Source organism: Hyla sarda, chromosome 2, assembly GCF_029499605.1.
Source record: "Hyla sarda isolate aHylSar1 chromosome 2, aHylSar1.hap1, whole genome shotgun sequence".
Classification (NCBI taxonomy): domain Eukaryota; kingdom Metazoa; phylum Chordata; class Amphibia; order Anura; family Hylidae; genus Hyla; species Hyla sarda.
The window spans coordinates 270427868-270499956 of record NC_079190.1 but is presented as its reverse complement, the minus strand read 5'-3'; the positions used below and the strand labels follow the sequence as shown (position 1 = coordinate 270499956).

Here is a 72089-nt window from a genome sequence, read left to right as displayed (position 1 = left end):
ACTCCCCCATATGTGTAATACAGATGAAGGATAAGTTGGCCAGCACTATTGATTCCAAACTATTATATGGACCTGGCTTACAGGTGCAGGCTGCTGGGCTAAATATACAGCAACAGGAGAATACAGCAGCACACTGCTAGCACAAAGATATAGATAAAACATCCTGTTGCTGTATATTTAGCCCTGCAGCCTGCACCTGTAAGCCAGGTCCATATAATAGTTTGGAATCAATAGTGCTGGCCAACCTATCCTTCGTTTGTGTGTGTGTGTATATACATATATATATATATATATATATATATATATATATATATATATATATATATACACACAGTACAGACCAAAAGTTTGGACACACCTTCTAATTCAGAGTTTTCTTTATTTTCATGACTATGAGAATTGTAGATTCACATTGAAGGCATCAAAACTATGAATTAACACATGTGGAATTATAGACATAACAAAAAAGTGTGAAACAACTAAAAATATGTCAGATTCTAGGTTCTTCAAAGTAGCCACCTTTTGCTTTGATTACTGCTTTGCACACTCTTGGCATTCTCTTGTTGAGCTTCAAGAGGTAGTCACCTGAAATGGTTTTCACTTCACAGGTGTGCTGGTGTGGAGGAGGAGGTGTGATGGTGTGGGGGTGCTTTGCTATTGACACTGTTGGGGATTTATTAAAAATTGAAGGCATACTGAACCAGCATGGCTACCATAGCATCTTGCAGTGGCATGCTATTCCATCAGGTTTGCAATTAGTTGGACCATCATTTATTTTTCAACAGGACAATGACTCCAAACACACCTCCAGGCTATGTAAGGGCTATTTGACCAAGAAGGAGAGTGATGGGGTGCTGCGCCAGATGACCTGGCCTCCACAGTCACCGGACCTGAACCCAATCGAGATGGTTTGGGGTGAGCTGGACCGCAGAGTGAAGGCAAAAAGGGCCAACAAGTGCTAAGCATCTCTGGGAACTCCTTCAAGACTGTTGGAAGACCATTTCAGGTAACTATCTCTTGAAGCTCATCAAGAGAATGCCAAGAGTGTGCAAAGCAGTAATCAAAGCAAAAGGTGGCTAGAACCTAGAATATGACATATTTTCACACTTTTGTGTTATGTATATAATTCCACATGTGTTAATTCATAGTTTTGATGCATTCAGTGTGAATCTGCAATTTTCATAGTCATGAAAATAAAGAAAACTCTGAAAGAGAAGGTGTGTCCAAACTTTTGGTCTGTACTGTATATATATATATATATATATATATATATATATATATATATATATATATATATACACACACACATATACACTTTCTACAGTTCTTAAAATAAAAAAAGATAAATATATATAATCATCTATTGTCCTTGTATGTGGGAAGTAGTAATGGCAGCTCTCCTGGTGTCATTATGATGTGCTATTTTATGTTACAGATTAAATTTATACTTTGTCATAGGCTGTATAATGGACAAATATCTGTTTGTTTATTTATTGTGCAGGTCAAATACACAAAAGAATTTCCTCTTCGCCACCCACCATCAATTTGAACTAAAACTCAAATTTTGTTTTACTATTTCTTACAAAGATTTTACAACGGCTATTAAAACCACCATCCATGAAAAGACAAGTCATAGCAAATGACAAGAAGGTCATGTTGTAATACATTTCAAAACTTTTGAGTCTGGTATGGTGTATTAGTTATGTGTGGTTTCCCATAAATAGGCTTCTGTATTTATTTTTGTGCATGTAGCTCAATAACAAGTAACTATATTAACATTTTCGTAATCTGCCTTGTTATTAATTATTATTTCTATTCCAAATCATTATAAGTGCACAAAGAAGTAAATAAATAATGAAGTTCCGCCAATAAAAAGTAATATAGAAAGATAATGGCACTATAACCTTGAGAAGTATTCTCTATGTTTCTCTGCTCAATGTTGTTTCTAGAGCCTGGAAATAATGAGGTGGGACTGTGCTGTAACTGTACCAGGAAATGCACTTTGAAGAAAGGAACAGGCAGCGACTCACCGGTGGGTGCAAGCAGAATCTTTATTCTTGTAGTATTGTAAAATACTTCTTAAAATCGGGAGAGACACAACTTCAAACTTCATGCAGTGTGTACAGGTAACAACGTAATTTCACACACCTTATGTGCTTCTACAGACCTACTCACTTCCTGCTGGGCGGCACTGAAATAGCTCATTCCAGAAACGTCAGCAGGACAGGTGAGTTAAATATACCTCTACCTATGCAAGAGATACTAAAAGCAACAAAAAACGACGTTGTTATAACATTGAGCAGAGAAACATAGAGAATACTTCTCAAGGTTATAGTGCCATTATCTTTCTATATTACTTTTTATTGGCGGAACTTCATTATTTATTTACTCCTTTGTGCACTTATAATGATTTGGAATAGAAATAATAATTAATAACAAGGCAGATTACGAAAATGTTAATATAGTTACTTGTTATTGAGCTACATGCACAAAAATAAATACAGAAGCCTATTTATGGGAAACCACACATAACTAATACACCATACCAGACTCAAAAGTTTTGAAATGTATTACAACATGACCTTCTTGTCATTTGCTATGACTTGTCTTTTCATGGATGGTGGTTTTAATAGCCGTTGTAAAAGTGTGAAACGACGTTGTTACCTGTACACACTGCATGAAGTTTGAAGTTGTGTCCCTCCCGATTTTAAGAAGTATTTAACAATACCACAAGAATAAAGATTCTGCTTGCACCCACCGGTGAGTCGCCGCCAGTTCCTTTCTTCAAAGTGCATTTTCTGGCTTGCTGTTCCAAAGGCTGAGCACCACTGGAGAACCTGCATCTGTTGCCAGGACTGTACCGCTTCTTGCCCAGGGGATAAGGTAGTGCCAACTTGTCTTTCTTTTTCTGCCATTTGGATTTAACTGTACCAGGGTCAGATTGTAAATATTTCCAGGCCATCGAATGTGTGAGTAAAGACATTTAAATGTGTAAAGATGTTAAAAGGAAGCAAAAAAGATTGTAAATACAACATTTTTATTAATTGAAGAAGATGTTCCTACGGCACTGCGAATAATTGGAACCCCGGTCCCCGGATTAGGAAAGTTCTTTGCAGGTGTATAGACGTTGGTGCTCTGGTTTCAAGAAAGTTACAAGGTATATTTATGTGAAGAAAAGAAAAAAACGGCCACTCACCATGTTCGTCTTCTTGCTTTATTGCATAAATACTCACATCAAAACATAGGGGAGAGGGAACAAGCGGCAACAAGCTCCCTTTCGCACTAAGTATAGTGCTTCATCTGGTCGGAGATGTCACGAATAGTTCACCGGCGAATAGTTCCCGGCTAACATAGCTTGTTCGCGTTCGCTGCGGCAGGCGAACATATGCGATGTTCGATCTGCCCCCTATTCTTCATCATTGAGTAAACTTTGACCCTCACCCTGTACCTCACAGTCAGCATACACATTCCAGCCAATCAGCAGCAGACCCTCCCTCCCAGACCGTCCCACCTCCTGGACAGCATCCATTTTCAATTCATTCTGAAGCTGCATTCTTAGTGAGATGAGGGACAGTGTACTTGCTGCTGATTTAATAGGGAAATCGATAGCTAGGCTAGTGTATTCAGTGTCCACTACAGTCCTGAACGAACCATCTGATCTCTGCTTTAAGGACAGCACCCCAAAAAGCCCTTTTTAGGGCTAGAACATGTCTGCTTCTTTTTTTTCTTCTCCTATGTAATCTAATTGCAGTTGCCTGCCTGCCAGGTGTGTGTCAGGCTCACAGCGTATACTGTGCCCACTTGGCCAGTGCCACCACTCATATCTGGTGTCACAATAGCTTGCATTTAGGGGGAGTGGCTTGGCTGCGGAGCAGGATGGAGGCATAGGAGAATGGCTCCTGCATAAAGCGACTGTTACAGCGACTTTAGCCCTGCTATCTATACAAAATTAGCATTGTCCGGCTTCCAAAGAGTTCCTGCTCACATGGCTGCCAGGAGAAGGGGAAGATCCTAGCATAAGCCGCAGAAACTAACTGATTTCTACTCCCCACGAGGCACACAGGGATCCCAAGATGGCGTCAGCCGGCTGCTACGAGCGGTGCTCTCAGCTCAAGACGGCGTTCTTCCTCGGGGGGGAGGCAGTTCACCGCTACACTGGAGGAGCACGTCGCTACCTGCATCGCCTGACCGCTGTATGACTCAGCCTTCTTCGGCAACTTACCTGCAGGAAGGATCCCAGCTCAGCGGAGGATCCCCGGCATCTCTGAGGGACGGAGCCTGCTTGCTGCCATTGCAAGCAGCCAGGAGAGCAGCGCTGCAGCTGTCACGGGAGAAACTCGTAGAAGGTGACACAGAGACAGTGACAATTGCCGACCAGACAAACGTGAGTGCTTACATTCTGATTAAAATTCCAGCCTCTGATGTTCCAGTCACGGAGGTCTCTTTAAAATCAATGTTGCTGCTCATGTGCTCTTCTATTAACGCTAATCTGACTAAAGCTATTACTCCACTAACCACTGCTATTTCTTAATTGGAGCATAGAGCAGAACATACAGAAGCAAAAATGGCAGACTTTGCTGCATCCCACAATGAGCTTATAGATGCACATTATGATCTAGAGGAGGAACTCCAATCACTGCGCACAAAAGTAGCTGACCTAGAAGATAGGTCCCGCAGGAATAATGTCAAGCTGAGGGGCATTGATGAGTCAGTTGCAGCAAAAGAGCTGAAAACTTATGTACAGGACTATATTAAGGCACTTCTTTCTGACTGTATGTCAAGAGACTTGCTAATTGATAGGGCTCACAGTGTGCCCAGACCACAAAATATTTCTGATACTGTGCCTAGAGATGTCCTAGTACGGATCCTTTTTTTATCACATAAAAGAGGCACTCATGTTCAAAGCATGTGCAAAAGAGAATGTTCCTGAGAAATATCAAGCAATTTCTTTATATGCTGACCTGTCTGCTGTGACTTTACAAATCCGTAGAAATTTGGCGCCTATCACATCTGCTTTGCGGAAGAGAAAAATACTTTATAAATGGGGTTATCCGACCCATCTCCTGATTCATAAGGACAATGAGTTAATATCATCCACTCAGCTGAGGAGGGTGCCAAGCTTCTCCGTACATGGGGAATTGGTATCGACAAGGATATTGGAAGACAATCCCCTCACCCATCTCACGTTCAATCTGACTTGCACATGTGCGAAAGAAGAAAAAGGGCCATCGTTGAACATAGATGCGGGGCTTACGTCCGGTGGTTAAGTCCTGCTCGGCATACAAGGGACTAGTTTTCCCCCACCCAATCTGGTGATACTGCTTCATCACCAGTATTTTCCCCTGAACTATAATGCCACCTATCTGGGTGGTACCTGGCTTATGTTGTGTTTATTCATTGGTTTCTGTTTACCTTTTTCTTGTTTACAGGTATCCGTTGAACTCTTCATCTCAGTAACATTGATTACTACATAAGGACCATGATTTCCGTATGTAAGCTTTTATACTTTGATAATGGTGATTAAGGTTGCTTCCTTAAATGTAAATGGCTTAAATGTACCCCAAAAAAGATCCTATCTCTGGTCAGAGGCAAAAGTATTGACATGTGACATCCTGTGTGTACAAGAATCCCATATAAAGAAAGAGGATGCTTTTAGAATTTCTCATGCTCAATTCCCTGTAATTTTTCACTCACATTATGTAACTAAATCTAGGGGAGTGTTCATCGCTGTGAAAAACTCGGTAGCATTTCAGCAGGAAGTGGTTATATCGGACCCAAATGGGCGCTATGTGATCTTGGTTGGAACCTTTAATGATGTGACGTATACAATCGCATCTTTGTACGCCCCAAACAAGGGTCAGCTACGGTTTCTGAATAAGGTGTTCCGTATTATTAATAAGCATAAGAAGGGGCATCTCCTGGTTCTGGGCGACTTTAATGTGGTCCATGATCTGGACATTGATGTTTCTGTAAGGGCTAGGGGTCGCATAGTTTCATTGCAAGAGATTTTTAGACAGGAGGAACTCTTTGATGCATGGCACATATTGAATTCGACTGATAGAGATTATACGCATCACTCTTTTGCGTGTAATACATGCTCCAGAATAGATCTATTTGCTGTAGATCGTTCCCTTCTGCCTAGGTTAACGTCCTCTACCATACACCCGATGAAATGGTCGGACCACACACCTATAACATTAGAGATGGAGGAAATCCATTCTAGTCCAGGCTCGTATCTGTGGAGATGCAACAATTTTATTCTGCATCACTCCAGGTACAGGACTGAACTGTTGGAGGATCTTAAACTATACTTTGCCAATAACATAACACCTGAGGTTAGTCCTGCAGTAGTTTGGAATGCACATAAAGCAGTGACAAGGGGGTCGTTTATAAAGTGGGGACACATAGTGAAAAAAGAAAGGCAGGCAAGGCTAGACGAATTATTAAACAAGCAAAGGTCCCTAGAAGATCAAAATAAAACAGCACCAACTCAGACCCTAGCTGCTGAACTTAAGACAATCAGAGGTGCCATAAGAAACTGTCTACTTGATCATTACGCCAGGAGGTTACATAAACTTAAAGCACAATACCACAACCATGACAATAAGGCTGGTAAAATATTGGCCAACAGGTTAAAAAATAAACATACCAAAGCTAGAATACTGTACATTTGGAATAAATCACATACACATAAAATACACCATCCTGATGAAATTGCTGAAGGATTCCTAGAGTACTATTCCGCATTGTACAATTTGTCCACAGATGACTCTACCCCCCAACCGACTGCGGAAGCCATATCTGAGTACTTCAGCAAATTGTCCCTCCCCAGTCTCTCTAATGAGCAATTAGATGTATTAAACTCTCCTATCTCATTGACAGAAATCAATAAGGTAATTTCCTCCTTACCCAACGGAAAATCCCCTGGTCCTGACGGACTGACCAATGCCTATTATAAGGGATTCTTCTCAATGCTCACCTCTCCGCTTTTATCATTTTTCCAGGAGAATATGACCTCTGGGAAAATGCCTGCGGAAAATCAGGAATAACTTGTAATAACTCTCCCAAAGCCCGGAAAGACACCTGTTACACCTGGTAACTTTCGCCCCATATCCCTTTTAAATGTGGATTCCAAAATATATGCAAAAATCCTAGCCAACCGCATAGCTCCGTTTATGACCTCATTAGTGGATTATGACCAAGTGAGCTTTGTAAGAGGAAGACAGGCGTTTGAAATTACTAGAAGAGTTGTAAATCTTTTGCAATATGTAGAGACGCAGGGGGTCCCTTCTGTATTTTTATCTTTAGATGCCGAGAAGGCATTCGACCGAATACACTGGTCGTTCGCCTTCTCGGTACTCCGTAACATGGGATATAGTGGTCAGATACTAAGTGCTATAATGGCATTATATTCCGCCCCAAACGCGAAAGTTTTCACAAACGTCACATTGTCCAAAACATTTCAGTTAACGAATGGGAATCGGCAGGGGTGTCCATTGTCACCTCTTATATTTGTTCTGTGTATGGAGCCCCTGGCTTCAGCAATGAGAACTTGTTCGGGCATTAGGGGCATACAAATTGGGGGGTCGTCGCATTTCATTTCTCTATATGCGGACAACGTGATTCTTACACTAATGGATCCTGGCAGCTCCCTGCCTGAGGCCCTTCCACTTATTTCGGAATTCAGTGAAGTTTCATATTATAAACTTAATCAGCTCAAATCGAAAGTCCTCCCTATACACATGGACCCAGAACAGGTGCGAACACTTGGGGAAGCTAATTCCAATTCAACTAATTCCTATTCAACATTATATAATAATAATTATATACCTTTCCTTAAAACATTCAGGGAGGAATTGGACAGGTTAGGCAGATATGAAATATCTTGGATGGGGAGAATTGCCTCCTTCAAGATGTTAATATTGCCAAAGCTTTTATACTTGTATAGAACCCTACCAATACAGCTACCCCTATCGTATATAAAACAGCTTCAAAAATTATTAGCAGCATTTGTATGGAGAAACACGAACCTTAGGGTTGCACATGACCTAATGGCCAGACATAGACTCAATGGCGGTTTGGGCCTACCTGACCTACATCATTATTATATTGCCACATTAGTAGAACAATTGAGGGGAATTGTATCCAACTCACAAATAGTAGCTCCATGGTCTCAAATTGAGGTGTAAGCTAGATGATGTGGGGCTATTACTATACTCTCACTTGTTGAATAAACCGATTCACCTCTAACGGTGGCAGGCATACACAGTTGGGAGAAATTACACAAACAAAGGGGAATTAAACATATGGTACTGCCCCCTCACACACCGACGAGGATTTTAATCAGGGAGATTCCTGATCTAGACTTAACTGATTGGGAGATGGGGGGACTCACAACCTTGTCGGGGTTGTATGACTGTGGCCAATTGAAAACATTCCAACAACTGCAGGAGGAATATAATATATCAAAAAGTGATTTTTACAAGTTCTTGCAGGTCAGGCATTGTATAAATCAGTGTGGCCAGAGACCTTGGATATATAATGCAGCTGCATATGTCATCCTTAAAGGTTCGATGAAAGGACTACGTTTATTATATAATTTGTTGGAAAATGATAAACCTCTGGCTAATTACGCTCAGATGGCAGCATGGGCGAGAGAACTAGCATGCGACATAACAGATGCGGAATGGAAACGATCTATAACATACGCGCAGCAGTCCCTCCCGTGTATGGCTCAAATGGAATCTGCTTTAAAAGTTAGATTGCGCTGGTATATGACGCCTGATAGGTTACATGTGATGTTCCCCAGCGTCTCCCCACTCTGTTGGAGGAACTGTGGTGAAAGAGGGAATTTAACACATATATTTTGGTCCTGTCCCTTGCTAACTAAATATTGGGCAGACATATACAGAGCTCTGAGAGTGTTGATTGATCCTACCATGCGGCCAACGCCACAATTGATATTATTGTTAATTAACATTCAGAAAATCCTTCTTAAACAATGACATTTATTATGTAAAATAGTAACAACAGCCAAATTGGTAATAGCTTGTAACTGGAAGAAGGTGCACCCGCCGTCTTCCTCGGAAGTATTTAGTACCTTGTCTCAGTCATATCAATATGAAAAAGCTATTGCATATCAAACAGGAAATGTAGCAAAAGTGATTAAGAGATGGGGCCCATGGCCCAAGTCGGAATTTGATCGAATGTCGTAGTTTCGGAATAGGCTAGTTGAGGTGGTGACTATCAATGTTCAAACGTGAAAACAGGATACCTGGCTTATTGTTTGTATTTTACTGTTTGTATTTTACTGACTGTTCCTTTATTTTCTGTTCTCTTTAAGTTTCCATTTATTGATGCAAAGTAATTGAGCCCTGCGTGGCATGAATTGATACCTCATCGAGGTGTGCTTTAATTTCCTTAAAAACTCAATAAAAGAAAAGATTGAAACAAAAAAAAAAATAGCTTGCATTTAAAAAAACAAAACTTTTTTGACTGTAATATAATAGCAGTCAGTTTCCTTCACACGTGTGTTTAGCAACAGCTGGAGGCACCCTGGTTGGGAACCACTGGTTTAAAGGGGTACTCCAGTGGAAAACTTTTTTTCTTTCAATCAACTACAGTATCCAGTGTCCTCTACAGTCCTGAAGGACTCATCTGATCTCTGCTGTAAGGACAGCACCCCAAAAAGCCCTTTTTAGGGCTAGAACATCAGTCTGCTTCTTTTTTTTTTTCTCCTATGTAATCTAATTGCAGTTGCCAGCCTGCCAGGCTCACAGCGTATACCGTGCCCACTTGCCCAGTGCCACCACTCATATCTGGTGTCACAATAGCTTGCATTTAAAAAAAAAAAAAAACGTTTTTGACTGTGAAATAATAGCAGTCAGTTTCCTTCACACGTGTGTTTCAGGGGCTGTCAGGGCACAGTGTCAAACCAGTTGAACTCATATTTGGTGTAACAGTAGTGTATATAAAAAAATACTATTTTGACTGTAATAGATTGAATAGCAGTTAGTTGTCTGCAAGCGTGTGTCAGGCCTACAGCGTCTACTCTGCCAACTTCTGCCAGTGCACAGTGCCACTCATATCTGAGTCTACGATTAAGCACGTTCCGTGCAAAACATGTCAGACGCTCCTACCTCTGTGTGTGAATCCTATCTGATGGATCAATAAAGAATGCTTCTTTTAATTTCATCTTGGGAGCTGGATGACTTCTTTGTTCACATTCCATGTTTGGCCGAGGGCGGGACCGGCACGTCCGAGCTCAGCTGATGCATGTTCCCTAATAGGTGGTGAGCGGAACTGGTATCTTGTACAAACACACTCATATCTGTTGTCACAGTAGCTTGCACGCATGGTACCAGTAGGCATTGACTGGGAACCACTCATTGGGTCTAGCTAAAAATGAGCCCTGGTTTGCGGCGACTAACTGTTGGACATACAGGTTCATCTGGTAAACTCAGATTGACAAAGTAGTCACTGGAAAAAAAAACGGAAATAGTCCATTTCAGTGAACTCGACGATGTCAATCTTGATTCCTGAATTGTCCAGACAAGTTCACCAGTACGGGGCACCAGCAAACTTGGCTGGGGGGGGGCTTGACTAGTGTAAGCACCAGGGGGACTCATACTAGCATGGGGCACAGGTTCAGGAGCAGAGTAGGTTTGCGGCCTCGTTTGGCGGCATCTCCGCTGCCTTGGTGGCTCATCGTCAGAAGACGATGAGGACGACGAGGAAATAAGGAAGGTGGGGTATTCCTCATCCTCTGAGGCGCTTTCAGAGTCGGAGGCCAGGCATAATACTCCTCCGCTGAAAATGCCCTGCAGGCCATTTCCCTACTCAAAAGGGGGGGGGGGGGGGGGGGATTTTATTGGTGTGTGTTGTGGTGCGATACTACCTCCGTAACCCGCCCTAACTAACCAGCCCTAAGAACAAAAACATAAATAAAACAAAAATAAGAAACTTAAAAAATTAATTTCTCCCGCAAAAATCCCTGCACCAAAAAAAAGTGTTTACCTAATCAGTGGTGTGCGCACTGACTAGCGCTTGGTGGCAGCAGGTGGCGCAGAATTCAATGGGGGGGGGTCTGGCCACTCAGCCCAGAACAGTGGCTGGTAGCACTTACAGACCGCCACACAAAAAACCTGAATAAAATAAAATGCTTAACCCTAAAAAAAATGCACCCACCTGAACCCCCAAAAAAATAAAAACGCTGATCAGTGATAAATCACCTACATCGGTGGGGCAGGCCGCATACACAGGTACGGTCCATCTACACAGCACAGGCCTTCTACCTGTGGCATGGACCGCTTATAGGTGCAAAAAAAAAAAAAAAAGACGCTTTAATTCACGAAAAAGCGCCTTCACCACAAAAAAATATGCTGATCAGTACTACAGGACTGATCAGCGGCGGGTGGGCTCTAAGAAATGGTGGGCAGCGTGCTCCTGCACCCACCTCCCCATACTGCAGTGATTGATATGGTCACTATGGCCACCCAATCACTGCTGTACTGGGGGTGGCAGCAACAGTGCTGCCCCCCAGTACTGTACGGATGAAGATTGGTGGTGTATTAGTGGTGATTTCAGCTGGCACCCGTCTCCGATCCCCACCCAACTAGCGGTGGGGAACGGAATTGCCGAAAATCGCCAGTCTGAATTGACTGGTGATTTCTGGCGATCGCTTAACTGGGGGGGGGGGGGCGGTCTGTGCGATATGCTGGAATGCCTGCTGAATGATATCAGAAGGCATCCTGGTCCAGTCCCCGCCCGGCATCCTTAAGGAGTTAAGTAGATCTATATTAGATAAGAGCAATGGGGGGGGGGGGAGTTATATCAAAACCTGTGTAGAGGAAGAGTGGTGCACTTGCCCATAGCGACCAACCAGATCACTTCTTTCATTTTTCACAAGCCCCTTTTACAACCAATAGCAACCAATAAGATTGCTGCTTTCATTTTTAAAGGCTGAAACTCTAAAGCTACATTTGTGTGGGTGGAGAGACAATGGAGAGGCATTATCCTAATAGACAGTTCTCTTAAAGCAAGCAACACTGTCAAGGATTGATATGGCCTTAAAAAGTTAATCAAAATTTTATTAGCCTAGATCCATTTTTAATCATTCACCAGTAATGTTTGTATATAAATCTAGACAATATAGCAACGCACCTGGCCCTGCTGAAACAGTCTTATGACTCTTACACCTCAGACCAGAACACTGTCGAAATACAGCAAAGTCCATGTATGCAACCACAGCCAAATGCTTCACATCAAAGAAAGAATAAATGTGCCACTCACAGTTTGCTCTTTTCTTTATTTTTAACAGACTTCACTCCTTGTGCCTAAAACTTTTGCAACAATGAAGATTATTACTTTATACAGTAACATCTAAGTTAAGTTTCAAGCATGTGAAAATAAAAAAAATTCTACATAATTATTTTAAAAAGGACAGGACATTTTTATGGTGCAACAATTCTATTTTGAACTTTCATTTCTTCAACCGTTAGATTAATTTGATCACCGAAACTGTCATATGAAGCAGACAATGTCAACAGTGTGTTTGAGAATATGGTCAGAATGCAAACCTGTGTAATGTCCAATGTTATTCTTAAAGGAGTACTATGATATTGAAAAAAACATCCCCATAGAATAGGGTATCTAAATACCTTTAAATAGAGGTGCTGATCTCCCGAATCGGTCCAGCGGTTCTCCCGTTACAGCCCGCTATAATTTCTCTTACTTCCGGGTACTGTACGTCTCAAAGTGACGTCATAATTGACGTTACCCAGCATTCATATCGCCTGTTCCTCTGGTCTCAAGCCCTCCCTCACTGTAGCTCCCCACCCCTAATAATATTCAGCACTATGCCCCTCTCTGCCTCCCCTTTCCCTAACCACCCCCCCATCCACTACACCATCTCCTCCCTCTCTGCCTCATCCAATCTTTTAGCAATCGCTGCACCCAGCTCACGCTGGCTACAGTAATGTAAGCATACTATGCTCACATCGCTGTAGCACACGTGGACCGGAGCAGCAAAATCAAAAACAATGGCAACGGTATGTCTTCACAGACATAATGTAACTGTTTTTCTCAATAACCATTGGTTTGTATGGTCGGGTACGCATGCGCATGGAACTTGTTCTCTACACATTACATTATGCATAAGTTGCTTTGTGAATATAACTGATAGTTACGCCGACGTAACTATCAGTTATATTGTTGGACAAAAGTAATCACATGCCCAGGCCGAAGATGCTGCTGAGTGTGCAGGCGCGCGACTCGCAGCACGATAGGAGGGAGGTTAGGGAGGCATTTCCACAGCCGAGTGAATGCCGGCTGAGGAAACGAGAGGGGTTATGAATATTCAGAGGGGGAGGGACCGACTCGGGCTTGTGGGGGCCGGCAGACTGCGGGGAGGATCACAGAAATGATGACGTTTCGTTACAAAGATGGCGACAGATGGCCAGAACATGCGGAAAGAGCGTCATAGCTCACAGTCAGAGGATGAACTTCCGGATTATGTGAAAACAAGGTATGCTTGCTATATAGGTTATGAAGGTCATTTACACTATTGTATAACTTGATAAATGATTGCTAATGGCAGTTAAATGTTTTGATTTAGAGTACTCCTTTAAAGAAGGCTTTACCATAGAGATAAGTACACTCTTTGTAGAAGATAAAAATCCCCCAAAAATCTAATTACATTGGGAAGTGGATTTTATGAAATATTAAAATATTTATAGACTAGAATTCAGAAAGGCCAGCCCGGATACCCCATAGAAAAGAAAGGCATCAGACAGTATGTAGCTAATGGACTTTTCCAATGCACGTATCAGCAGTATGGCAAGCTTGTGATCCAGACTAGCAAAATACTCAAGTAAAAATAAAAATGTATCTTTTTTTTTTTTGCTTAGGCTTTAATATTAACATTTATAAGTAATCCGCAAAAAAGTTATTCCTCTTTCAAACAAATTCCAACAATTCCAAGAAATTGTGCAAATTAACTTTTTTCACAGTAAACCAGTGAATCTGCTGGTTTACTTTGACATCTTTCTGGGCTGAGCTCAATGTGCTTACTCCGTAAGGAAATAGTTAATTAGTGCTGCTGAGCAGCACCAGTTAACTCTAATATGGCTGTGCAATGGATACAGTGAAGAGAGTAATACCATGTCATCGCTGGTCCAGGCCTCTTCTAGTTTCATGATTAACAAGCTTCCTTAACTCTTTTCTTGCTGGGCTCAGCTGTACTTTCAGCTGCCGCGAGAGCCGAGCCTGGTAAAATATTTAAAAGTTTGACAAACTGCAAACTCCCTGAAGTTCTAGAAGAACCCGGATTCAAGGGGCTTGGCTTATTAAACTATTAATTACTATGATGCAGATTACTATATATGTATGTACTATTAATATGAACTAAATACTACTATACTCAGAGCCATTTGTACATGTCATCTGTACAGTCATTTAAGTATGAAGGAATCAGGATTGATTATTTGATATATATTTTTATATATATCAACTGGCTCTGGAAAGTTAAACAAATTTGTATATTACTTCTATTAAAAAAATCTTAATCCTTCCAGTAGTTATTAGCTTCTGAAGTTTTCTGTCTAACTGCTCAATGATGATGTCACGTCCCAGGAGCTGTGCATGATGGGAGAATATCCCCATAGGAACTGCTCAGCTCCCGGGACGTGAGTCATCAGAGAGCAGTTAGACAGAAAACAACAACTCAACTTCAGAAGCTAATAACTTTTGGAAGGATTAAGATTTTTTAATAGAAGTAATTTACAAATCTGTTTAACTTTCCGGAGCCAATTGATATATAAAAAAAAGTTTTGGCCTGGAATACCCCTTTAACTTGAGTGAATTACATACACAATAAAAAGCGTTTGTATTGAAGCAATGGAAACACAGACTACAAACCCCCTAGTAATGACATTACCCATTTGTTCCTTCTGCTTTTACTTAGGAGCAATTCTGTTTATGCCCCTAACAATTGTGTGGTAATTTCTTCTCGGCTACTTTCACACTTCTGCTGTGCCCAGCCCATAAAGGGCAGTTAGGCTCTTTTTTTTTTCTTCCCCAGCCTTTAACGCCTGTTATCAGGACAGGGCACAACAGGAAATAATGGGTCCTGATGGATCCCATCTACTTTAACCCCTTCAGGACGGAGCCCATTTTGGCCTTAAGGACTGGAGCGTTTTTTGCACATCTGACCACTGTCACTTTAAACATTAATAACTCTGGAATGCTTTTAGTTATCATTCTGATTCCGAGATTGTTTTTCGTGACATATTCTACTTTAACATAGTGGTAAATTTTTGATACTTCGATACTAATTTCGATACTTGTATCCTTTCTTGGTGAAAAATCCGTAAATTTGATGAAAAATTAGAAAATTTAGCATTTTTCTAACTTTGAAGCTCTCTGCTTGTAAGGAAAATGGATATTACGAAAACATTTTTTTTTTGGTTCACATATACAATATGTCTACTTTATGTTTGCATCATAAAATTGACGTGTTTTTACTTTTGGAAGACACCAGAGGGCTTCAACGGTCAGCAGCAATTTTCCGATTTTTCACAAAATTTTCAAACTCAGTATTTTTCAGGGACCAGTTCAGGTTTGAAGTGGATTTGAAGGGTATTCATATTAGAAATACCCCATAAATGACCCCATTATAAAAACTATACCCCCCAAAGTGTTCAAAATGACATTCAGTCAGCGTTTTAACCCTTTAGGTGTTTCACACGAATAGCAGCAAAGTGAAGGAGAAAATTCACAATCTTAATTTTTTACACTTACATGTTCTTGTAGACCCAATTTTTGAATTTTTACAAGGGGTAAAAGGACAAAATTTTTACTTGTATTTGTAGCCCAATTTCTCTCGAGTAAGCACATACCTCATATGTCTATGTAAAGTGTTCGGCGGGCGCAGTAGAGGGCTCAGAAGGGAAGGAGCGACAAGGGGATTTTGGTGAGTACGTTTTTCTGAAATGGTTTTTGGGGGGCATGTTACCTTTAGGAAGCCCTTATGGTGCCAGAACAGCAAAAAAAAAAAAAACACATGGCATACCATTTTGGAAACTAGACCCCTCTGGGAATGTAACATGGAATAAAGTGAACCTTAATACCCCACAGGTGTTTCACAACTTTTGCAAATGTAAAAAAAAAAAAAAAAATTTTTACCTAAAATGCTTGTTTTCCCAAATTTTTTTTTATTTTTAAAAAGGGTAATAGTAGAAAATACCCCTAAAAATTTGAAGCCCAATTTCTCCCGATTCAGAAAACACCCCATATGGGGGGTGAAAAGTGCTCTGCTGGCGCACTACAGGTCTCGGAAGAGAAGGAGTCACATTTGGCTTTTTGAAAGCAAATTTTGATCTGGGGGCATGCCGCATTTAGGAAGCCCCTATGGTGCCAGGACAGCAAAAAAAAAACCACATGGCATACCATTTTGGAAACTAGACCCCTCGGGGAACGCAACAAGGGGTTAAGTGAACCTTTATACCCCACAGGTGTTTCACGACTTTTGCATATGTAAAAAAAAATTTTTTTTTTACCTAAAATGCTTGTTTTCCCAAAAATTTTACATTTTTAAAAAGGGTAAAATCAGAAAATACCCCCCAAAATTTGTAACACAATTTCTCCCGAGTACGGCGATACCCCATATGTGACCCTAAACTGTTGCCTTGAAATACGACAGGGCTCCAAAGTGAGAGCGCCATGCGCATTTGAGGCCTAAATTAGGGACTTGCATAGGGGTGGACATAGGGGTATTCTATGCCAGTGATTCCCAAACAGGGTGCCTCCAGCTGTTGCAAAACTCCCAGCATGCCTGGACAGTCAACGGTTGTCCGACAATACTGGGAGTTGTTTTGCAACAGCTGTAGGCTCCGTTCTGGAAACAGTGGCGTACCAGACTTTTTTCATTTTTATTGGGGAGGGGGGCTGTGTAGGGGTATGTGTATACGTAGTGTTTTTTACTTTCTATTTTATTTTTTGTGTTAGTGTAGTGTAGTGTTTTTAGGGTACAGTCGCACGGGCGGGGGTTCACAGTAGTTTCTCGCTGGCAATTTGAGCTGCAGCAGAAAGTTTGCGGCAGCTCAAATTTGCAGCCAGATACTTACTGTAATCCTCCGCCCATGTGAGTGTACCCTGTACGTTCACATTGGGGGGGACATCCAGCTGTTGCATAACTACAACTCCCAGCATGCCAGTTGGCTGTCGGTGACTGCTGAGAGTTGCAGTTTTGCAACAGCTGTAGGCACACTGGTTATGTATCACTGAGTTTGTGACCTAACTCAGTGTTTCACAACCAGTGTGCCTCCAGCTGTTGCAAAACTACAACTCCCAGCATGTACGGTGCATGGTGTACGGTGACTGCTGAGAGTTGTAGTTTGCAACAGCTGGAGGCACACCGGTCGTGAAACACTGAGTTAGGTAAAAAAAAATCTGAGTTTCACAACCAGTGTGCCTTCAGCTGTTGCAAAACTACAACTCTCAGCAGTCACCGACAGCCAACGGGCATGCTGGGAGTTGTAGTTATGCAACCAGCAGATGCACCACTACAACTCCCAGCATGCACTTTAGCTGTTTGTGCAAGCTGGGAGTTGTAGTTATACAACAGCTGAAGGTACACTTTTCCATAGAAAACATGTGCCTCCAGCTGTTGCAAAACCATAAGTCCCAGCATGCCCATAAGGGAATGCTGGGAGTTGTGGTGGTCTGCCTCCTGCTGTTGCATAACTACAGCTCCCAGCATGCCCTTTTTGCATGCTGGGAGCTGTTGCTAAGCAACAGCAGGAGGCTGTCACTCACCTCCAACGATCCAGACGCTGCAGGTCAGTCCCGCCGCCTCCGCTGCTCCTGGGGCCCCGATCCCAACATTAACGCCGGGGATCGGGGTCCCCAGCACCCGGGGTGCACGTCCCGCACCCGCTCACGTCCTCCAGAAGAGGGGCGGAGCGGGTGCGGGAGTGACACCCGCAGCAGGCGCCCTGATTGGTCGGCCGGTAATCCGGCCGACGAATCAGGGCGATCGTGAGGTGGCACCAGTGCCACCTCACCTCTGCAGGCTCTGGCTGTTCGGGGCCGTCAGAGACGGCCCCGAACAGCCAGTAATTCCGGGTCATCGGGTCACTAGAGACCCGATTGACCCGGAATCGCCGCAGATCGCTGGACTGAATTGTCCAGCGATCTGCGGCGATCGCCGACATGGAGGGGCATAATGACCCCCCTGGGCGATATGCCGGGATGTCTGCTGAACGATTTCAGCAGGCATCCGGCTCCGGTCCCCAACAGGCTAGCGGTGGGGGCCGGAATTCCCACGGGCGTATGGATACGCCCTCGGTCCTTAAGGACTCGGGTTGCAGGGCGTATCCATACGCCCTATGTCCTGAAGAGGTTAAAGGGGTATTCCAGGCCAAAACTTTTTTTTTATATATCAACTGTCTCCGGAAAGTTAAACAGATTTGTAAATTACTTCTATTAAAAAATCTTAATCCTTCCAATAGTTATTAGCTTCTGAAGTTGAGTTGTTGTTTTCTGTCTAAATGCTCTATGATGACTCACGCCCCGGGAGCTGTGCAGTTGCTATGGGGATATTCTCCCATCATGCACAGCTCCCGGGACGTGACATCATCATTGAGCAGTTAGACAGAAAACTTCAGAAGCTAATAACTATTGGAAGGATTAAGATTTTTTAATAGAAGTAATTTACAAATCTTCAAAAAGAAAAAGTTAAATGACCAATGTCTGGTGTCGCCAAGAAAGGAAATAAACGTGATAAATGTACCAATAGGTATAGATTTATTATATATAAAAACTCATATAAAAAATTTTATTGACAAAATATAATCAAAGAGTGGTAAACATATTGTGCCTTACGTGGGGCCCAATATTTTTACCTCTATTTGATTATATTTTGTCAATAACATTTTTTATATGAGTTAATGCACTGAGGACTGACACACTTTCTTTTTGAACATTTTCTTCTTCTCCTCTTTTGGGTGAGAGGTATTCAGTTACCCTCTTACATTTAATGTTGTTGAGCTACGCATTCACATTTATTTTTATAATTTACAAATCTGTTTAACTTTCCGGAGCCAGTTGATTGATTGATTATATAATCAATCAATGGTTTTGTCTGGAATACCCCTTTAATGAGATCCGTCTGGCGCCGCTATATTGTAGCGGGACATGCAGTAATTTTTCTCCGGCTATTCTCCTGGGCTCCCCCGACGGCCGTCACACTGCAGTGTCCTAACGGCAGTGTGAAAGAAGCCTTAACCTGTTGGGTAATTGTAGGTTCTCGTCCCGCTCCCCTACTATGACGTGTGATCATGAGGGCAGGTCACAGCGGGTTGGCGGCTATCTGCCGCCGGGACCCGTGTGTAAAACTTAACTTCCCCTGTGCCCAGCTGCAACACTTTAATTCAACTTGCTACGTTCCCCCGTTGTGCCGATATCAGGATCATTGCCCACATATAGCCCCATATACAGAAAAAAGTTATAGGGATCAGAAAAGGACAATTTTAAAACATTCTAATGTTCGTACAAAAAGTTATATATTTTTAAAACGAGTAAAACAAAAATCCAACCTATATAAAGTTTTGAATCATTTTAATCGTATGGAGTTACAGAATAAATATACCGAAATTTACTGAAAAGTGCATAGCGTAGAATCGGAAGCCCCCAAACGTTACAAAATGGCTTTTTTCTTCAATTTTGCCTGACAAATATTTTTTTTCTGGTCATGCTGTAGATTTGGTGGTGAAATAATCGACCGTATTACAAAGTAAAATTGGTGGCGCAAAAAACAAGCCATCATATGGGTCTGTAGGTGGAAAATTGAAAGGGTTTCTTTTTTTCTTCGAAAAATCAAAAGTGCAAACTTAAAAAATGGCTCAGTGCTCAGGGTGTTAAAGGAATGTCAGAAAATCAAATGTGGTCTCTAAGTCTGAAGGTCACACCTTTAAACCATAGATTGTGTCGGCAGATAAGAACCATTTGGCCCATCTAGTCTGCCCAATAATCTGAATCCTATGAATAGTCCCTGGCCCTATCTTATATGAAGGATAGCCTTATGCCTATCCCATGCATGTTTAAACTCCTTCACTGTATTTGCAGTGACCACTTCTGCAGGAAGACTATTCCATGCATCCACTACTCTCTCAGTAAAGTAATACTTCCTGATATTACTTTTAAAACTTTGCCCCTCTAATTTAAAACTATGTCCTCTTGTGGTAGTTTTTCTTCTTTTAAATATTCTCCTCGTTTACCGTGTTGATTAAATTTATGTATTTAAAAGTCTCTATCATATCCCCTCTGTCTCTTCTTTCTTCCAAGCTATACATGTTAAGGTCCTTTAACCTTTCCTGGTAAGTTTTGTCCTGCAATCCATGTACTAGTTTAGTAGCTCTTCTTTGAACTCTCTTTAGAACATCTATATCCTTTTGGAGATATGGCCTCCAGTACTGCGCACAATACTCCAAGTGAGGTCTCACCAGTGTTCTGTACAGCGGCATGAGCACTTCTCTCTTTCTACTGCTAATACCTCTCCCTATACATCCAAGCATTCTGCTAGCGTTTCCTGCTGCTCTATTACATTGTCTTCCTACCTTTAAGTCTTCTGAAATAATTACAGTGACCCCCCGACCTACGATGGCCCCGACTTACGATAAATGGCTATCCAGCAGCGCAGACTACTACAGCTGCCGCCAGATAGCAGTTTACGGTGCCCAGTAAGCTCCGGTGATGTCTGCGGCACTCCAGGACGTCATCTTCGGCATCCCCTGCATCGCCGTCGCTCTCCATCGTCGCGCACGCCGTCCTATCATCCAACAGGAGCGGTGTGCGTAATGACGGCGATGAGGAACAGCGATCCCAGGCAACAGAGGCGTTCCGGAGCGCCGGGGACCCCCTGGGGACGCGGCAGCAGCGGTGGACAGTAACATCCAGGGCAGCAGTGATGGCGGGGACAGGTGAGTGCAACGTCCTATATTTAACATTGCACGGATCCCTCAACAACGTTCATTTGGAACGGATTACCATCGTATGTTGAGGGACCACTGTACTCCTAAATCCCTTTCCCCAGATACTGAGGTCAGGACTGTATCAAATATTCTATATTCTGCCCTAGGGTTTTTATGCCCCAGGTGCATTACCTTGCACTTATCCACATTAAATTTCAGTTGCCAGAGTTCTGACCATTCTTCTAGTTTTCCTAAATCCTTTTCCATTTGGCAGATCCCTCCTGGAACATCAACCCTGTTACATATCTTTGTGTCATGAGCAAAAAGACATACCTTACCATTGAGACCTTTTGCGATATCACTAATGAAGATATTAAACAATATTGATCCCAGTACAGATCCCTGAGGACACAAAAGGACATTACTAGTACTAGGCTAAACCTAATTAAAAAATGCCTAACACAATTATCTTGATTCTAATAGTCATGCCCCCTTCTATTCCTGAACCTAGACAGAGGCAGTGTGACTGCCCAAAAAGGGCAGCCCTGCACTTGATCCTCTCTTTGTGAGGGCAGAGTTTCTGCATTGAAATTCTGCATGTGTTTATAGCCTCAACTTCAATGGAATTCTGCAGTCTCATTTACATTTCAGAAGTCCTGCAACTAAAATTCAACGTTCCACAAAAATATAAAAGTTGGCTGTGGAAGCCCAATGAAGTCTGTGGGACTTTATCGCACCAAATTATCTTGCTTTCCACGCAAACTTTAAACTTTTTCAATTAATCAAAGAACTTTTTAAACATGCTCTGTATTTATGCAAAACGAATGCTGAAATTCTGCATAGATGTGAAAAAAGAATTTTACATTTATGCAAGATTTCTGCCGTCTGCACGTAGTCTTAGGACTCGTTCACACTGCGGAATCTCCGCTTGCTGAATTCAGCGAGTGGAGATTCCGCCTGGGCGAATACTTCGGCGCTAGGGCCGCGGGCACTGAGCCATCACCATTGACAGCTATGGTCCGCTCGCGGATTCCGCACAAAGAATGAACATGTTCTTTCTTTGCGCGGAACACTTTCAGCGGCGCTGAAATGTCCGACTCTGAAATTCCGCAGTGTGAACGGGTCTCGCAGAAACCCGTTCACACTAATGTTAAAGTTCACATCGCAGAATTGCGCCCAGAAATTCCGCTGCAATTCCGTAGTGTGAACGTACCCTAACACTAGAAAAGGGGTTGCCACTGTCTGTAACAGATCTATTATCCCTCTCTCATTCATTTTTGGAGTCCCACTAATCAATATCAATCAATTCAACATGGTGGAGCAGTAAACAACATTTACCAGAAAATATTGTTTTAAATGAATATTCAGACTCAATTGTGACCAATTAGTGTTACGCTTAAATAGGGAGCACAATCACCTGTCACCTAGTCTCTAGAGTAATCATGATACATTAAGTGTAAAAAAAAAAAAAAAAAAAACACATGATACATGTGTCTATATGTACCACAATTTACTCTTTATATCTATGAACATGTAATAATGGAATCCTATTCAGCACACCCAATATAGCAAAACATAGGTAGCAATACCTGCAGGGATTGTGGAACAGTGTTACTAAAACAAATAATTTTGTGATGTTTAATGTGTGTATATAACCATCAGTTCACCTAAATGTTAATACACACTCTGGTGTACCAAGAATGACTTCACCCCAACATGCATGTGGGTGCCGTGCGTTCATCTGGTGGTGGCACCTTCCTAGCTCCTTCAGGATGTTTTACATTAAGTCTTTAGTGTTGGGCACGAATATTCGCATTTCAAATTTTTAATCGCAAATTTGTGAATTCGCGAATATATTCGAAATTGCAAATATTGGCTTTTTTCCCCGCATATGCGCATATTCCTTCTTTTCACTTATGGGCCAATTAGAATGATGCAAATACTTTTGTCAAAGGTTATCAACAACATCCCTAGCAACCAATAGTAAAGTTGCCCACCCCCTCAGTTTTCTTCCTCCAATACACGCGTATGCGAATATAACTAATAAGGACGAATATTCGTTTATATATTCACAAATTCGAATATTGGCAATGCCGCTTATCACTAATAGTCTTCATAATCTAGCAAGGAAACCAGGAACAACTTCTTGTAGAGCTTAACTCGAAGTATAAGACTGTCTTTCCTCTATGGAATTCTGATGCAGCAGATAAGTCTCATTGCTGTCAAAGAGATTCCACTGCACACAAAAAAAATGAATTTGGCATTGAAATTAATCCACCAAAAGAATAAACCTGGCTATTCTATGGGGACTGGCAATGTCTGCACAGTCCTAGTGTCAACTTTTTTGATGGAGATTGTGTAGTGGAAAAGAAATCTTAAGTGCTCGGTCACACAAGCAGATCCGCTGCGAGTTTGAAAAGCAGATTTGCCAGAGGAATCTCTTCACTGTTTGAAATCCGCCACAGACTATTGACTTCAATAAAGCCTGCGGCAGATTTTTAACACAAGGTTTTGCTGGCAAAAATCTGCTGCAGGTTTCACACAGACCCCGCCCCTTTTCAAACTCACAGTGGGAGATTCGCTGCAATTTTGAGAAGAAATCTGCTTATGTAGCTGTTTGTCCTGAGGTCCACCTTATGATCGCATGATTGATTGGTCACCTGGACCAGTCACTGAGTCTGTTGGGTGGCAATTACGTCAGTTGGGGGTCCCTTACCTGCCCATCAGGGTAGGCGGAGGTCCCAAGAAAAAGGGCCGGCAGCGGAGGCTGCAGCAGGTGGAGAGTAGCTTACCACCTGCTGTTGATAAGCAATAACTCCCAGCATGCCCAGTCAAAGGGCATGCTGGGAGTTGTAGTCATGCAACAGCTGAAGGCCCATTTTTTCTTTTAACTGCAACTCCCAGCATTCACGGACAGCCAAAGGGCATACTCAGTAGCGTTGAGCGGCATAGGCCATATTCGAATTTGATATTTTGCGAATATATGGACGAATATTCAACATATATTCGCTAAATTTGCATATTTGTAATATTCGTGTTTTATTTTCGCACATGCGAAAAATTGGCATATGCGCAAATTCGCATATGCGAACATTTGTATATGCGAAAATTTGCACGCCAGTCTCACACAGTATTATTAGAGCCTTCTTTACACCACACAAGCTGGAAGCAGAGAGGGATGATCACTGATGAGTACTGTGAAAAAAAATTTTAAATGAATATTCGTAATTGCGAATATATAGTGCTATATTCGCGAATAAAATTTGCATTGCAAATATTCATGAGCAACACTAATGCTGGTGCATAACTACAGCTCCAAGTATGCCCTTCAGCTGTCAATGCATGCTGAGAGTTGTAGTTTAGCAACAGCATACTGGTTGTGAAACACTGAGTTTGTTTCTTAACTCAGTGTTTCACAATCAGTGTGCATCCAGCTGTTGCATAACTACAACTCCCAGCATGCACGGACAGCCAGAGTGCATGCTGGGAATTGTAGTTTTGCAACAGCTGGAGGTCTACACCAGCATGTTGGTGTAAAAAAAAAAAAAAAATTTTTTAACACTAGCATGCTGGTGTTGCTCTATACTTATTTTCACAAGAGAAAAAAAATAATAATTTTGAAAAACTTTTTCTCCTGAGTACAGAAATGCCCATTATGTGGATGTAAAATATTCTGCGGGCGCACAACATGGCTCAGGAGTGAGAGCGCAATATGTACATTTGAGGTGATTTGCATAGGGGTGGCTGATAGTTTTAGCGGTCCTGACAAACACATACCCCATATGTGGATATTAAGTGCTTTGCGGGCAAACTACAATGCTCAGAAGAGAAGGAGCGCCATAGGGCTTTTGGAGAGAGAATTTTGATGGAATTGAAGGCCATGTGTGTTTACAAAGCCCCCATGGTTCCAGAAAAGTGGATCCCCCACGTGACCATATTTTGGAAACTACACCCCTTACAGAACATAAGGGGTGCAGTGAGCATTTACACCCCACTGGTGTCTGACAGATTTTTTGAACATTGGTCTATGAAATTGAAAAATGTTATTTTTAATTTGCACAGCCCACTGTTCTAAAGACCTATCAAATGCCAGTGGGGTGTAAATGCTCACTGCACCCCTTATTACATTCTGTGAGGGGTGTGGTTTCCAAAATAGGGTCACATGTAGGGGGGGGGGGGTCCACTGTTCTGGCAGCATGGGTGCTTTGTAAACGTACATGGCCTTCAATTCCAGCCAAATTCTGTGTCTCCAAAAGCCCAATGGCGCTGCAAATTAGGAGGGAATTCAGCAAGTGGAGATTCAGTCTGGCAGCCACCGGCAGCGGTAGGACCGCACGGCAATGCACCATCACCATTGCTGGCTATGCAGTGCTCGCGGGGTTCCACTCAAAGAATGAACACTTTTTGAGCGGAACAATTTCAGCGGTGGAATTGTCTGCTGATGAAATTGCTTAGTGTGTATGGGTCTCACGGAAGACTCACACTGATGTTAAAGTTCACCGCATGTAATTCAGATTCTGCCAAAATTACTTAGTGTGAACGCACCCTTAGGAAAAAGAAAAGTCTGACACACGAAGGGTAGCATCCACCATTTCGAGTCCTGCCGCTGAAGGAGGTCAAAGATGGTAGCCATGAGAGCCAAGTTGAGATTAATTTAGATCCCCACAAGCCAGACTGATCACATGGCACAGACCAATGGCTGCCCATGACGATGCAATGGACCATCCAGCTTTGCTAGGAACAGAAGCAAGATTCTTACATAGACATGGAGACAAAAATTGTATGCCATTTAATTAAGACAAATTTGAATAATGTGGATGGGATACCATTTAGATTGGTGAATAAAATTAATTAAAATTAATTATCTCCATATTGACATTATAGTCTTAGGATGTTCTGTATTATAGATTCTAACTGCAGAAGGGTCTATTTTCCAGATCTATAAGAAAGCATTGAACTATGGCTTTAAATGATAGAACTCCTATTTAGCCAAGCTAAGTGTTATAAGTACATTTCCCACACAAAAAAAAATTGCTTCAAGAAGTTCTTCCTAAAATATAGCCTAGCGAGGTCATATATCTCTGATATCAGTCTTAACTTACAAAAGTGTAGAAAATAGTCCAGAATTGGGTGGCAGTATATCACATTTCTTCCATGTTTATATCCTTAGAGGATTTTCCCCATTCATGGAGTCATGTGATGTTTAATTGGTTATAAGGGGACGGAGTATATTTAGCATTCTATATTGATATGCCTATGTTTAGATATTTCCCATCTTGATATCTTGATGTTTCCTCTATACAGAGTGATTTATAAACCCTTTTCTTGTGATATCCTAACATAGTAGTCCTGGTTATAGTGTAACAAGTTGGTTACTACTCACCTGTATTGTCTACTATATGTAGTCCATTAACAAACTTGTAATGCTTACTTACATATCTAATTGATATTCATTTGCATTTATCATTGTGTTTATAACCTTGTAATCCAGTCATAAAATGACTGAGGAAGTAGGCCGACGCCAATGTAAATTGTAGTGTTTAGATTTGTCTACAATTCACCGGGTCATCATTTTTATATTCTTTTGCTAATGTTTAATTTTTCATAAATCAATAGCCATGTTATCCCCTACGACCCAAACAAAAAAAAACAAAAAAAGAGGTTTTTGGTGGTTTCAGAACTTTTATAGACAGGTAAGCAATGATATATGTGTCAGCCACATTTTTTTTTTACCTGATGTCAGAACACCCCTGTAATAAAAACTGCAATACTCCTGACTGAGCTGGGTCTGGTATTGCAGCTGCAAAAATCTTCAAAAAACACATTTGTAAATAAACTTTCAACAATGACATTTTACAGGCATCTCTAGAGAAAAAGCATTGAAGGATGTCCAATTTACATTTAATATGTTACAGCTGTAGCACTTTTTTTCATTTATTCTTTATAAGTAAATAAGTCTTATCTACCTATTTAACGTTGAATTCAGTGATTTAAGGGCATTTTCAAATGGAACTGTGGTAAATCATTTTATACACTTTATTAAAATAAATCGTTTTCAAACATTATAAAGTTATTTTCAATTAAACTTTAAAAATATATTCACTTATATTAAATAGTTATTTTATTCTTTAAACACAATTTCCTAATATACAATGCACTTGGGAAGTCTTCAGACCCTTTCACCTGTTTTATATTTTATGTTGACGCCTTGTCTCAAAACATAAAGTGCGCTTAGTACCCCATAATTAGAACGTGAAAACCATGTGATAATACACTAGTTCGAAGATTTACATTTAAATAAGAATCCCAAGACAACACAGGAGCAGCTTCGGAGCAACTCTATAAATGTCCTTAAATTGATAAGCCATAGCCTTGACTTAAACCCAGTTGAACACCTGCCAATGGCTTCTACAGACCTGCCTCATCCAACCTGCCAAGGCTTGAGAGGATCTGCATAGAATAATAGCAGAAATACCCAAATACAGGTATGCAAACCTTGCAGCATCATACCCAAGAAAACTGAAGGCTGTACATTTTTTTCTCAAATAAGTACTGAGTAAAGGGTCTGAATACTTAAGTCAATGCATTATTTCAGTTTCTCATTTTCAATAAACTAGCAAAGTTTTCTAACATTTCATTGTGGATACTGAGCGCAGAATGATAGGGAAAATGTATTTTACTTTCTTTGCGCAAGACTGCAAAATGTGAAAAATAAATAAAAATAAAGTAAAAAGGGTTTAAAGACTTCCCCAAATGCATTGTATATTGTAAATATCTTGATTTTTATTATTTGAAATTTTTATATGTGGTTAAAAATTAAGCATCAGGAAACGACAGGCAAGATTTATCAAAAGGTAATGTTACTATGAAGATCATCCCCAATGGGTTTTACTTAATCTGCGGTTTTCTTTTTGCCCCTTTTCACTGGTTTCTTCTGATCAGATTTAGTTGAGATGGTTTCATTTTCATGACCTTGTGCCTACAGTAAGATTAAGGGGTGGGAAAATTATATTTTTACACACTGTTTAAATATACTTGCTTTATTAACTTGCTTAGGTACTTCCAGATTATAGTGAACAGATGTAGAGATATTCGGTATTGCCAACATGAAATATATATATATATATATATATATATATATATATATATATATATATATATATATATATATATATATATATATATATATATATATATATATATATATATATATACATATACACATACATACATATACATATACATATATACATACATACACACACACAGTGCATTTTGGTGAGCATTAATACATAATTTATTAACTTGCACTAACAACCAGGGATGTCCCTCAAAATTGTGCTCTAATGTGATAACCATAACAGCAAAAATTGCAGTCCACTATGACCCCACAATAGCACCTAGGAATATAGGATTGATTTCCAAAAAGGCATATGTAGGTCCTATAAATGACTGTTACAAAATAGTGGTACCAGATATTTTCATATATAAATCCTTCTACCGCACGACACCCACTCCCTGCACAGCAGGTTTACGCTTCACCAGACTCCGCACACTAACCAGCAGCACAAGCCATAAACGTCAGCAACAACCTGAAGGGACCCGAGTATACTGTGGATTTTCACACAGGAATCCGGGATAAACAGCCAAATACCTGTTCTTTTATTGTACTTTTCCATATGTTATGGGCTGGCAACGTGAGAAATAGGGGAAATTCTATTTTGTTTAAAACCTCCTTATTTGCTATATACTATTATCATACATATATTTAATGGCACCTACTTCGCATTCACCACCCTGAGGACCTCACCGGTTAAAAGGGTGACAAACCTGCTTGTGAAAAAGGTGATTTAGAGATTCATCTTGCTTTAGCAGTATTAGGCTCCACTTCCACTTTTTTTCTGGCAGTTTTTGGAATACTGCCACTGCAATTTTTTTTAGTCAAAGCCAGAAATTTATTCAAAAAGGAATAGGACTTATAGAAGAAGGACTTCTATTTCTCCTCCCTTATGGATCCACTTCTGACTTTGCTCAAAAACTGCCGTGGCAGTTTTCCCAAAGACTGCCAGAAAAAAAAAAAAAAGAAAAAACACACACACACACACACACACACACACACACACACACACACACACACGGAAACTTAGCCTTATGAGGATATATATGCAAATATCTGGCACCACTATTTTGGAACAGTCATTGTAGGACCTACAGATGCCTTATTGGGAATCAGTCTAATATTCCTAGGTGCTATTGTGGGGGTCTTCGTGGACTGTCATTTTGCTTTTATGGTTATCACAGCAACATTTTGAGGGACATCCCCGTTTTTAGTGCAAGTTAAAAATTATGAAGGCTCACCTAAATGCACTTTGTTGTGTATATACTTATTGCCACAGGTGAATATGCTATAGCATGGGCTACATGTGGCCTATATCCTGTGCACATGTAAATATTTTGTATTCCAACATGAAAATGTATGGCATATTTTGTGTATATGCAATATACAATATAAAGTAAAGGGGGAAATTACTAAGACTGGCATTTCACACAATCTGGTTGATTTTACTCAAATAGGTGCACTTATTGGACACCTAAGAGACTGTCTTTGAAATCTACTGGATCGAGATCCTGGAGTAGATTTCAACTACAACTTAATGGGGAACTTCAGTACTAGACATATTCCCTATCCAAAGGACAGATGTTCGCATTGTTAAAAGCGCAATGAAAACGCCCTCATTGCTACTTTTCCAGAATTTGGCTAAGCCTAGACAGATTTGGCTAAGAGACACATTGTTAAAAAGAGGGTCGACTGGACTATAAGCCATGTGTGTATTCAGTTTCTGGAGGGGACCCTCCTTTCAGTTGCCCCTTAAGGTTTAAAAGACAGGAGTATCATTCAAACATCAAAGAGGATTGCAATACACTACTTGCAAGCTTACCTTTTTCCTTCTACCTTTGGCTTTGACCGTAGAGACCTCTGTTTCATTTTCAGATCCCAGTGCCTTAACCTGGACATCATTGCTACTTGCAGATTTTTTTGGACCACGCTTTCTGGATTTACGATCAGCAGGAGCATTGGAGATAAGACTTTCATTTTCCTTTTTTTGAAGATTATATAATGAAATTAACAGTTTCAAAAGAGGATTTACCAGTTTAAGAGTTTAAAAAGGAGAGATTCTAGAAAACAAATTAGGTAACATGCTAATGTACTCTTGCAATGCAGAGTGTTTTCAGAAGTATATCTTATTAGTTTTAAAGTTAATCATGTGGTCCACCTCATGTATCTATATTTACCCTCCATGCCAATATTTAACAATCATAGCTAAATATCAAACAATCATGGATCATTGAGTCAAAGTCTTCAAAACTTATGGTGTCCTGTATAATCAAAGTATACTTCTCTATTGTTATGTAGAGAGGATTACTACATTTATTACACTAAACTACATGTGTGTACATTTTTTTCCACTAATGGGTCATCCTATATTAACAGGATAGAAAATATGTAGCTGATCAGTGGGGTCCCTCTGCTGGAACCACCACCAAGCCTGATAACAGGTCAAATACCTCTGAATGAATGGAACTGTAGCAAATTTGGCAATTTTTTGAAGCTCCATATAGAATACATTTTAGTGCTGGCTCCACATTTATCCTGAGGACATTTGACTTCTATTCTCAGAAGCAATGAGTCCCAGTGGTCAGATCCCCACCAATGCACTAGACATCCCCTGTCCATCAAAGCAGAGCCAAACCAAATGTGGTTCTTTCCAATAGAGACAAGTCCTAATTAGGTCCATTTTTCATTGAATGTGTTTTATATTTATAGATATACCTTTTTATCATCTGCATTTTCTGACTTAGCTTCTGCCTGTAATGCTGGCACAGTTTTTTTCTTCCTTCCACTTCGCTTTTTGGGTTTTAAATCTTGGAGTGTTGAAGGCTGTTAAAAAAATTATATAAACACAACAGCCAGTTATATTTTATACTAGAGGCTGCATTTACACACTGCGACTTAGGAGGTATTGCAGCTAATTACCACATGCACTTGTGGCACAAACTACCGCATTTTGTCCATTTGCAGCAAAAATCGCATGCAGTAACTAGCTTCTGTACCATTTGTCCCAGCGTGTGAACACAGGCTGAAGGATATACGGTAAATCGTAACCAATCAGAATTTAGTTTCAACCTTAATCATTACATTTCTCAAACTACTAAACATTCAGTCTACCTACAGAATCTGAGAATAACTAACAACTTCAAAGATCTGATGGTACACAACATGCAAAAATACTAAAAGCTCAATTAAACAGTGATTTATTATTTAAAAGGGTAATTTCCAAGATTGTAGGGCAAGCCATCAGTTTGATATGTGAATATTGTTGCGCAATAGTTCTTAAACAGATATTTGACAGTAAAGAAATTATAAGTAGAACAAACAAAAAGGTCATTACATATTAACAAGACAAGGTTACAATATGGTAATCTGTATAGAGCCGGCTGTCAAGATGTTGTAAAGTCCAGATTTTCTCAGCTCGGATCTGAGTATCCGGAGAAGGCCCCACGTCAGGGACATTGATCATAGATAGAAGCCGTTATCTGATAAATAATGAAGCTAGGATTTTATGAAGTGCTATTAGTGGGTACTAGTAAGACTTCCTCACAAGTAGTAAGCCACCAATTGTGCAAGTTCTCCCGCTTAAAAAGATGAGGCCTGTAAATTTCCATCATAGGTATACCTCAACTATGAGAGACCTAATGAGAAAAGGTTTGCTGGTATTTTGGCCCATTTCTCCATGCAGATCTCCTCTAGAGCAGTCATGTTTTGGGACTGTCGCTGGGCAACACGGACTTTCAACTCCCTCCAAAGGTTTTCAATGGGGTTGAGATCTGGAGACTGGCCATGCCGCTCCAGGACCTTGAAATGCTTCTTATGAACCCACTTTTGCCCAGGTGGTGCGTTTTGGATCGTTGTCATGCTGAAAGACCCAGCCACATTTCATCTTCAATGCCCTTGCTGATGGGAGGTTTTCACTTAAAATCTCACGATACATGGCCCCATTCATTCATTCCTTTCCACGGATCAGTTATCCTGGTCCCTTTGCTGAAAAGCAGCCCAAAAGCATGATGTTTTCACGCCCAATGCTTCACAGTAGGTATGGTGTTCTTTAGATGCCACTCAGCATTCTTTTCCTCCAAACACGACGAGTTGAGTTTTTACCAAAAAGTTCTACTTTGGTTTCTTCTGACCATATGACATTCTCCCAATACTCTTCTTGATCACCCAAATGTGCTCTAACAAAACTTCCGATGGGCGCGGACATGTACTGGCTTAAGCAGGGGGATAAATCTGGCACTGCATGACTTGAGTCCCTGGTAGCATAGTGTGTTACTAACGGTAGCCTTTGTTACTTTGGTCCCAGCTCTCTGCTGGTCATTCACTAGGTCCCCCCCCCCCCCTTGTATATCTTCCATTTTCTAATAGTTGCTCCCACAGTTGCTCCCCAAGCTGCTTGCCTAATGCAGATTCAGTCTTCCCAGCCTAGTGCAGGTCTACAATTTTGTTTCTGGTGTCCTACGGCAGCTCTTTGGTCTTGGCCATAGTGGAGTTTGGAGTGTGACTGAGGTTGTGGACAGGTGTCTTATACTAATAAGTTCAAACAGGTGCCATTAATACAGGTAACAAGCGGAGGACAGAGGAGACTCTTAACCTCCCTAGCGGTATGATTCCGTCTGGAAATTTGTACCAAAAGCGGTACAATTTTTTGCATTGAAATTCCACATCTCCCCCCGTCACATTCCCCCTCCCTTGTCACATTTCCCCCCCCCCCCATATCACATTCCCCCCCTGTCACATTCATCCCCCCTGTCACATTCTCCCCCCTTGTTACACTCTCCCCCCCCGTCACATTCATCCCCCCTGTCACATTCCCCCCTTGTTACCTTCTCCCCCCTCCATGTTACATTCCACTCCCCCCCTGTCACATCCCCCCTTTGTCACATTCCTCCCCCCTGTCACATCCCCCCCCCTTGTCACATTCTCCCCTCTGTCACATTCCCCCCCCCCTTGTCACATTCCACCCCCCCTTGTTACATTCCCCCCCCCCTTGTCACATTCCCCCCCCCCCCTTGTTACATTCTCCCCTGTGTCACATTCCCCCCTTGTCACCTTGTCACCTTCTTGTCCTGCAGCAAATACATTAGGATTGCCGGGCAGATTTCAAACCTAGTGTATTTGCTGCAGAACAAGTCCTTTCCCCTTCAGCCAATCACAGGCTTTACACCACTGCGGCCCGTGATTGGCTGAAAAGGGAAAGGTCCTGTAAGATGAATAGAGCAGTGAACAGAGCGCACGGAGGGGAACGACATCTTCAGGGACCGGGACTAGGTGAGCAAAAGGTTTTTTTATTTTCTTCCTTTTTACATTTACACTTAGTTCAGGGTTTTCTACCAGGGGGCCTCCAGCTGTTGTGAAACTACTGCTCCCAGCATGCCCGGACAGCCTTTGGCTGTCCGGGCATGCTGAGAGTTGTAGTTTTGCAACATCTGGAGGCCCCCTGGTTGAGAAACACTGACTTTTAGTATATGTCTTTACCTGCTCTGGCCGGCCCCCGCAACGGGAGCCGACCCGAGCAGATAATCACATATTTTCCCGGGGGCTGCATCACTACATCGCAAAAAGCAAAAATCGCGATTTGATTGCTTTTGCGATATACTGTGCAGCCCGCACAGCAACTCTGCAATTCTACCCCGAGCGTGACTCGGGGTTACCGCTTCTAGCAGCGAAAATTAACCCCGAGTCACGCTCGGGAATACCGCTAGGCTGGTTAAAGAAGTTACAAGTCTGTGAGAGCCAGAAATCTTGTTTATTTGTAGGTGACCAAATACTTCACCAAGGAATTTACCAATGAATTCATTAGAAATCCTACAATGTGATTTTATGGATTTTTTCTCTCATTAAGTCTCTCATAGTGGAGGTATACCTATGATAAAAATTACAGGCCTCATCTTTTAAAGCCCAACGGTCATTACATTTTGGTGCAATAACCTGCACACAGCCTTTGTACTGAGCGCAGGTTGTAGGTATAACAATGTTTTTACCTGAAATTTGGCGGCTTTAATGACTGCAAAAAAGGCTTTTATTCAAAGCCACTGATGGTCGGATAGTCGAGGTACGCGATGCCCCGCCACCACGCCCACCCCGTATGTCCGCGCTGGGACCTCTGATTGACACAGGTCCCAGCACATATGCCCTTCAGCTAATCTAACCTGCATGTTGCTGTGTCATCCAGCAAGAGCTCCCTCCCGCCGCCATCTTCCTCCTCAGTGTGCCTGCGCAGTGCTAGGTGCAGAGAGCACGCTTCCTCTCTGCACCTAGTATAGAGAATAACCTGATTCCACGCTGCTCTGCACAGGCGCACTGAGGAGGAAGACTGCAGCGGGAGCGAGCGCTTGCTGGATGACACAGCAGCGCGCAGGTTAGGTTAGCTGAATGGCGTATGCGCTGGGACCTGTGTGTCAATCACACAGAGGTCCCAGCACGGACATACGGGGTAGGCGTGGGGGTGGGCGTGGCGGTGGCGCAGAATCGCGTACCTCATGCCATGCCGACCGCCGGTGGCTTTGAATAAAAGCCTTTTTTGCAGTCATGAAAGCCGCCAAATTTCAGGTAAAAACATTGTTATACCTACCACCTGCACTCCATACAAAGGCTGTGTGCAGGTTATTGCACCAAAATGTCATGACAGTTGCGCTTTAAAGTTGGAGAACTTGCACAATTGGTGGCTGACTAAGAACTTTTCTTCGTATGTGTATTTTATACACACACACACACACACACACACACACACACACGTGCATGTGGCAGTAAATCCCTTAAATGTACGTCATGGTGCAGTGGTACTTAAAGCACCATGGCAAACATTTATGCTCTGCCATGACCGTGCACACCGGACTGGTGCTCGCGTCATGTGCGGCAGGTCCCAGCTGCTATCAGGAGCCTGGGACCCGCTGGTAATGGCACACACGTGTGATTGCACAGATGTCCACCATTAACCCCTCAGAATCAGATCAATACAGATCACAGCATCTGCTGCAGTGTGGTACTTTAAAATGGATGATAGGATCGCTCGCAGCACTGCCACGGGGATCCGATCATCCAGCATGGCGGCCGGAGGTCCCCTCACCTGGCTACGGCCATCTCCAGGGGTCTTCTGGTCTGAGAACGAGCAGACCAGAGGAGAAGAAGATAGCCGATAGCACTGAACAGTATTAGCAATTAAGTAATTGGGACTACTAAACTATAATTATATATATACATACACACATATATATATATATATATATATATATATATATATATATATATATATACACACACACACACATATATATATATATACACACACATATATATATATATACACACACACACACACATATACACATAATTTTATTTTTATTTTTTTAACACACATTTGGTATTGCCGTGTGCATAAATGTCCGAACTATTAAAACATAATGTTATTTATCCTGTATGGTGAATGGCCTGAGCAGAAAAAAAAAAAAAAGGAAACAACCATTATATAAAAAAAATATAAAGTTTTATATACAAATGTGGCATCAATAAAAAGTACAGATCATGGTGCAAAAAATGAGCCCTCATGCTTCTGCTTATATGGAAAAAATTAAGCTATAGGTTGCCAAAATGGAAGGATTTTAAACATACTAATTTGGTTAAAAAGTTAGCGATTTTTTTAAAATCACAATAATAGAAAAGGATATAATCATGGGTATCATTTTAATTGACTCATAGAACATAGGTCATTTCTACCATAAATTGTATGGCGTGAAAAATGAAACCTTCCAAAATTTTCTAAATTGCGGTATTTTTTCGGTTGCGCCATATATTTTATGGTAAAATGAGTGATGTCATTACGCAGGACAACTGGTCGCACAGTAAAAAAAAAAAAAAAAAAAGCCATCATACTAGTCTGGAGGAAAATATAAAAAAAAATAATTTAATAATCAAAATTGGCCTGGTCCTTAAGGTCAAAACGGGCTTGGTCCTTAAGGGGTTAAAACACCTCAATTAGCATATCATGTTGTTGGGGTGTTGAATTTCCTTTTAGGGTACTGTGAGAATAATGCACTTTACATAAGATATACACAGCCACTTCACTGCAATCAAGATGAGCAGGTCTAAAATGTATTTACTAAATTTTTAAACTCCAGTTTAGCTGTAAAAATGGCAAACACTAAATTTGAAGACCATGGCATTTTACAGTATGGTAACATTTCCACTGTATCACAGCAACGCCTTGCTCACATGTGTCTCAAAAGGTAAGGGTACATTTACACGTACGGTACCCACAACAAATTTGCTGCTGTTAGGTCCATATGTACCGTATTTTGTTGCACATTTTCTGCAGCCGATTTGCTACCCATTGACTTTACTGGGTAAAAATTATATATAAAATACTATTTATATAGCAAATAAAAGTACATGTGACCATATCCTAAATCTGCAGTGGATACTGTACGCAACAAATATGGCACATGTGACCCTACCCTTGAGGTGCACTTTTACATTGCTATTTAACCACTTCTATTGTTAAGAATATTGCAAAAAAAAAAAATGCAACCTAATAAAGATTAAGTCTAGGCTTTCAAGTTATTCTTAAGATATCAAGTTATACAAGGGTTAAAAAAAAACGGTTAAAAAACCAAATTGCACATTTAAAAACAGTCAATATTGAGAGCTAGTTTAGAACAGTGGTACAATACACATATTCTGTTGCATTGCTGGAGATACAGTTCTTATGTAGGCAAAAACAATAGATGAATAACATCAAGTCACAAAAGAAATCTGTACACTTAGCGCCAAAGTTATAGCTGACATGTAGGCTTTTGTATCCACGCCGCACCTTGTTATGTACTTTGTACAGATCTGTTGTCAAATGTTATTTTAACTGTTCAATTTAAATGTAAGGAGGATATGTGATATCTTCAGAGATTATAATGAGGGGAAAAAAGCCTATTGCCTAGTAGAGACACTATATCTGCAATTATGAATATTTTAATTGCTCCTTTTACAGCATCTATTCATTTATCCCAAGATCCTCATTTTAAGCTGCCAATAACACAAAACATCTACAAGCACCATTAAGGGAGTTTAGGAATTAAATGAAAAGACTTAATACAAAATACGCAGAGGCCCAGAAGGCTATGCAATTAATTATATCAGCTTGTGACAGAACAACAACAACGCTACTTTGGATTTCAGCCAGACGTGAGCATGAAAACCGCACTGGGATAACCTGATCGTCTAGACGGCGGGAAGAAGAAAGGTAAATGATTCTGTTAAAGAGCGTTAAGAGAGCAGTTTCTTCAAATTAACCATTAGACATGACATGAAGAAATTGTACACAGTGCCTGAAGCTACCAGGTTAGTTCATGCTCTCAAAAGACTTAAGGGAAAAGTCTGTCGTTCTGAAGAGGTGTCATGGCAGTAGTGTAGTTATCTCGTGATGGACCTGTATGAATTGGTGTTTCACTCATTCCAGAAACAATACCTTTTGCAGCTTCAATAAACAGCCCAGGAGTATGTGTTGAGCTGACCCAGTCTTGCTGAAGCATGGCATAGACTTCCCAAAATCCACTAAAACAGTCCTACTGTTGGTGCTCCAGTGAAATTTTTTTTTTTTTTTTTAAATCAGCTGGTGCCAGAAAGTTAAACATATTTGTAAATTACTTCTATTAAAAAATCTTAATCCTTCCTGTACTTATTAGCTGCTGAATACTACAGCAGAAATTATTTTCTTTTTGAAACAGAGCTGTGTGCTGACATCATGAGCACAGTGCTCTCTGCTGACATCTCTGTCCATTTTAGGAACATGTCGGTGATCGCGGCAAATCGCAAGTGAATTCACACTTGTGATTTGTGCAATTCCGGGTCTATAGTGACCCGGAATGTAAGGGGGATCACGGGTGTCTAAGACACCCAGGATCCCCCTGAAGCGATAGGAGTGAGGTGACAGGGTTGCCACCCCTCCTATCCCTGCTATTGGTGGTCTTGACGCGACCACCAATAGCAGATCGGGGGCAGGGGGTGGGGGGGTTACTTTTCCCCGTCCTGACCTCCCACAATAGGCAGGGCAGGACGGGGAAACGACGGGGACCTGAAGATCCACTTACCGATCCGGGCGGGCGACGGAGATCGGCGGGCGGCGATGACGTGCGGCTGGATCCAACGGAAGCTGGCGAGTTGCCTAGCAACATCTGGAGGGTACAGTTTGAGACCATTATACAGTGGTCTCTAACTGTAGCCCTCCAGATGCTGCAAAACTACAACTCCCAGCATGCCCAGACAGCTGTTTGGGCATGCTGGAATATGTAGTTTTGCAACAGCTGGAGGGCTACAGTTTGAGACCACTATATAATGGTCCCTAAGCTGTAGCCCTCCAGATCTTGCAAAACTACAACTCCTAGCATGCTCAAACAACTGTTTGCTGTCAGGGCATGCTGGGAATTGTAGTTTTGCAACAGCTGGAGGACCACAGTTTGGAGATCACTTTGCAATGTTCTCTAAAACTGTAGCCCTCCAGATGTTGCAAAACTGCAAATCTCAGCATGTCCAAACAGCAATCAGCTGTCTCGGCATGCTGGGAGTTGTAGTTGCGTACCTCCAGCTATTGCATAACTACATCTCCCAGCATGCCCTTCGGCGATCAGTACATGCTGGGAGTTGTTTTGCAACAGCTGGAGGCACACTGGTTAGAAAATACTGAGTTAGATAACAGAACCTAACTGAAGGTTTTCCAGCCAGTGCGTCTCCAGCTGTTGCAAAAGTACAACTCCCAGCATGCACGGTCTGTCAGTACATGCTGGGATTTATAGTTTTGAAACAGCTGGAGGTTTGCTCCCCCATGTGACTGTACAGGGTACAGTCACATGGGCAGGCTTACAGTAAGTTTCCTGCTTCAAGTTTGGGCTGCGGCAAATTTTTCACCGCAGCTCAAACTTCTAGCGAGAAACTTACCGTAACATGTCAGTGTGAATGTACCCTAAAGACACTACACTACCACATAAGGGTAAAACACTACATATACACCCCCTTACACTGTCCCCCCAATAAAAATTAAAAACTTATTGTATGGCAGTGTTTCCAAAACAAAGCCTCCAACTGTTGCAAAACAACAACTCCCAGCATTTCCGGACAGCCACTGAGTGTCCAGGCATGCTGGGAATTTAGCAACAGCTGGAGGCACCCTGTTTGGGAATCACTGGCATAGATTACCCATATGTCCACCCCTATGCAATCCCTAATTTAGTCCTCAAATGCGCATGGAGCTCTCTCACTTCGGAGCCCTGTTGTATTTCAAGGAAACAGTTTAGGGCCACATATGGGGTATCTCCGTACTCGGGAGAAATTGCACTACAAATTTTTTGGGGGGGCTTTCTCCTTTTACCCCTTATGAAAAGGAAAAGTTGGGGCTACACCAGCTTGTTAGTGTAAAAAAATTAATTTTACACTAACATGCTGGTGTTGCCCTTTACTTTTTTATTTTCACAAGTGTTAAAAGGAAAAAAAAAGACCCCCAAAATTTGTAACGCAATTTCTCCTGAGTACAGAAATACCCCATATGTGTGCGTAAAATGCTCTGCGGGCGCACAACAAGGCTCAGGAGTGAGAACGCACCATGTACATTTGAGGCCTAAATTGGTGATTTGCACAGGGGTGGCTGATTTTACAGCGGTTCTGACATAAACCCAAAAAAATAAATACCCACATGTGACCACATTTTGGAAACTACACCCCTCACGTAATGTAATAAGGGGTACAGTGAGCATTTACGCCACACAGGTGTCTGACAGATTTTTGGAACAGTGGTCCGTGAAAATGAAAAAAATTATTTTTCATTTGCACAGCCCACTGTTCCAAAGATCTGTCAAACGCCAGTGGGGTGTAAATACTCACTGCACCCCTTATTAAATTCTGTGAGGGGTGTAGTTTCCAAAATAGGGTCACATGTGGGGGGTTCCACTGTTCTGGCACCACAGGGGGGGCTTTGTAAATGCACATGGCCCCTGACTTCCATTCCAAACATTTTTTTTCCCCAAAAGCTCAATGGCGCTCCTTCTCTTCTGAGCATTGTAGTGCGCCAGCAGAGCACTTGACGTCCACACATGGGGTATTTCCATACTCAAGAGATGGGGTTACAAATTTTTTTTGGGGGGGGGGTCTTTTCTGCTATTAACCCTTGCAAAAATTTGACATTTGGGGGGAAACACATTTTAGTGAAAAAAAAAAAAAAATTACATATGCAAATGTCGTGAAACACCTGTGGGGTATTAAGGTTCACTTAATTCCTTGTTATGTTCCTCAAGGGGTCTTGTTTCCAAAATGGTATGCCATGTGTTTTTTTTTTTTTTTTTTTTTTTTTGCTGTTCTGGCACCATAGGGGCTTCCTAAATGCAACATGCCCCCCAAAAACCATTTAAAAAAAACGTACTCTCCAAAATCCCCTTGTCGCTCCTTCACTTCTGAGCCCTCTACTGTGCCCGCCGAACACTTTACATAGACATATGAGGTATGTCCTTACTCGAGAAATTGGGCTACAAATAGAAATTGGGCTACAAGCATACATTTTCTCCTTTTACCCCTTGTAAAAATTAAAAAATTGGGTTTACAAGAACATGCGAGTGTAAAAAAATTAAGATTGTGAATTGTCTCCTTCACTTTGCTGCTATTCCTGTGAAACACCTAAAGGGTTAAAACGCTGACTGAATGTCATTTTGAATACTTTGAGGGGGTGCAATTTTTATAATGGGGTCATTTTTGGGGTATTTCTAATATGAAGACCCTTCAAATCCACTTCAAACGTGAACTGGTCCCTGAAAAATAGTGAGTTTGAAAATTTTGTGAAAAATTGGAAAATTGCTGCTGAACTTTGAAGCCCTCTGGTGTCTTCCAAAAGTAAAAACATGTCAATTTTATGAAGCAAATATAAAATAGACATATTGTATATGTGAATCAAATTTTTTTTTATTTGGAATATCCATTTTCCATACAAGCAGAGAGCTTCAAAGTTAGAAAAAAGCAAAATTTTCAAATTTTGCATCAAATTTGGGGATTTTTCACCAAGAAAGGATGCAAGTTACTAGAGATGAGCGAATTTACAGTAAATTCGATTCGTCACGAACTTCTCGGCTCGGCAGTTGATGTGGTATCCTGCATAAATTAGTTCAGCTTTCAGGTGCTCCGGTGGGCTGGAAAAGGTGGATACAGTCCTAGGAAAGAGTCCTAGGACTGTATCCACCTTTTCCAGCCCACGGGAGCACCTGAAAGCTGAACTAATTTATGCAGGAAAAGTCATCAACTGCCGAGCCGAGAAGTTCGTGACAAATCAAATTTACTGTAAATTCGCTCATCTCTACAAGTTCCCATAAAATTTTACCACTATGTTAAAGTAGAATATGTCACGAAAAAACTCTCGGAATCAGAATGATAACTAAAAGCATTCCAAAGTTGTTAATATTTAAAGTGACAGTGGTCAGATGTGCAAAAAAACGCTCTGGACCTAAGGTGTAAAATGGCCTGGTCCTTAAGGGGTTAAGGATAATTCTGTACCAGCAGACATTAAATGTTACAGGTCTCCACATTCAGGAAGTAAATATTGTCGTGGTACACCCCACTAACCCCATCAGGCACTTCGTCCATCTGTGAGCTTTACATTCAAACAAAGAAAAAGCACACAATTCATTCTACCATGGTGGCAGGTTATCCCAGCACAGAACTGTGGCAGCCCTTTTATTTGTGTGGTAGAGGGTGTGTGATGTAGGGCAGATGGAATTACCCTATGGACAGATGACATTAACCCCTTGTATTTGACACCAGGGCATGGTTTATCCTCAATACCACCTGAAGGTATACCGCTGCATCCTGGGCTAGGCACGGGGGCAATAACGACTCCGATGACTGTGACTGACAATGCTGTGGTTGTAGCTTACTTGTAGAATTGTGGCTGCTGGAATGACTTTAGGCCTCCTATGGACTCTAGACACACTCTAGGACTTGTCTCCACTGGAACTCAGCAGAAAGAGCAGAGCTCAAAAGAGAGTGAAGAGACTCCTCCCACAGTTTATATAGGGGAGAGACTGGTTGGGTCCTATTGGTCACTGATATCTCCTGCCACTCATGACAACTAGTGACCACATGTTAATCTTAAAGCTATAACATCTTTATATACATTATACAATATAATACAGGCAAAATGGCATATTCACTAGGGGACAGATGCAAGGGAGGCCCAGGGGACAACAACTCCCATACTGTGCCACCACATATGTCCACAGAAAAATAACCAATGGGACAATGACATGAAGTGTTTCCATTTACAATACAGTACAGTAGGCAGTTTAGACAAAACCATCTAAGGACAGAAAATATATGTATAGAATCTTCTTTGGGAGGGGGAAACAGTTCATAGGGTAATGTCTCAATTATAGAGGAGCGAATCGAACGGGACGACATCTAATTAGTTCAGAATTTCATGAAAAATTTGATTTGGACCAAATCCGGACTTGAGTCGATTTGAAATACAGTGGTCCCTCAACATACAATGGTAATCAGTTCCAAACGGACCATCGTTTGTTGAAGGATCCGTGCAATGTAAAGTATAGGACAGTGATCTACAACCCGCGGACCTCCAGATGTTGCAAAACTACAACACCCAGCATGCCCGGACATTGCCGGGTGTTGTAGTTTTGAAACATCTGGAGGTCCGCAGGTTGTAGACCACTGTTAGAGGAAGCTGTACTCACCTGTCCCCGCCACTCGTCACCGCTGCCCGGGATGTCGCTGTCCATCACTGTCGCCGCGTCCCCGACGCTCCGGCAAGGCCTCTGCTTCCCTGGCATTCGCGCTCTCCGTCGCTGCCATCACGTCGCTACGCACGCCGCTCCTATTGGATAACGGAACGGCGTGTGCAGCGACATAATTACGTCGATGGAGAGCGCCGACGATGCAGGGGATCCCGAAGAGGACGCGCCGGAGCCCCGAGGACAGGTAAGTGATAGTCAGCGGACCACACGGGGCACCGTCAACGGCTATCTGGCGGCAGCTGAAGCAGTCAGCGCTGCCGGATAGCCGTTTATGTGATGGCCCCAACATACAAAGCATCGTATGTTGATGCTGCCTTCAAAATGCGATGGCCTCTGAGAGGCCATCGCATGTTGAAATTATCGTATGTCGGGGCCATCGTAGGTCGAGGGGTCACTGTAATACATTTCTTCATTAGAGACACCCCTGTGATCATCCTGTATAATGTATAGATGCTGGCAGCTTTCTCCTGCGCTTGCATCTCTGCAACAGATAGGATGATTGCAGTGGGTGACACCTACTGTGATCCGTCCTTAACTGCAGGTACTAATGCTCCCAGCATAGACCACACTCTGCACCATGCTGGGAGTGATAGTACCTGCATTCATAGACAGATCTGACACCTGATGCGATCATCCTGTAATGTAATGTATAGATGCCATATATATACACCTATTCATATTTCCTGCAGAGGTGCGAGTGGCTGGATCCATCTGGCCAATCACAGCTCTCTGCGGGAAATATGAATAAGTGATGTGAATTCTAGTCACATCACTGGCCGGCCGGAGTATAGTGCAGAGATGTGAGTGCAGGAGAAAGCCTCTCCATCTCTGCAATAGATAGGACAAATCGCATCGGGTGTTAGGAGTGACATCTACTGTGATCTGTCTTAGTACAGGTACTACTCCAGCTCCCATCATGGAACAGTGTTCCATGCTGGGAGTAGTAGTACTACCTAAAAATGTAAAGAGAAAGTGAAAACACATGCCATTAAAAATACATTAATAAAATAATTTACAAAATTATATATTTTTACATTTAAATGCCCCCTTTCTAAAAAAAAAAATTTATTACGTTAATTTTTAAACAGGATCAATTTATGTGGGCGGGCAGAGACCTAAAAATGTAGAAAGGGGCCATTTAAATATAAAATTATATTTTTTAGAATTCATTTACATTTTTTTTTATTAGTAATGTATTTTAATATTGTGTAGAGCTGCAACAATTAATCAATTAAATTCGATAACGGGATTTGCTGTCTATGAATCCAGTTATTGAATAATCGCCTGATTTTTTTCCGTGGTCAGGAGGCTGCTGCAAGTCCTGAAAGTCCCGCAGCAGCCTCAGTGAGTCTCAGGCCGAGACTCTCAGCTCCACCCTCTGATCAGTGTTATCAGTTAGGAGGCTGCTGCTTCTCTCCCTAACTGTCTCCTCCCCGCCACCATTTTACCTGTATTTCCCCCACTCAGCCCATGAGGATCAGGGACCTTGCATTTTCTGTCGCCGTCTGCTGCCACCTGCCACCGCCTCCAGGGCCCCTATACGGTAGGTTGAGGTTCCAATACAGCACACACTCACTGCACAGCGGCCCTGGCGGCCGGTGATCCTTCCTAGGGCCTCTCTCCGTGTGTGTCTGCAGTCTGCACTGCTATACACATGTGGGGGCATGGGCAGAGCAGACTGAGCATTGCACCCTAGTGTCTTCTACAGACCTTTGGGTGCAATGCTTTGTAACCTGCACATCCCTGCATACCCCCATGTGTATAGCAGTGCGTGTACATTTCCTATACAGGTGGGGGTTTGTGCAGAGCATTACACCCTAGTCTGTCCTACAGACACAAGGATGCAATGATCTGCATATACCCCTATGTGTATAGCAATATATGCAGAGCATTGCACCCTTGTGTCTGTAGTACAGTGTGCAGTGCATTACCCATGGGGGCATGTGCAGAGCATTGCACCCGTGTCTGTAGTAAAGACACTAGGATGCAATCCTCTGCACATACCACATACTCCTATGTGTATGTAGTACATATACACATGGGGGTGTGCAGAGCATTTGCCCCCTAGCATTTGTAGTACTACAGACATGGGTCGGGTGCAATGCTCTGCAGTCTGCACATACCCCATGTGTGTAGGAGTGCTGTATAAAATAAAAATTATATATAATATATATATATATATATATTATACATATATAGCTCCCCTTTTACTATTGCTTTACAAAAAAAGTAAAATAATTTTACATATTTGATGTAACTGGCTAACACATGGCTAACTGTCTGAACAATTAATATATTAGTGAATCATTAACATTTTATTTTAATAGTTCAGACAGTTACCCATGCGGCAGTATTAAATTTACACTGGTTTCTGTACAGGATCAGTAAAACTAAAAATAAAAATTTGCTGCTGTTTGGTCACATCACATGCTACCTACAATTTAAACCCCACAGACAAGACAAGAACTATAGAATAATTATATAAAAGGGGTGTCCCTCAAACTTGCAATTTTATTAGATATGCTCTAAAAATTCACCAAATAGAACAAATGTGAATACCCACAAATCGGTGTGTAGGGGGGAGTATAGTGATAATTCAGAAATAAGGGATTTAACCATGTGGCAATGGTCATACACCCCCTAGCTGAAAGTCTTTACTTCCCTAATGGATATACGAGAATGTATTTATCCAATGAGCCCAGCATACAAGATGTAAACATATACACGCTGTGCTCCACAATAATAGATTATAGCAAATGTTCCTTAAGTTTTTATATTGCATATACAGGTGTTCCCAACGAGTTTCTGTCCACATGTATATTAGAGCACATGGGGATGTCTTCAGGGGAACCTAATCAATAGTTACAATGGTAGAACAATAAGCCAATACTATTAGAAAAAAGTCTTATCAACCCAAAAGTTATACGAGTTTCCCACAGGCCAATGAAGCTGTCAGCTCAGTAGTTATATATGAGAGGACCTGCTTGCACCGTGTGAGAAAGAATAATTTCTCCTGCAGTGGCAGAGGAGCTGGAGGATCTCCCAGCGTGCTGGTGGATGCAGTAGTAGAATCAGCTGAACCCCTTTTTGGGGATTTTGAAATTTTTCCTGATTAAAGCGAGAAAATAATTGATTATTAAAATAATAGTTAGCTGCAGCCCTAATATTGTGTTAAAGTGTGCGTTTCATTTTTTTTTTATTTACCATATTTAATCGGCGTATAACACGCACTTTTTAGGCTAAAATTTTTAGCCTAAAGTCTACGTGCGTGTTATACGCCGATAAGCCGCTGCAGTGACAGCCAGCGCTGCCGGCTTCTCTGCTTCTGCCTGCCCTGGGGTCTAGAGCCCTGCTGCCGGCCCTTCTCTCCCCCTGGCTATCGGCGCCGCTGCCCGTTCTCTCCTCCTGACTATCGTGCCCGCCGGCGCATGACGTCAGTGCGCCGCGCCGTGCAGTTCATAGCAACAACGCAGGGGATGCACACCGGAGGCCTGAAGCAGCGCAGACCCGACTCCGGCAACAGGTTATTATGCAACCGGGGATGGGGGGGGGGGGGAGGCAACGGGGCAGCGGTGCCGGCAATGGGTGCCGCTGCCCCTTCTCTCCCCCTGGCTGTCGGCGCCGCTGCCCCATTGCCGGCGCCGCTTCTCTCCCCCTGGATACCGGCGCCGGCAATGGGGCGCCGGCACCGATAGTCAGGGGGAGAGAACGGGCAGCGGCACAGACAGCCAGCGGGAGAGAAGCAGCGGCAGCAGGGCTCTAGACCCCAGGAAAGGCAGGGGGAGAGAAGCGGGCAGCCTTTCCTGGGGGTGTATCGGGGTATACACGCACCCTAATTTTACCATGAATATTTGGGTAAAAAACTTTTTTTAACCCAAATATCTTTGGTAAAATGAGGGTGCGTGTTATAGGCCGGTGCGTGGTATACCCCGATAAACACAGTATTTTTTACATTTTTTATAGTTAGTACTACTACTCCAAGCATGGAACAGACTGTTCCATGATGGGAGCTGTAGTACCTGTACTAATAGACCGATCACAGTAGGTGTCACTCCTGACACAATTGTCCTTTCTATTGCTTTCTCCTGAGCTTGCATCACTTATTCATATTTCCCGCAGAGCGCTGTGATTGGCCAGATGGTTCCAGCCGCTCTCTGCGGGAAATATGAATAGATATACTGTCTGAATAATTAGTGAATCATTAACATTTTATTTTAATAGTTCAAACAGTTACCCATGCGGCAGTATTAATTTTTTTTTCTTCAAATAAGTTTTTATTTGATAGTAAAGTCAGTAACTCAGAATGCAGAGAAAACAGGAACAGAGATAGGCGAAGGAGTCATTGTCGCAGCAGAGCCTTCTCCTATTATAGTATAGTTAATATTACATATCAGGTATCAAAAACATTGACCTGCACACATTAACACCCGAGCTGCAACATAACAGGAGTGTGGGTGTGTGTGTGTGGGGGGGGGGGGGGGGGGGGGGCATGTGGCAGGGAATGACAGTCGTAATGCAGTAAAACCACGTAGCGTAGAATACATTTCTTTATCATTGAAACCATGCAAAAAAAAAAATACAGAAAAAGGGTAGAGGAAAACTTCTCGGTAGTCCCTCGTCAACCATCAATTTACTGAGTACTCTCTCCATGGTCCCCAGACAACTCTGTGAGCATCTAATGTTCTACTAGCTCTGCTGGACACCTTCAAATATATGGATCTGTTGGACTTTTGTCAGCCACTCCGCAATTGAGGGGGGGAGGGTTGCAGCCATTTAAGGGGAATCAATTGTTTGGCTACCATGATCAAATGTGGCCTGGGGAATACGAAAAGTTGGGCATCCCAATAGCGCAGACGCCGGGGACAGAGAGATTTTCTTGCCAATGATTTTGGAGCGTGTGTCCTCCACCTCCCTCCAATACAGGGCAATAAGCGGACACGTCCACCAGATATGGAGGTGGGTACCGGTGTGAAGCTTACATCTCCAACATAGAGCGGAGTCTGCTAACTTGTGAGCGTATAGGAAATCAGGTGTCCTGTACCATCTCGAGATTAGTTTGTATTGCGATTCTTGAAGTCGGACACATCTCGAGAACCCCTTACTGTGAGTCAGCATGAACCTCTGCTCCTCTCTCGTAAAAGATATGTCTAATTCTTTCTCCCAAGACTGCAGGAAACCCGGGGGATGGAACGGGAAGCAATCATCATACAGTATGCATAAGGCTGAGAGCTTCCTACATTTCACTTCAAGGGAGGTTGCAGCTGACTCAAAGTCTGTAAGTTCCCTGAGGGGCACAGAGCCTTCTATAAAGAGTCTACTGCATTTCTGAAAGTGAGCTATTTGTAGAAAATTCAAACTGGTACCTGGGAAAAGCAGCCTGATTTCCGTCTGTTAGAATCCTTCCGTTCGGGAACAGTTGTGATAAGGGAATGTGGGCCAATTTATTCCACATATCTGGGTGATCCTCCACCCCACCGCCCACGACCACAGAGGAAGGTAGTAGAGGGGAAAGAGAGGGGGGAAAGTGAGGGAAGCAAGAGACGAGCAGTAGACAAAACACCCGAGAACAAGACGTCTTTGTTACGTGCGAGGCTACATGTTGTAGGAGGGAGCCATAGGTCAGTCAAGAGATCACCAGAGTAGGCGACCGATGCCACTTCTAGAGTGATAGGTGGGTTCGGTAGGGGACTAGTTAAATCTATCCATCTGCGGAGCTGTATCAGGTTGTAGAGTTTCTCCACATCTGGCGCATCCATTCCCCCTTGGGCGCTTGTGCGAGAAAGTAGCGAATATGCTAATCTAGGTCTCTTTTGTTTCCAAATAAAAAGTTAGAAAAGAGTGACTTGACGCTGGAGAAGAAGGAGGCAGGCAATGCGATCGGCAGCATCTGTAATGTGTACCTAACCTTAGGGAGTACATAGCAGTTAATCAAGTTTTTCCTACCCATCCATGAGATCAGGGGCAGATCATATCCAGCCAACGTCTCTTATCTCCGCTAGTAGGGGTTTAAAGTTAAGTTGAAAAATGTTTTTGAGCGAGCTAGGCATTTTAACACCCAGATACGTGAGCGACGATTTGGCACAGGGGAAAGGGGATAGGGAGCCAATCTCCTTAGTCTTAGCTGCAGGTAAAGTAATGTTTAATAATTCCGACTTAGAAACGTTTACTTTAAAGTTCGACCTGAACAGGTCTAACAAACTAGGTAGTCCCTGTGCAGGGTCACTTAAGAGAAATAATAAATAGTCTGCGAAGGCTAGAGCTTTAAGGTCTCCTCTCGGAGTTTTGTATCCTGAGATATTGGTCAGCTGTCAAACTCTCTGCAAAAGCGTCTCCATCGATAGTATGAAGAGAGTTGGGGACAGGGGGCATCCCTGCCTGGTCCAGTTTGTGATTTGGAAAGGGGGGGGGGGGGGGAATAGGTCATCGTTGACCAGCAACGAAGCAAACGGTTGTTCGTAAAGGGACATAAGAGCTGTTATAAACTGCGGGGGGAATTCAAAGCGGAGTAGCGTCTCCTTCATATATTCCCAATTGACCCTATAAAATGCCTTCTCGGCATCAACGCCAAGAAGGACAAGGGGCAGTTTTTTCATGTGAGCATGTTGGATCGCAGTTAGCAGTCTCAACGGGTACAAATCCCGACTGGTCCACGTCTACTAAGTGGGGAAGATGTCTCTTGATTCTCAAGGAGAGCAATTTAGCCCAGATTTTGAGGTCCAAGTTCAGAAGTGATATCGGTCTGTAGCTCCCACAGTCCTCTGGGTCCTTGCCCTCCTTGTGAATAAGAGTGACATGTGCTTCAAGGGACTGTTAAGGGATAGGAGATCCACAAAATAGAGCCTCGCAAACAGAGGTGAGGTGGGGAATCAGAATGTCCACAAATTTACGATAGTATTCCAGTGGAATACCATCTGGGCCCGGACTTTTCCCTGGTGGGAAGGAAGAGATCCCTCTCTGCACTTCTTCTGGGGTAATGGGTAGCATGAGTTCTTACTGCATGTGTTCGTCTAAAGTAGGGAGGTGTAGTGATGACAGAAATCTTTTCGTCTCTTCTCTACGGTTGAAAGCAGATTCCAGGGACTCTCCTTCTGATAGATTATACAGAGAGGTGTAAAACTTTTGGAAAGCTTTAGCAATGGAGGGTGTGTCTGTAGATCGGTGGCCTCTCTCATCTCTCACTGCATGAATGTATTGTTTTGTTCTTGCCTTTTTTATAAGTGTGGACATAAGCTTACCCCCCTTGTCCCCGTGTGCATAAATACGGTGTCTGTGGTGGAGGTAGGCCTTTGCCGATTTTTCGGTGATAAGAGTATTAAGGGTGGTGCGTAGTGATTTAAGGGTCTCCTGAATTGCTCTTGCCTCAGTAAGTTTGTGTATCCTCTCCAGGGCGGAGATTTCAGACAAAATGTCAGTGATCCTGCGCTGCCTCTCCTTCTTCAGCTTGGAACCCCAGGAAATAAATATCCCTCGCATGAAGGCTTTATGGGCTTCCCAAACTACTGGGGGCGACGTTCCCGACTTAGTGTTTAAATCAAAGTACAAGGATAACTGTTGCGTAACGTCAGCTAGAGCAGTCTGATTTGAAAGAATGCTTTCAATCTCCAGCGCCAAGAATTTGAGGGGAAAGAGGACAGAGACAAGGAAAGATGTACAGGAGCGTGGTCGGAGATGGTTATAGAGTCAATACCTGTGGTCGTGAGCACCGGGAGGAGAGACTTGTGGAGTAACAGAGTGTGGTAGGATCCGTGTACTGACGAGTAATGGGAGTAGTCCCGAACGGAAGGATTTTTCTGTCTCCATGCATCTATAAGAGATTAATCAGTTAATTTGGAGTGTAGTTTGGCAAGTGCTCTTCGGAATAGCAGTACGTGCTTGAGAAGTGTCTAAAAGCGGATTAAGTGAAACATTCAAATCACCACCTAATATCACCGGACCATCCACAAACGCCCGGAGGTCTTCCAGTGCCCCCAAAAGCCATGACATCTGGGCATTATTAGGGACATATAAATTTGCCAGAGTTAACTTGCGATTGTACAATAGGACATTTAGAAAAAGATACCTTTCCTCAGAATCAGAGAGAGTCTGCAGAACCTTAATCGGGCAGCTTGTGTGTATGGCTATAGATACACCTTAGGAAGCCGAGGCGTCATGGCAAGAGTGGAACCACTGGTCATAGTAGCGGTGAGGCAAATTTGGTATCTTGTGCAACTTAAAATGAGTTTCCTGAAAATAAATTACGGATGGTTTCAACCTATGGAGAATCTTCAGTACATGGCTTCTCTTGTGGGGAGTGTTCAGTCCCCGTACATTAAAGGAGACAAAGGTCATGAGAGCTTTGTCAGACATAGTGAACACTCGAGGATGGATTGAAAATAATCAGCAATCCCTGTCTGAGGAAGTGTTCAGACCTGAGCTGCAGCAAAGGAGGGTCTAAATTGAGGTTGGAGGGGGGGGGGGGTACTGTTAGAGTATGTATGTTTGAAGGAGAGTCGATGACAGAAGCGAAGTGTAGGCGAGTCCAGAGTATGGGTCTGAGGGAAGAGGGAAATGGAGATATATGTCTGTGCTGAGGAGGATAAGGGTGGAGAGTGGACGGAGTGCGGGAACGGAAGAAGTAGAGAGGGTATATGGAAGAAGGATAAACAAGTAGAGCAGAAAAAGCAATGGAAAAGAAATGGGGGACGGGGGGAGGGGAGAGGAAAGGGAGAAGAGGTGGAGTAGAAGGCAGATGAGAAGAGTGGATCAGAGGAAAGTGTTGGGAGCGGAATGGAGAGGGAAGGGGGGGGGAGAGAGGAGAAAGGAAGATAAAAGAAGAGAATGAGAAAAGAGAAGGTGGGTAAAGAAATTCAGGTGAGAAAAGGAAGATTTGAAAAAGGTCAGCGATTCAATATGTAAAGGTGGGTTATAGTTCAAATGACCTGAGGGTGAAAGTCGTTACAGGTAACAGGTGCACTCAGGTACCTAGCACCAAAATCGGTAGGGAGAGTGCCAGTGGGGGGGGGGGGGGGGGGGGGGGAAGTATGAAATCCTAGCCTGTGGTGCACACATACACTCTTAACATCAAAATATGAAACATCCCATACGGGCGGGACAATTTTGTGAAAAAACAACCAGTAAATACATTGTGAACATTGAAGATCAGCTACTATGCTGGAAAGTAAGGGTATCAACTCAATCAATCAACGTCCCCAGTTCTCAGGGGCAACATCCGTCTCTGGATAGCAAAAAGTGCCAGGTATCTCACCTCCGCAACACCTGGGAATATAGAGATGGGCTAAGAGAGTTTACCTAGTCTGCCGAGGTGCCATCCCTACTGGAGATTCCAAAAGGTGTGGACCATAATCCCATCTCAACCACGAGTAAGCTCAGTCAACGAACTCCATCAGTGACCTGTGGTTCCAGGGGCGCCATACAGGTAAATTCCAGGACCGCACATCTTATGCGTTTGAGGCAAGGGCTTGTTTCTTTGCCTTGGGAGTACGGGGTCTGGCTACCCTCTTCCATTCGCCGATGATTGGGAGCGGCGGCAGAGGCTCCGCCACGGCAGCCGGGAGCCATGAAGGTATCTCTACCGGCTCAATACCGATCTGCTCCCAGGCACCAGCTAGGTCTGACGGTGTCCGAATCGCAATCCTCTTGCCTTCTTTGATCACTGACAGTCCAAACGGGAACAGCCATGCGTATGGTATACCTGCATCCCGTAGCTTATCCAACAGGGGTCTCATCAGGAGTCTTTTCAGTAAGGTCGTGGGCGCAATGTCCTGGTATAGCGAAACGTCTGACTTACTGTAGTAGATTGGCCTTTTCTCTCTGGCAGCTCTCAGGATAGCTGGTATCTACAAAGGAGAGGAGACAACAGATCACATCCCTCGGCGGTTCCGTAGGTTTAGGCCTCGGGCGAAGAGCTCTATGTATACGTTCAATTACTATCGTGGAGGCTCTTTCCTTACCAAGCAGGCCTGCGAAGATTTCTTTTGCTACCGAGGGAAGAGCGTCCGGGGCCCAGGATTCAGGTAGGCCCTTAAATCTTACATTTTTTCCGCCTGCTCCTGTTTTCCTGATCTTCAGTCAGCGTGAGGGCGTTATTCAGGTGAGTCTCCAGCAAGTCCGTTTTGGTTGCCAGTGCCATAGCGTGGGTCGTAAGCTCCGAGGCCGCAGTCTCCAGGGCCTCCGTCCGGAAGCCTATAGCTTGGACCTCCGACTTTACGTCTGCCAAGTCAGCTCTAACCGGTTTCAATGCCTGCGTCAGGGTCTTCTTCATACAAGATTTGAGGAGGGCGGGGGTCAAGGTCGAGGTATCCTCGGAGTCGCTCCCTCCGTCCTCCTCATCCGTGTGTTTCTGCGCCACAGGCTCCGGCGCCATCTTGGAGTCCCTAGCTGGGGAGCGGTCGGACTTACTGGTGAAGAATTTCAAGACGTCCACAGTGTTTTTCTGGGCTAACGGTGTGCCAGGTACTTCACTGGGCTGATGTTTGCCGTATTTGACCATTTCAGACCCGGTAGGTAAGCTAAAAATAGTGTGATTAGCGGCTGCAAGGCAGGAGAGGAGAGCTCACACGTGCATCCCGTTCAGTGGCTAGGCTCCGCCCCCACGGCAGTATTAAATTTGCACTGGTTTCTGTACAGGATCATTAACTTCTTAAGGACCCAGGACGTATGGGTACGTCCTGGGTCCCGGTCCTGCGATATAACGCGGGGTCACACGGTGACCCCGCATCATATCGCGGCGGGCCCAGCGTCATAGTGAAGCCGGGACCCGCCTCTAATAGTGCGCGGCACTATCGCTATTTACCCTTTAGCCGCGCGCTCCAAGCTGAGCCACGCGGCTAAAAAAGAAAATATAAGTTCCCGGCTAGCTCAGGGAGCTGTTCGGGATCGCCGCGGTATAATCGCAGCATCCCGAACAGCTGTAGCACAGGAGGTGGTCTTCTTACCTTCTCCTGCGCTGTCCGATCGACGAATGAATGCTTCAAGCCCGAGATCCATATACGCCGAAAACACTGATTGATCCATCTCCATAGGAATGGATCAGTGTAAAAGATCAGTTAATGCAATGTTATAGTCCCCTATAGGAGCTATAATATTGCATAAGAAAAGTGCAAAAAAAATAATTAACCGTTTCAATTATCCCTTCCCCTAATAAAAGTTTGAATCACCCGGCATTTCCAAGAATAAATATCGCCACGTGCGGAAAGGTCTGAATTATAAAAATATACTGCACGTTCAATGGCGTACGCGCAAAAAATTCTAAAGTCCAAAATAGCGCATTTTTGATCACTTTTTATACCACAAAAAAAGTGAATAAAAAGTGTTCAAAATGTCTGATCAGAACAAAAATGGTACCACTAAAAACTTCAGATCACGGCACAAAAAATTAGCCCTCAAAGGCCACTGAACACAGAAAAATAAAGTTACAGGGGTCAGAAGATGACAATTTTAAAACATAAATTTTCCTGCATGTATTCATGATTTTTTTCTGAAGTGATACAAAATCAAACCTATATAAGTAGGGTATCATTTCAATCGCATTGACCTACAGAATAATAAAGTTTCATTTTTGCCAAAAAATGTACTGTGTAAAAACGGAAGCCCCTAAAACTTACAATATAGTGTTTGTTTTTTTTCATCAATTTTGTCGCACATTTTTTTTTCCCGTTTCACTGTAGATTTTTGGGTAAAATGACTAATGTCATTACAAAGTAGAATTAGTGACACAAAAAAATAAGCCATCATATAGAATTTTAGGTGAAAATTTTAAAGAGTTAAGGAGAAATTGAAAAAAATGGAAAAAGCCCGGGTCCTTAAAAAAAAAAATAAAAAAATAAAAAAAAAAATTGCTGCTGTTTGGTCACATCACATGCTAGTTATGTGTAGTGAATTCATAGAAGGCCACCTACAATTTAAACCCCACAGACAAGACAAGAACTATAAAATAATTATATAAAGGGGTGTCCCTAAAACTTGCAATTTAATTAGATATGAATATACTCATACTACAGTGGGACCAGAGAAGAGCGGCCGGCCACCTGCATCTATACATTATATAAGACAATATATCACCCAGGGTGATCTGTCCATTAGCACAGGTGCTACTACTATCGCCATCATGGGACAGTCTGTTCCATGCTGGGAGTAGTCGTACTACCTTAAAAAAAAAAAAAAAAAAAAAGTGAAACACACTAATAAAAATTCACCTAGAATGTATTCGATCCAAATTTTTTATTTGGCCGAATAAAATTTTTCTAAAATTCGCTCATCTCTAGTCTCAGTACAACAGTGTGTGTTCTTAAGCTGTTACTATGGGTTTCCGTATGTTGTCTTAGCTTAGCCTAGCGACCCTGGCAGTGTTGCATAGGGCTATAGAGTTCTTAGGCAGCGTTATGCATGTATTTTGAGGGTTTTTTCATTGCCAGGTCACAGAACTTGTTTGCGCAAACCAAACTTTATTTTGAAAAGTCTACTTCACATAAACAAAAAGGTCCAAGCACTGGTTTCAGGATTTTTTATCTTTTTGTTAGCATTTTTTTTGTCACAAAGGGGACGATGTTAAAAATATTTAAGAAAGAAAAAAAAATTATATGCTCACATTTGCCAAATTTAAAGTACATTTTTTTTGTAGCAGGAGTAAAATAAAACAAGCTATATAAATTAGGAAAAAGGAAATCTGTCACCAGTGTCACCTACACTAACCTGTCAGTACCGACAGATCGTGCAGGTGACACTGATGACAATGGTACTTAACTTGTCGAGGATCTCCGGTAATCTTCTCCATTAAAGGGGTACTCCGCCCCTAGACATCTTATCCCCTATCAAAAGGATAGGGGATAAGATGTCAGATCGCCGCGGTGCAGCTGCTGGGGAGCCCCAGGATCGCCATTGCAGCACTGCGCTATCATTACAACACAGAGCGAGTTCGCTCTGTGCGTAATGACAGGCGATACAGGGGGCCGCGTGATGTCATGGCTCCGCCCCTCATGACATCACGGCCCGTCCCCTTAATGCAAGTCTATGGCAGGGGGCATGATGACCGCCGCGCCCCCTCCCATAGACTTGTATTGAAAGGGGTGGGCCGTGACATCACGAGGGGCGGAGCCGTGACGTAATGATGCTCCGGCCCCTGTATTGCGCGTCATTACGTGCAGAGCGAACTCGCTCTGTGCTGTAGTGATAGAGCAGTGCCGCAGCGGGGATCCTGGGGATCCCCAGCAGCGGCACCACGGTGATCTGACATCTTATCCCCTATCCTTTGGATAGGGGATAAGATGTCTAGGGGCGGAGTACCCCTTTAAGCTTCAGCTCCGGGCAGAGCTTAGTGTTGTCGCTGCTGCTGGAGGACCCAGCAGAGAGCAGCAGCCGCTTAAAAAAGGTTATAAAAAAAAAAAAAAAAAAAAAAAAAATTGACCCATAATTAAGGGGTTAACGTCTGCACCACAGGCAAGTTTCCACATGGAATGTGTGCCTATTTCTTCTGCAGGTGCTTAACATAATTCTTGCCACTACTATATATTTTGCAGATTATTCCACACAGTCTGCCTCAAGCGACCATACCATGAATGTACATTTTTCAGTGAGTGCATACGAGGTTTGGCTGTGTAATATGGAAAGGTTTATAATAACCTGTACCCCAGGTTAAAGGCATTTTTCATTTAACATAATGGTGTTTTTTTTGACCCAACAGTAGTGGGTTTCCTAGCAACAAACATGGTTGAGAATTATTTATTTGGCTGTAAATCCTACATCTCCATAAACAAATACATTTCACAAATATACCTGAAACTGTATTCCTGTTATCTCCATCTCTGAATGGGTCATCTCTATTCCTGTTTATTTAGAAGAAGAAAAAAAAAATGTATTAACACTTTAGGCTCAGGCTGCAGTGCAATTTGCATGTGTCATACACTAAATATAAAGACAGTAACAGTAGTTGGACACAAGTCCTTTTAAACTAGTTAAAAAAAATTATCTAGAAATTAAAAGGTCTTTATTAGATCAAAAAGGTCCATCTCCCGACATCCTTATTGATCCTCAGACTGAGACTTGCTTGCACTTCCTGCCTGGTGGTGCGAGGTATGGCAGACTTGTCCTGTTCACTAAAAGTAATTATACCCCCTTCAAATAGCTGATCAGCAGGGGGGCCAGGAGTTGGACTGTCTGGCCAATGTGGCCTTTTTTGACAAAAAAAAAAAAAAAAAAACACACACACCAAAACACATTTGGAAATCTAGCCTAATTAAGTGTGCCAAACGTCAATGTGGAAAAATGGGCAAATGGAAATTCTACACACTAGCATGTTTAGTCTGTGCTAGGACCGCTCGGAAATGTGCTGCCTCCATAGATGACAATGTATTTCCAAGCATAGTCCACAGAACAGGTTCATAGTTTGAGGACCCCAAAATCGGGATTTCAACAGCAGAAAAGTCTACCGAGAAGATTCCGACGAGAATTCAATTGGGACTCTGCTGCAGTGGAATTTTCGAGCAGAATATTTCCATGGAATTCTGCCATGTTAACAACTTCATAGAGAGGAAAAAAAAAAAAAAATAAATAAAAAAAAAAAAAAAAAAACACGTGACTTTGCACTTGGTTCTATTGAGCAGACACAAGCTCGGTAGTAATAACCTCCACACAGTGTGGCGCTTTTTGGAAGAAGGCAATTATGTTTGCTCTACTCACCATGTAAACTTGGCCCTACATTTTTTTTGTTTGGTTAACAGTTCCTGATGGTTTTTCAGTTGTGTGTGTATAAATTTGAAAGGGGGCAGGCTTTTCTTGGCAGTCTGCTGCAGATTTTCTGCTGTGGAAAAACTGCCGCAAGCCCCATTGAAGTTAGTAGGGTCTGCGGTGGATTTTCTGCTGCAGACAGCCGAGAAGAACCCACCCCCTTTCAAATACCCAGAAGGAAACCCACAAATAAATCCGCCGTGTGAACGTACCCTAAGCCTGGGACTTCATTTGGCTTTTTGACAGAAGAAATACCATACTTGCTGTAGGGCATCCAGATTTTATTTTTTTTCCTTTGCAAAAGTTGTGTGAAATCACAGCCTTTTTTTTTTCCTCAAAAAATGTACCATGTTAGTTGTTTTTGCCACTTTACCATACTACTATAGTAACATGCATATAAATCATGGTATTAGCTTGGTCGACGATAGGAGGGAAGATTTAAAAGCAAAATTTGATTGAGGGTAGGTTCAGAATACCTACCCCCTAATATTCATCGGTATCCTATGAAAATGCAAACATATACAGTGGACTCACCTATTGACTAGTTCAAAAGTGCAGCAGACCATTTTTGTTTTAACATCTCCCCCCCCCCCCCCCCCCTCGCCTAAAATATTATAGGGGACTATTCAGCCATAGAAAGTAAGGGAGTCTACTGTCCACAAAATCCCTCAGCATTCCCATTTTTGGAAGGATGCTGATGGATACAACTAACAGGAGAAAGTATAGTGTGAACAGACCCTTACTTAGCAACTTAGGTAATGGAAAAAAAATACAAACAAATTAACCACCTGGATTGCAGTTCAAAGGGTTTTCTGCACCTTCAGGAGGAAATGGTTTTACAATATACGTGAGGCGTCTGATCTTTTCATCTACAGTATTGGAGGCCTCCACTTGGGCATGCTGGATAACACAAGGCTCATTTTCTTCAAAGGCGTCAGCTCCATGAACAAAATATGTCCTCCTTCGGATATTCAACTGCTCCGCTTCATCTGCCTCTGGTGGGAGCTCCGCACTAGGACAATGAGGAGCAGCATCTTTCAATACACTCACAATAGTCAGCGGGTCATGTGGTCTGGTTTCATGGCTCTCACTAGCTGCTAAGTCACTTTTAACCACTTGCACTCTTTGCTTTTTCCTTGCAGGAGCCATTTCCCTGTCTGTTCTTCTCACACAGTTTCAGGAAGAAAATCAACAAAATGTGTGTGACCCAGAGGCCTTGCCTGCAATTAAATGGGAGCTCTTAATTCATCTCACATTAGATCTCGTTGTCAGGTTGGTTTTTCTAATTGGCTCGGTGTTTGAGTGACATGTGCACATCATTACACTGATGGTACTATATGTAACTATAGTTTTACTGGGGGAGATTCATCAAAACCAGTGTAGAGGAAGAGTGGTGCAGTTGCCCATAGCAACTAATCAGATTGCTTCTTTCATTTTTATAAAGGCCTTTGAAAAATGAAAGAAGCAATCTGATTGGTTGCTATGGGCAACTGGGCAACCTTTATTCTGGACAGGTATTGATAAATATCCCATACAAAGTGTTCTCATAGGTTGTCCCTGTGCTTCTTTCTCTTTGTTATGTAAACATGCTAGAAAAAAATACAGTCATTAAAATAATAAACATGAAGACAACCAAGTGTGCTATGGATTATTTTTTATGTAGTATTTTAAGCCAAAGAAACAAGTGGATCCAACAGAATGAGAAATATAAGGGCCTATGCACACTACAGATTTTCTACTCAAAATGATCTGCTTGCAGCAGAATCCCATTCATCTCAATGGGGGAAATTTATCAAAACCTGTGCAAAGGAGAAGTTGCCCATAGCAACCAATCAGATTGCTTCTTTCATTTTGCGGAGGCCTTGTTAAAAATGAAAGAAGCAATGTGATTGGTTGCTATGGGCAACTTTTCCTCTGGACAGGTTTTGATAAATCTCTGCTGCGCAGTACACATTCCATAGCGGAACATCTGTTGCAGATCCAGATTCTGATGTAAAAAAAATGTTCATTCTTTTGTCGGAATGCCACCCAAAAAAGCCCATTGTCAAGGGATCCATTTTTGCAAATTTTATGCAAAATTAAGCCCAATTCTGGTTGCCGCTGATCAACTGACAGAAATCGAGGAAATTCCTTTCTGAATTTTAATAGTGTGCACTGGGGCCCTTAGTCCTTCCTTTATATTTACTTTTACTTTTACACCCACTCCTAGCTTTGACTATATTCTTTTAGACCATGTTCACACACAGTATTTTTGTCCAATTATAGAGTGCGTTCACATGTGCAGATTTTACTGAAAGTTTTGCTGCTGATTTTTTCTGCAGTTGCAGAAAATCTGCAGCGATATAGGCAGCAAAATAGCCACAGGGGGACATTTATCACAACCTGTGTAGAGGAAGAGTGGTGCAATTGCCCATGGCAACCAATCAGATTTCATTTTTCACAGGTCTCTTTAAAAATAAAAGAATCAATCTGGTTGGTTGCCATGGGCAGCTGCACCACTCTTTCTATACACAAGTTTTACAAAAAGAACAAAAAGAACAACGGAGCGCTCCCTGTGTGGAATCAATGCGGGCTGAGCGGTGAGGGAGTACAGATAATGAAAACCCGCTCACCTGATGCAAATATCACCACGATTCTGTCGCGTGCTTCACTTCATTAGACTCCATTTTCTGCGGTCCAGGCTTCAGGGCATCAAAAATGGCGGATCCACATGTCAGTACATAGGGCGAGGAACGCTGGCAAGGCAGGAAGGCCAGGCGGGAAGGCAGGTAGGCTTATGATCCTGAATCGCATTCAGGATGCAGACTATCAGCAGCCAGTCACCCCTGTGATGTCACAGTCCTATATATTCGGCAGCCATTTTCCAGCTCGTCATTTCATTCATTACACTGCACAGAGATAGGACGGACATCGCTGTGTGTGTGTTATACAGAAAAGCTTTTTGCAACAGCGTTTCACCTCTTAGTCACCTCAGACTTCTGTAGGACACAGAGAACAGTGTTTTTGCTCAGAAATTAATTCTTACTGCAATGATTAACTCCTCAGTCACTGTGAACAGCATTGTGTTACAGATGGGGCAGAGAGCTGTGTGTTGCACAAATGTTTTCAGAGAAGGGGAAAATTATTTTTTAGGGCAAATATGTGTCTTTGTTTCACAACAACTGGTCTGCTGGTTATACTAGTCAGTAGATTATATAATCCATACCCAGCAGTCCATTCCTAATAGTATTTGAGAGAGTCTTTTTGCAATTTTGGTTTTAGTACACATTGACTGTGTGCTGCAGCATTGTTGTGTACTGCTGGTGTTGTGGGTAATTTTTTTGCGTACTGTAGCACATTTTTCTGCCCTCATAAGTGCATACAACATACCTACTTCTAAGTGGTGTACTATTATGTACCTGTTAATCTGTCAAGGGCCTACATACTGTGAAATGATAGCCAAAAGTAATCACTGCCTTGTGTTTTACTCAAATAATTTTTGAAGCGTAGAGTAGATCATTTTTCTGCCCTCATAACTGCATACCACATACCTACATATAAGTGGTGTACTATTTTGTACCTGTTAATCTGTCAAGAACCTACATACTGGGAAAGGACAGCCAAAAGTAATCACCGGCTGGTGTTTTACTGCAATAAGTTTATTAAGTATACTGTAGAGCATATTTCTGCCCTCAGAAGTGCATACCACATACCTACATCTAAGCAGTGTACTATTTTGTACCTGTTAATCTGTCAAGGGCCTAGATACTGTGAAAGTCCAGGCAAAAGTACTCACCGGCCGGGTGTTGTACTCAGGTACTTTTTTCTGCCCTGTTTGTTCCATTACAAATTCCATTCCTAATAGTCTGTGAAAGAGTGCAATTTTGTGTTTAGTACATAGTGACAGTGTGCTGCTGCACTATAGTGTACTGCTGATATGCAAAAATATGTGTTTTTAAGTGTACTATAGCGCATTTTTCTGACCTCATAAGTGCATACCACATACCTACATCTAAGTGGTGTATTATTTTGTACCTGTTAATCTGTCAAGAGCCTACACACTGTGAATGGACAGCCAAAAGTAATCACCGGCTGTTTTTTTTTTACTCCAGTACGTTTATTAAGTGTACTGTAGCGCATATTTCTGCCCTCAGAAGTGCATACCACATACCTACATCTAAGTAGTGTACTATTTTGTACCTGTTAATCTGTCAAGGGCCTAGATACTGTGAAAGTCCAGGCAAAATTACTCACCAGCTGGTGTTGTACTCAGATACTTTTTTAAGTGTACTGTAGCACATTTTTCTGCCCTAATAAGTGCATACAACATACCTACATCTAAGTAGCATACTATTTTGTACCTGTCAAGGGCCAAATACTGTGAAAGTCCAGGCAAAATAAATCACTGGCTGGTGTTTTACTCCAATACATTTTTTTAAGTGTAATGTAGTGCATTTTTCTGCCCTCATAAGTGCATACCATATACTTACATCTAAGTAGTGTAGTATTTTGTACCTGAAAATCTGTTAAGTGCATGGATACTGTGTAAATCCAGGCAAAAGTAATCACCGGCTGGTGTTTTTACTCAGATACTTTTTTAAGTGTACTGTAGCGCATTTTTCTGCCCACATAAGTCCATACCACACACCTATATCTAAGTAGTATACTATGTTGTACCTGTTAATCTGTCAAGGTCCTAGATACTTTGAAAGTCCAGGCAAACGTAATCACTGGATGGTGTTTTTACTCAGATACTTTTTTAAGTGTACTGTAGTGCATTTTTCTGCCCTCATAAGGGCATACCACATATCTACATCTAAGTAGTGTACTATTTTAAACCTGTTAATCTGTCAAGGGTCTAGATACTGTGAAAGTCCAGGCAAAAGTACTCACCAGCTGGTGTTTTTACTCAGATACTTTTTATGTGTACTGTAGTGCATTTTTCTGCACTCATAAGTGCATACCACATACCTACATCTAAGTAGTGTATCATTTTGTACATGTTAATCTGTCAAGGGCATAGATACTGTGAAAGGACAGTCTAAACTACACACCTGCTGCTATTCTAGACAAATACTGTTTTAAAAATAGTGAAGCGCATTGTACTCCCCTCATGTAAGCACTAAGTATGTCAGGCAGAGAAGTGGCAGGACATGCACAGAGTAGTGGCATAGGCCTAAATTCATCAGGCAGAGGTTGCAGCAGACTAGGGTGAGTGGCAGCAGGAGTCGCAGCGAGAGGCCTGAGCTCCCGATATCAGCTAGCGGTCGTGTCTCAACCAGCAACCCATCTGCCGTCATTGATTGGTTAACACGGTCATTCACTTCATCACAAGTGACATCTGATACCCCCAGTCAACAATCGGTGGGTTCCTCAGACACAACCCTCAGTTGGCATGGCCCGGGAGCAGTCCCTGTCCTCCCATTGCCTCTGTCCTATGCTGTTCCCTCCCCTAAAGTAGCATCTTATGCTGTGGGTTCAGCTCCACTATTCATTGAGGACAATTTAATAGAGGACAGTCAGCAGCTACTGCCCAGGCAAGAAGTGGAGGAAACATATGCCGCTTCCCCCACTAGGCGGGCAAGTAATGATGAGAGTGACGTGGGAGATGGTGTTGCCAGCGTTCAGGGTCCTGAAGAAGACACTGTTGAGGAATCTGAGGAGGACATTAGTTTCGTGCAGACACCTCGATGATGACGATGATGAAGCTAATTGAAATTGGGAGCTGGGTGCAGAAGGGGCTTCATCATCATCAGGAGAAGAAAGTTGTAGGTTGCCATTGAGGCAGCAGCTGAGCCAGCAAGGTGGTAGCATGGTTGGCAGTCATCATGGTGGCAGAAGTATGCTGCTTCGCGGCAGCCTATCTTCCCGGGAGGTAGTGGAACAGGGGTTCCTGGAGACAGCGGCAGTAGCAGTCAATTAGTGCGGACTGTTGGTGGGAAAAGAATCTACTTAGCGGTGTGGCAGTTTTTCATCAAGCATTCAGAGGAGGTTCACGTAGCCACATGTAAGATATGTCAGCAGTAGGTGAAGCATGGCCAGGGTCCAATGTTGGCACCACGCCCCTGCGTCAACATATGCTTCGCCACCATAAAGTGGCCTGGGAGAACCATGGCTCCGATGTAGTGGTGCATCACCCAGTGGCACGCTGCTCCCTCTTTCAGCCAGCCAAGGCTCCACCACCTCAGCTAAAGTTAGCTGTGTGTCATATCCTCCTTCTGTCGCTCCAGATGCTCCTGCTCCTCCTACTTTTAGGGTACGTTCACACGCGCAGATTTGCAGCATATTTTATGCTGCAAATCCGCTGGTGAAGGCCTGCTTTATGCTCGCTTTATATATGACTGCTCGTAGCGGTAATACGCCACTACCAGCAGACACAGTGCAGTGATGTGTGCGGCGTACTCGCACATCGCGGCCACTCTCCCTGCTCTGAGCTAGGCAAAGAGCTCCTGCAATGTGCGAGTATACTGCGACTCCCACATCGCATCGTGTCTGCTGGTAGCGGCGTATTGCCGCTACGAGCAGGCACATGTAAAGCATAGAGCGGGCCTTCACCAGCGGATTTGCAGCGTAAAATACGCTGTAAATCCGCGCGAGTGAACGTACCCTTAGTCAGCCATTCCGCCAACAATCCATTAACAAAGCCAAGTCCAAGAGACAACAGTGTGCACCCACTCATCCAATGGCACAGAAGCTGAATGAGCTCCTCTCCAAGTTGCTGGTGCTGCAGTTCTCCCTTTTCAAGTGCACCTTTCAGAGAATTGATAGCTTGTGCCAAGCCAAGGTGGAGAGTGCCAAGCCGTACTGCCATCTTCTTTGTGAAGAAGGCAGTACCAGCCCTGCACAATTTTGTGGAAGAGAAGGTGGGCCAGTCCTTGAGACTGTCTGTGCATGGCAGCAGTGACATCTGAAGCTGTAACTATGGTCAGAGACAATACATGTCCTTTACGGCTCACTGGGTGAATGTGGTTCTTGCACAGCCACAACACCAACTCTGACAGGTCACGCCTCTTCCTCCTAAAGGTTCTCAGGCCAATGGTCCTATGACAGTGTCCGACTCCACTTCCTCATCCTCCACCGTGTTCTCAGCCTCCACAGTCCAGATAAGTCTCAGTGGCCCTTCAGCATACCATGTGTGCAGTGCATGGCGGTGTCACACTGTTCTTCACATGGTTTGCATCGACAAACTGAGTCACACGGAAGGAACTGCTAAAAGTCATTCTTAACTAAATTGGAGCATGGCTCACTCCACGAAAACTGAAAATGGGAGCCATGGTGACTGACAATGGGAAGAACATCTTGCATGCGCTGTGACTGGGAAGGCTGAGCCATGTGCCCTGCATGGCACACATGTTCAATCTGGTTGTGAAGTAGTTCTTGAAGTGTTCCCCCCATTTGCAAGACATCCTAACAATTGGAAAGAAACTTTGCATGCACTTCAGCCACTCGTACACCGCAAAGCACACCCTCCTTGAGCTGCAGCATCAGAACGGTATCCCCGAACATAGTCTGATTTGTGACGTTGCCACACATTGGAATTCCACCCTCCATATGTTGGACCGACTGTACAAACAGAGAAAAGCCATCACCGATTTCTTGATCATCCAAGCGGATAGGTGTACTCCCCTGTGTAACTTCAATGTGAACCAGTGGCAGCTCATACGTGACACCTGCCGTTTGCTCAGGCCCTTTGAGGAAGCCACATTATTAGTAAGTCGCCAGGATTAAGGGATGAACAACGTAATTCCACTGCTTCATTTCTTACAACATGTTTTGGAAACGGCTGGTCAGGGCACTGGAGACGTGGCACCTACATTTCACGGCCACATGAGCCCTTTGTGGGCTGAACTGGAGGAGGAGGAGGATGAGGAGGGGTACAGTGGAGCAAAGTTTAGGTTTCACCAAATGGGCGGTTTTTCTAGTAAACTGAAAGGAGAAGAGAAGCAGGAGCAGCCAGAGGAGATAGAGGGTTATGAGGAAGGTGAGGACCCAGATACACCGTAACAGTATGCAGTGGAGGTGGAGGCAGGGAGTCCCTCCGAGTCACTTGCACAAATGGTACGATGCATGCTAACTTGCTTACATAGTGACTGCCGAATTGTCACCCACTTCTGGATCTTCATCTTATTGGACCCTAGCTACCGTGAAAAAAAATAGGGGCCTTTTTGACACCCACTGAGAGGCAGGACAAAGTGAACTACTACAGAGGCATTATATGTAGTCAGTTGGCCGATGCCTATCGGTGCCATTGTCCATCCTTTCACAGGTCTGAACCGGGGGGCCCCCTGCGCTCACCTTCCTCTGCCATGGCTGCTGGGAAGGGGTGGGGTGGCAGGAGCAGTACCAGCTACATCATCAGCAGCCTGAGCCTACAGTGGCTGATGAGTAGCTTTCTTCACCAGGATAGTGAAGCAACTCATCAGCATCAGATACACCAGGACCTGAAACATCAGGTGGGGGCATACCTTGACAGGCCCAATCCAAGTGTGCCATCAGAGCGGGTGTTTAGTGCGGCGGGGGCCATAGTCACCCCAAGGAGAACTCGTCTGTCCACGAAAAATGTGGAGAGACTGACCTTTGTAAAGATAAATCAGGCATGGATCAGCCAGGATTTCCACACACCAATGCCTGATGTATCGGAGTAGATTGACCATGGTGCTACACCAACACTTCACAAATATGGATAGTACCAAACAGATTTAAGGTGCTGCTCCCCAGTAACAAACATTCCTCCACATCAGACCTTTTTTCACTCACCTTCGTCACCGGGTACTGTTATTGCCACTCACCGCACCACTCTGTCACTGGGTCACTTTCAGGACTCCTGTTGCTGCTGCTGCCACCTCCAGGCTGTGCCATTGAGCAACTATATAGTCTCCTCATGCTTCAGCCACCTCCAGGCTGTGCCATTCAGACACTATATGGTTTACCCATGCTGCCACAAACTCCAGGCAGTCATTCAGCCACTATATGGTCTCCTCATCCTGATGCCACCTCCAGGCTCTGTCATTGTGCTGCCATGTGACATGTGACTCCTTTTTAGATTTGGTCCTTTGTACCCACATGCCAGAGCCCGGGACAATAAAACTTGGGAGTTAAAATTTCAACTTAAAATTTTAATTTCAAAATCTTAAATTTAAATTTAAAAATATTATATTTCACCGGTCTCCTATTGTTTCTGCCAACTCCAGGCTGTGCTATTCAGACACTCTATGGTCTCCTCATGCTTCAGCCACCTCCAGGCTGTGTCATTCAGCCACTATATGGTCTCCTCATGCTTCAACCATCTCCAGGCTGAGCAATTCAGCCACTTTATGGTCTCTTCATGTTTATGCTACCTCCAGGCTGTGCCATTCAGCCACTATATGGTCTGCTCATGCTTCAGCCACCTCCAAGCTGTGCGATTCTACCACTTTATAGTCTCCTCATGCTTCAGATATCTCCAGGTTGTGCCTTTCAGCCACTATATGGTCTTCTCATGATTCAGCCACCTCCAGGCCGCGTCATTCAGCCACTATATGCTCTCCTCATGCTTTAGCCACCTCCAGGCTGTGTCATTCTGCCTCTATATAGTCTCCTCATGCTTCAGCCACATTTAGGCTGTGCCATTCAGCCTCTATAGGGTCTTCTCATGATTCAGCCACCTCCAGGCTGTGTCATTCAGCCAATATATGGTTTACTGATGCTGTTGGGCTTGGGCCTAAAAAAATTTATGGTAGCACTAGCTACCACAAATCTTCAATTCAAATTTAAAAATTCATCTTTTAATCTTAGGGATAGTGAAGCCCTAGTGTCTACTCACTGCTGCCAGCTCCAGGCTGTGTCATTTAGCTACTATATGGTCTCCTCAGGCTGCCAACAACTCCACGCTGTGTCATTTAGCCACTATATGGTCTCCTCATGCTGCCAACACCTCCACGCTGTGTCATTCAGCCACTATATGGTCTCCACATTCTTCAGCCACATCCCAGCTTCGTCATTCAGTCCCTATATGGTCTCCTCATGCTGCCAACACCTCCACGCTGTGTCATTTAGCCACTATATGGTCTCCTCATGCTGCCAACACCTTTACGCTGTGTCATTCAGCCACTATATGGTCTCCTCATGCTACCAACACCTCTATGCTGTGACATTCAGCCACTATATGGTCTACTCATGCTGCCAACTCCTCCACACTGTTTCATTTAGCCACTTTATGGTCTCTTAATGCTGCCAACACCTCCACACTGTGTCATTCAGCCACTATATGGTCTCATCATGCTGCCAACACCTCCACGCTGTCAGTCAGCCACTATATGGTTTCCTCATACTTATGCCACCTCCAGGCTCTGTCATTGTGCCGCTTTGCGGCAGTGATTCTAATAGTGATGCCTGTAATCTGCATGTTATTCAGAAAAACAGTATTATTTCACTACCCCAGCACACTCCATATGCGTGTTAGAACAAAGTAAAGTGTTCTACACCACTATTGAGGCTCTCTGTAGGCCAGAAATAACAGTTTTTTAATATAGATTCACCGCAAATAAATTCGACCCGAAACATATTGTTTCGTAAAATTCCGCGAATCGGCCGTATCAAATTTTTCAAAAGTTCGCTCTTCTCTAGTTGGCATGCTCAATTTACTCCATTCATGTACAGTATAAATAAAATGCTAGCTTTATTTTGTGGGTCAGTACAATTACAGTGGTATTAAGTTTATATATATTTTTTTCTCTTACATTTTGCTCACTTTCTATCTGATGGCATTATGTCAGGGCTAGTTTTCAACAGGAAGTCTTGTGGTTTTTATTGGACTTTTTATTTGTCCTCTCTTCAGTTTGGATTTGGGGTTTTTGGAGGTATATTAACATATATCAATTTGCTGAAGACAAGCAGACTAAGGACATGGATTATTGTCCCCAGCAGTGTCAGTTGTGATCTGAACTGATCTGTGTCCGTTCAGCTCGGTTCGGAGCACAAAGGCAGTGTGAACTTCGCCTTAGTGGAATGAGGACTCGCTTTTTATGTGATGAGTTTACATGAGGGTACACACAGTGTGTCAAGTTTTATTAACACTTTTTAAGGAGAAATAAAAAAAAATCTAATTTTGCCATTTACCATGCAGTGTAAGTAACATGTTACTTTTATACTATGAGTTGTATTTTTGCGTACCAAATAGGGTATATATACTTTTGTCCAATAAAACACTTTTTTGTTTTCATTAGCTGTGTTTGATGCTTTACATTTATGTTTTCATGATGAAGTTTACATAAAATATTAACTTTGTGATCACAGCAGAATCATCTTTGTATAATTTTTATCACTTTTGCTAAATAAATATTAATAATTTTATGGAAAAATTTTTAGCTGATCAGTAAAAAGAATGCAATTATGCTTATTAGTCTAAGCTTCTGGACCAATAGACTTATAACCATGACAGGACAGTGATTAAGACTACATGGTACTGATAAAATCAGAGAGATTTCACACCCTGTAACAGATTCTGCACTTGATCCCAGGAGCATCAATTTACACTTCTTAATGCCATTTTTGGCAAAGTACACTTTTAGTTTAATTTTTGAATGAAAATATTTACATTTTACAAGCAGAAAAATGCAGCTGACATTTTTTTTTGCCATTTTGCATATCTGTAAAAGAACATTAATACTTTTTAGCTACAGACGGTTACTCCAGCACTTTCCCTGTATATAACATCAATCCCTAAAGGCCTTCACGAAGCTAATGCTAAATTTTAATGCGTCTTTCAACAGCGACACTGGTCCTAGGCAAAGTCATGCAGTCTATAAATCTTATAAAATGTAATGCTTTATGGACTCCTTTGTGTTTTCCTCTTTTTGAGCAATGATTTTGTGCTTGGCAACATATTAAAATACTTTCCAGGGACACTTTGTTGCTGAGCCATTGCATCAGCACAAGTTTCACTAATGGTCTCATGGGACCATTAGTCATTTGTATTGGGAATTTCAGTTCTAAACTGTAATTTATGGTAAGTAATCATAATACTAAGACATGTAATATCCTATATTTCAAATGTAAAAATAATATCGCTTTTATACCTTAACATTCAGGTCAGATTAGGAAATAAGTAAAAACTGAACTACTGTAGTGGACTTATTTGCTCAGACTTAAGATACTGATACCGACCAGTGAATGTATTTGGGGGGCCATTGTCCTATAACTATCATATGTTTAAAAAGGTATTCCCATCTCCTTAATCATGTCTATTTAGCAGCATTAAAGGGGTATTCCAGGCAAAAACTTATATATATATATATATATATATATATATATATATATATATATATATCAACTGGCTCCGGAAAGTTAAACAGATTTGTAAATTACTTCTATTAAAAAATGTTAATCCTTCCAATAGTTATTAGCTTCTGAAGTTTTCTGTCTAACTGCTCACTGATGATGTCACGTCCCGGGAGCTGTGCATGATGGGAAAATATCCCCATAGGAACTGCACAGCTCCCGGGACGTGAGTCATCAGAGAGCATTTAGGCAGAAAACAACAACTCAACTTCAGAAGCTAATAACTATTGGAAGGATTAAGATTTTTTAATCAAAGTAATTTACAAATCCGTTTAACTTTCCAGAGCCAGTTGATATATAAAAAAAAGTTTTGGCCAGGAATACCCCTTTTAACACATTTGCAATTGGCTTCATTTGTCAAACTTCCCTGGTTCTGTAGATATATCTTCTTATCTCTCTGTCTTGTTGACAACTTATAGAAATGGTTCCCATTCACCAGTTTTGCTTTAGATGGAGTGTTGATGTCCTTTTTTTTTTTTTTAACTCCTACCTGTCCCTGCAGATAAAACTCACCCTGCACTACTGGACACAGGAGATCTGTTCTTCAGCCCTGATCTCTGCAGAGGGGGGGGGGGGGGGGGGTCCCTGGCTCCTTCTCACAGCTCTGCCCGCTGGCTGAACTCAGTGGGCTAGCAGAGTTGCGAGAAGGGGAGTGTGAAGAAGAGGCAAAAAGGTTGGGGCGCTCTCTCGTGGATGATAGCGGCGTGATAAGTTTGTCGAGAACCACTACACCCTGGGTGGTGTGATGTCCCGCCGAGGTTATCAACGGGGACAGCACCTCACCAGGCGAGTGTAAAGTGGAGACTAATGGCGGCAGTTGTGCTGCTCGAGATCCCCTGTCCGTGACCGCGAAGGTGTACGGATTTATTATGACCAGGAAGAGGAGAGTAAAAAAAAAAAGGGGATACTGGACGAGCGCTACTGCTGAAATAAAATGGATGCGGAACGCCAATAAAGCACAGGACAGTTAATTATGGTTTAGAACAAACGGACAACGCATTTCGGCACCAGCATGTGCCTTCCTCAGGTCCATAAAATGAATAATTACGGCGTCCTGGAGCCTCTGGTGTGCTGTGGTGTGTGAGAAGGGGAGAAGATCGTCCGACCAATAGCAGGGCTCCTGGGGGGGGGGGGTGACGAAATAGCAACCTCCCCATAGATACAGGAGGTGATTGGGGGTGTATTCTACATCTCCCATCACCAAGTATCTCCGGGTCATCGGGTCACACGTATGACCGGAATCACCATACACGATTTTATACTATGAGTTGTATTTTGCAGCGATCACCGACATGGGAGGGTCTCAGGACCCCCCTGGGCATTTGCATGGGTTGCCTTCTGATAGATATCAGCAGGAATCTCGGTCTGCTACAGGTATGGCCTTGGTCCTTAAGTACCAAGGCGTCAGGGCGTACTTGTATGCCAGTGGTCCCTAAGTGGTTAAAACCTACGCCTATACCAAGTATTAAATAACATATAGTTTTTTTGCATAATTTAATAGCATAGAAACATACATTGTTCTAGATGGAAAACATTTAGCCAAATATATAAACATTAGCAAAGTGGACACTTTTTTGATACTTTTTATTCATTTAAGCTTATGGGTACGTCACATTGTATGTTTGAATCCTTTTCAGCAATTCAAATGTATTCTTTTAAAATAGTCAATTAAAGTCATGTGCACTGGGAATATCTTCTATATTCAAGAGTATGCAGTAGATGGACACCCACTGCAAGAAAAAAAAAAGGCTTAGTGTAAGTTTGTTTAGGGATCCCTTTGTATTTATAATTTTTTTTGTAAATTACCCTTTCCTTTACATTTAATACAGATACAAAAAAGTGTCAAGCCATTGGGATTAAGTTTTTCTGTTCATTAATTTAATCTGCTTTTCATTTAAACAAATTACCGTATTTATTGGCATATAACACGCACTTTTTAGGCTAAAATTTTTAGCCTAAAGTCTGTGTGCGTGTTATACGCCGATACACCCCCAGGAAAGGCAGGGGGAGAGAGGCCGTCGCTGCCCGCTTCTCTCCCCCTGCTGCAGGGGTCCGCGCTGCTGCAGGCCTCCGTCGTGCGTCCCCGGCGTCATTGCTATGCGCTGAACGGCGCGGCGCATGACGTCAGTGCGCCGCGCCGTGCACAGCAACGACGCTGGGGATGCACGACGGAGGCCTGCAGCAGCGCGGACCCGACTCAGGTAATTATGCCTCCGGGGA

At 42.7% G+C, this 72089-nt stretch overlaps 1 protein-coding gene across 1 annotated transcript; it reads right to left on the bottom strand.

Annotated features, from left to right (window-relative positions):
* Positions 1 to 27056: 27056 nt before the first annotated feature.
* LOC130357864 (uncharacterized) lies at positions 27057 to 58904 on the bottom strand. The gene is made up of 5 exons (XM_056560604.1): positions 58361 to 58904; positions 56622 to 56671; positions 30802 to 30909; positions 29909 to 30067; positions 27057 to 27948 (listed from the first exon to the last, which is right to left on the bottom strand). The coding sequence occupies exons 1-5, from the start codon at positions 58719 to 58721 to the stop codon at positions 27862 to 27864; spliced, it is 765 nt and encodes a 254-aa protein (XP_056416579.1). The 5' UTR covers positions 58722 to 58904; the 3' UTR covers positions 27057 to 27861.
* Positions 58905 to 72089: the final 13185 nt, after the last annotated feature.

Bases quoted from the DNA above. Each gene is read 5' to 3' on its own strand.
- LOC130357864 (XM_056560604.1), bottom strand. From the start codon at position 58,721: ATGGCTCCTGCAAGGAAAAAGCAAAGAGTGCAAGTGGTTAAAAGTGAC. The intron at 56,672-58,360 runs GTGGTTAATTTG...CTAAATAAACAG, and splicing joins CCCTTTGAACTGCAATCCAG to GAATAGAGATGACCCATTCA. The intron at 27,949-29,908 runs GTAAGCTTGCAA...ATCTTACTGTAG, and splicing joins CCAAAGGTAGAAGGAAAAAG to GCACAAGGTCATGAAAATGA.